The sequence below is a fragment of the Lotus japonicus genome, chromosome 1, assembly GCF_012489685.1.
Source record: "Lotus japonicus ecotype B-129 chromosome 1, LjGifu_v1.2".
In the NCBI taxonomy this organism is placed as follows: domain Eukaryota; kingdom Viridiplantae; phylum Streptophyta; class Magnoliopsida; order Fabales; family Fabaceae; genus Lotus; species Lotus japonicus.
Genome location: NC_080041.1, coordinates 108,273,087 through 108,342,154, shown reverse-complemented (window position 1 = coordinate 108,342,154; position 69,068 = coordinate 108,273,087). Strand labels below are relative to the sequence as shown.

At 35.9% G+C, this 69,068-nt stretch overlaps 10 protein-coding genes and 1 non-coding gene across 13 annotated transcripts; 4 read left to right on the top strand and 7 right to left on the bottom strand.

Annotated features, from left to right (window-relative positions):
- Positions 1-2,158: 2,158 nt before the first annotated feature.
- Positions 2,159-9,835, top strand: LOC130729004 (uncharacterized). 2 transcript variants are annotated; one of them, XM_057580609.1, is made up of 14 exons: positions 2,159-2,365; positions 2,480-2,787; positions 6,311-6,448; positions 6,590-6,671; positions 6,915-6,991; positions 7,136-7,242; positions 7,590-7,704; positions 7,820-7,936; positions 8,042-8,133; positions 8,490-8,556; positions 8,652-8,730; positions 8,824-8,915; positions 9,096-9,239; positions 9,407-9,835. In XM_057580609.1, the coding sequence occupies exons 2-14, from the start codon at positions 2,539-2,541 to the stop codon at positions 9,431-9,433; spliced, it is 1,386 nt and encodes a 461-aa protein (XP_057436592.1). In that variant the 5' UTR covers positions 2,159-2,365; positions 2,480-2,538; the 3' UTR covers positions 9,434-9,835. The 2 variants fall into 2 exon arrangements, with proteins under 2 accessions (XP_057436592.1, XP_057436593.1); XM_057580610.1 differs by lacking the exons at positions 2,159-2,365; positions 2,480-2,787 and adding an exon at positions 6,047-6,212.
- Positions 9,836-10,893: 1,058 nt separating this feature from the next.
- LOC130729002 (glycine--tRNA ligase, mitochondrial 1-like) lies at positions 10,894-15,218 on the bottom strand. The gene is made up of 9 exons (XM_057580607.1): positions 14,688-15,218; positions 13,774-14,156; positions 13,380-13,497; positions 13,100-13,294; positions 12,779-13,003; positions 12,506-12,565; positions 12,292-12,372; positions 11,800-12,205; positions 10,894-11,286 (listed from the first exon to the last, which is right to left on the bottom strand). The coding sequence occupies exons 1-9, from the start codon at positions 15,153-15,155 to the stop codon at positions 11,054-11,056; spliced, it is 2,169 nt and encodes a 722-aa protein (XP_057436590.1). The 5' UTR covers positions 15,156-15,218; the 3' UTR covers positions 10,894-11,053.
- A 1,863-nt stretch (positions 15,219-17,081) lies between these two features.
- LOC130718160 (uncharacterized) lies at positions 17,082-19,291 on the top strand. Its single transcript, XM_057568662.1, has 5 exons — positions 17,082-17,121; positions 18,033-18,237; positions 18,280-18,670; positions 18,776-18,871; positions 18,929-19,291. Exons 1-5 carry the CDS (start codon positions 17,082-17,084, stop codon positions 19,289-19,291), a joined length of 1,095 nt encoding a protein of 364 aa, XP_057424645.1.
- A 2,271-nt stretch (positions 19,292-21,562) lies between these two features.
- On the top strand, positions 21,563-23,301 carry LOC130718154 (transcription factor SRM1-like). Its single transcript, XM_057568651.1, has 2 exons — positions 21,563-21,822; positions 22,605-23,301. The coding sequence occupies exons 1-2, from the start codon at positions 21,563-21,565 to the stop codon at positions 23,299-23,301; spliced, it is 957 nt and encodes a 318-aa protein (XP_057424634.1).
- Positions 23,302-26,034: 2,733 nt separating this feature from the next.
- On the bottom strand, positions 26,035-29,005 carry LOC130729003 (14-3-3-like protein A). Its single transcript, XM_057580608.1, has 5 exons — positions 28,853-29,005; positions 27,743-28,262; positions 27,501-27,623; positions 26,857-26,973; positions 26,035-26,326 (listed from the first exon to the last, which is right to left on the bottom strand). The coding sequence occupies exons 2-5, from the start codon at positions 28,232-28,234 to the stop codon at positions 26,264-26,266; spliced, it is 795 nt and encodes a 264-aa protein (XP_057436591.1). The 5' UTR covers positions 28,235-28,262; positions 28,853-29,005; the 3' UTR covers positions 26,035-26,263.
- Positions 29,006-30,250: 1,245 nt separating this feature from the next.
- On the bottom strand, positions 30,251-41,327 carry LOC130729000 (uncharacterized). The gene is made up of 16 exons (XM_057580604.1): positions 40,901-41,327; positions 40,746-40,790; positions 40,166-40,206; positions 39,977-40,058; positions 39,624-39,668; positions 38,624-38,680; positions 37,672-37,731; positions 37,461-37,588; positions 35,059-35,326; positions 34,889-34,955; positions 34,589-34,659; positions 34,423-34,512; positions 33,660-33,768; positions 32,468-32,559; positions 31,968-32,073; positions 30,251-30,686 (listed from the first exon to the last, which is right to left on the bottom strand). The coding sequence occupies exons 1-16, from the start codon at positions 41,018-41,020 to the stop codon at positions 30,574-30,576; spliced, it is 1,494 nt and encodes a 497-aa protein (XP_057436587.1). The 5' UTR covers positions 41,021-41,327; the 3' UTR covers positions 30,251-30,573.
- TRNAG-UCC (transfer RNA glycine (anticodon UCC)) lies at positions 35,824-35,895 on the bottom strand. Its single transcript has one exon. It is a non-coding gene; the product is annotated as a tRNA-Gly (tRNA).
- Positions 41,328-41,795: 468 nt separating the features above from the next.
- Positions 41,796-46,263, bottom strand: LOC130729001 (2-alkenal reductase (NADP(+)-dependent)-like). 2 transcript variants are annotated; one of them, XM_057580606.1, is made up of 7 exons: positions 45,628-46,263; positions 45,357-45,514; positions 44,465-45,178; positions 44,180-44,360; positions 42,760-42,926; positions 42,510-42,592; positions 41,796-42,398 (listed from the first exon to the last, which is right to left on the bottom strand). In XM_057580606.1, the coding sequence occupies exons 3-7, from the start codon at positions 44,708-44,710 to the stop codon at positions 42,020-42,022; spliced, it is 1,056 nt and encodes a 351-aa protein (XP_057436589.1). In that variant the 5' UTR covers positions 44,711-45,178; positions 45,357-45,514; positions 45,628-46,263; the 3' UTR covers positions 41,796-42,019. The 2 variants fall into 2 exon arrangements, with proteins under 2 accessions (XP_057436589.1, XP_057436588.1); XM_057580605.1 differs by having other exon boundaries at positions 45,357-46,263.
- Positions 46,264-46,771: 508 nt separating this feature from the next.
- On the bottom strand, positions 46,772-53,548 carry LOC130728999 (T-complex protein 1 subunit zeta 1). The gene is made up of 15 exons (XM_057580602.1): positions 53,227-53,548; positions 53,080-53,143; positions 52,839-52,974; positions 52,143-52,294; positions 51,974-52,021; positions 51,730-51,822; positions 50,061-50,167; positions 49,150-49,264; positions 48,966-49,052; positions 48,314-48,518; positions 48,050-48,144; positions 47,880-47,948; positions 47,682-47,789; positions 47,442-47,560; positions 46,772-47,216 (listed from the first exon to the last, which is right to left on the bottom strand). Exons 1-15 carry the CDS (start codon positions 53,358-53,360, stop codon positions 47,141-47,143), a joined length of 1,608 nt encoding a protein of 535 aa, XP_057436585.1. The 5' UTR covers positions 53,361-53,548; the 3' UTR covers positions 46,772-47,140.
- A 4,018-nt stretch (positions 53,549-57,566) lies between these two features.
- Positions 57,567-60,066, top strand: LOC130718145 (probable carboxylesterase 17). Its single transcript, XM_057568639.1, has 4 exons — positions 57,567-57,844; positions 58,597-58,818; positions 58,988-59,477; positions 59,734-60,066. The coding sequence occupies exons 1-4, from the start codon at positions 57,567-57,569 to the stop codon at positions 60,064-60,066; spliced, it is 1,323 nt and encodes a 440-aa protein (XP_057424622.1).
- A 1,339-nt stretch (positions 60,067-61,405) lies between these two features.
- On the bottom strand, positions 61,406-63,047 carry LOC130728998 (uncharacterized). Its single transcript, XM_057580601.1, has one exon. The coding sequence runs from the start codon at positions 62,814-62,816 to the stop codon at positions 61,512-61,514; it is 1,305 nt and encodes a 434-aa protein (XP_057436584.1). The 5' UTR covers positions 62,817-63,047; the 3' UTR covers positions 61,406-61,511.
- Positions 63,048-69,068: the final 6,021 nt, after the last annotated feature.

Genomic DNA, 69,068 nt, shown 5'->3' with positions numbered 1-69,068 from the left:
TGTTGAGTTGTTGAGCACACATATACTTTACATCAATCATAATAATTTTTAACTTTTTGTTCTGTTTACAACTCTCGCGAGTGGCATGTACAATTGGTTATGCTCTCGCAATAAAAGCAGCTCCAACTGTATAAAAGATTTTAATACAATTAAATTAAGATTTATTTAAATTAGAAATTGTATTAAACATAAATAACTTATCTTGCTACATAATTCGATACTTATTTTCAAATTTCAAATTATAATAATAAATGAATGTAGTGGTGTTTTGATGAGGCTCTCTCTGAAGGTTCAACTATAACCAAATTTTAGTGGTGTTTTGGCTTGTGCTTTGATAGCATACTCTTGTACTTGTCACATGGGGCTCCTTGTAGGCTCATTCATTTCCTATCAATAATACTTTCAATTTTCAAAAAAATAATAATAAAAGAATTTAAATTTGTAGCAATTATTTTAGAAACTGAAATTTTAGTCTAATATTGTATCTAATTGCGCTAAAATATTTAATTTATTTTAATTCAATCAAATTAAAATTAATTTAAATTATGAAAAGTGTTTTTTTCGTAGTAAATAAATTAAGAAGTATATGAATGTAATCAAGTTATTTTACCACACAATTTAATAAATCATGATTGATTTCAATTAGTGAATGTATTTTTTTTAAGCATAGTGAATGTATTTAATATAATTAAGTTATTTTCAAATTTCAGATGGTAATATAAATATAATTTAACTAATAGTATGACATAGTTCTATAACTGGGATTGTAGAGATTAAATTTTTAATTTGAATTAAATTTTGAGATATATGACATCATATTACTAAGTATATGATTCTGTTTTTTGTTTCGGGCTTAGCCCTCCTTCCAACAACAAAAAAAATATAGTTAATGATATTGATTTCATTTATTAAATAATAGAGATATAATGACATTGTATTACTAATTAAATGAATGGTTCCATTACATCATATTAAATTTTGTTTAATTAGTCTAAAAATTTAAACTTATATTTAATTTATCAAATATTTTTTATAAGCATTTATCAAATATTCATAGCTATAAAAATACATTGTAATTTTCTATATTTAAACTCAAACAATAAATATATATTTAATAAAATACATTTAATGTTATAAAAATCACAATTGGCTTTTGTTAGTTATTCTAATATCATTAATAACCATTAAATATAGTAGTTATTTTCAAAAAATACGAAATTGTTGAATATTTAAATTACTGATAATCATAAAATACAAATATGACACCATTTGCCAATTAATAATAGTATTAGAGAGAAAGCTATTTAAGGCAAAACATGAGGGAGTGAGACTTGTCGAAATTACCACTTTGAATAAATTCGACTCTAATCACCATTATAGAATAAGTCTTCACGACTACAACCCAACAATACTACCTTCACATAAACAACATATAGATACTGACATTGTATTTTTCCAATTGTTCCCTGAAACTATATCAAATTCAAAAATCTCATATCTATGGGCAAAAAGATAAACTGATGGTCTCAAATTTTCTTAATAAAAATAAATACGATTAGCATTTAAAAAAACATATTTTAGATAATTTTCTTATTAGATAAAACTTATAAATTTAAAAATATTTTTTTATTGGTAAATGTTAGTTGTTAGTAATATTAATAAATTAATCATACTCAGGGTTCGAACCCTGGACTTTCCCCCCTCCCAAACTCTTATGTCCCTTAACTTATAACACTTGAGCTAATCTTTGGGGACCATAAATTTAAAAATAGTAAATTTAAGGATTCAAAATTGTGAACAATTAATGTTTATAAATATGGGCATAATAACGAGTCGTGTTGATGAGGGGTACTATTAGAAAGAGCGTGGTAATGGTAACGTATGAGAAGAACGAAATCGCTAATGTCACGCACGCATCAATCATCATATCAATACAAAACCACAAAATATCAAATTAGATTAGTTTCTATCTAGATAAAAAAATTAAAACCAATTTAAGTGCAGTTGTTAATTTTCATAATCTTTTTTATTTAATCTTCTTTCTAAAACTGGTTATATAATATAATCTTATCTATCCGAGGAAGCCTTTTTTTAATAATATAATAATAATAATTGAGTGGGAACAATAAATAAGAAAAATAAAAATTGTTTGTGAGGCTCTCACATCACACCCTACACCAAATCCCCTATAAAAGTGGTAACAAGAACAAGGGGGATAAGAAGCCAAAGATCAAATTGCAAGAAGAAACACTGAAGAAACCAAAACAACAAGAGGTAAAAGAGGATCTCCCAGTTCTTCTGGCCTGGGCACTACCTTCTTCTTCCTTCCAGTGCCTACCATTGCAATATTGCATTGCTTCTTCATGTAAGAACAATCAAGATAGATTCTATCAATGATTCTTGTTATTGTTGTTATTGCTATTGTTGTTGTTGTTGTTGATTTTGGAATTAATATGAATATTGTGGCAAATTAAAATAGATGACGGTGTAGCTAGCAAAAACAACGCATTGATTGAGTGAGTGATTTGAGTTTGAGAGATGAAGAGCTACGAGGCTATCAGAATCTTGGATGATGATGATGTGGAGAAGGGTTTAAACCACCAGATCTCCGATTCAGGTTCCGCCATTGTTCTCATCAATAATGGAGACATTCACAGGAACAACAAGGTTCAAGAACAACAACACTCAACAACAACAACAACCACAACCTCTTCCACGAACCACAAACCTCAATCACAATCTCAGCGTCTGGTTTCAATCGATGTCTTCCGTGGCCTCACCGTCGCGGTAATCTCTCTCCCTCTCTCTCCTCCCTCTCTTTTTCTACAGTTTTCAATTATTTTTTGTCTAATAAAATAAAACTGATAAATAGTTTAATAATAACATCTTTCAACTTTACCGTCGACGAAATAGATATATATCTCTTTCAATAAATGTCTTTTTCGAGATTCAAATTTTAGTCTCATATTTTCCGAGTCTAGCTTGCTTATCACTTAATTTAAGTGTTATATGTTTGATTTTCATGTTATGAAAATTTTTCATAATGTTTGTGATTGGGGGAAGGAAGATGGTAGTACTTGTGTATTTTTGACAAAAAGTGGGAGATATTTTCTTTTTGAGCTGTTACGTTAATTACGTTAATTAGGATTTATTAATAGTAATAAAGACTCTCTGTCCGTTACAAATATGGGAGGAGCAGAACGACGTCGTTTTGTGTACTTGGTTGTCTTGGAGTTTGGATTGAGTGGTAGTCCAAGAAATGTTACTAACAGAGTGATTTTGCACCACCCAAAACGGTGGTGCTTGTTTAGTGGTTATTGGAGGAAAATTTGACTAGTGGTCGAAACCTTTATGGGATTTTTGGGAGAGAGATTCTTGGGATTGTTTCATTAGTATTATCTTTTTGGCTTTGATTTTGCCATGACTCATGTTCTTGAGAGAAGAATCCAAACCTCAAAGGGCTTGCACGTGTTAAAGTGAAGTTCCTTTACTTTGAAGAAAGGAATTGCATTTTGTTTGGGGTTGCATTCCACATATTATGTTGTTACCCTTTTTATCTTAGAGATATAGGAGTAGTTCGTTACTTATCATCACTTTTATTATCATTATCATTTTTCTAAAGCCATACATTTTATTAGAGTACGTTTATTTCAGATTAAAAATAACTATTTATTCGAGTTAAAAAAAAGACTATTTATTCAATTCCATTCATCAATATTCTTTAATTATAATTATAATATATAGAAATAATAGAGAGGTCGTAAAATGACTCATAAAAATTTGGATTAAATAATTCATATTTATAGGTAAACTAATCACATAAACAATTCGGTAAAAAAAAATCACATAAACAATAAGTAGGTTTGACCTTTTCATATTTCATATAACTCAACTTTTAACTAAAAAATATTCTCCCTATTTTTTTGCTTTTTATTTGAGAAAGAATTATTTTAAGTAGTGATATCTACTTATTCTTATTTTATCGACATTCTCTAAATGCTTTTCTCAATATTCTTAATTTTTATAATATCTCTATATTTTTCTTAGATATTTTTTTGATTCCCTTCAACTTCTTTTTAGAGAGTTTGGTTACCTATCTCTTTAGTCAATTGGAGAGCCGTCCATTTAAACCGAATTATAGCCACGTGCCCTTTCAATAAATTTTCAGAATATTCTCTGGTTATGAATAATATTCTCTACTTTTTCTTGAAGAAATATTTCCTAGTACTTATATTATTAATTTATTATCTAAGTTTTTTCAATGAATTTAAATAAAAACAATACTTTTTACAATTATTGATATGAGAAATACATTTTGCATTAAGTAGGGAATATATGATGTTTCCATACTCCTAAGCAATCAACTACTTTTTTTTTGAACGTAAGCAATCAACTACTTACTTTTGTGCATTTTTCCAAACAAATAAAAAAAACTTTTGTTCCTAGTGAACCGTATCTTATATTATTATTTATTTAATTTTACTTCTTTTCCACCAAAATTGAAATTTATATTTTTAGGGACAATATTTTTTATATATTTAATTAAATAATGGTTTTCTTATATGACCATAAGATTTCTAATCAAAACAAATACTTGCTTGCAAGCCGAATAAATCGTGCATGCTTGCGCTTCTTTAATTTTACTTGTAACTTCCTTCTACTATTTTTTTTTTATCTACCAATTTTAATATTTTTTTAGGGAAGGGGATTTTAGTCATTTGCCGGGATCGATCCTCACATCACATGTCCCTTAACTTTTATTAATTATACCTAACTAACAATCAAATACTAATGATAATAATTGTTGTTGGCCATTTTTGGCCACCCCCCCAAACCCGTTAGACAATAAATTAAAGAGAGCTTCAGTTTTTGGAATATCAGTTCCAGCCTAATATTAGTTTCACCTCTTTCTAAGCAACATTAGATTAGATATTTTTTTACCCCCATCCACTAAACAAGGTCACAACTATTGATTGTGTATGTTAAATATTAACCTTAAACTTTACATATTCGGTTACTAATACATCATGGGCTAGGAATGGTGGCAAGTCGTGTGAGTTGGTTAGGAGTCATGTGGCAAAATGACTCGTGACCACTATTACTTACTTTTGGGGTTGCTTTATAAATGGGAGATGACAAAGAAACGCAATGGTTTCCATTCACTTTACTAAATAGCATCTTTCATTGCATCATTTTACCATGTCACAAGTTACACGCATATTTTGTTGGCGAATATGCTTCATTCAATAAGTGTAAGATGAATGCTATTACAACATCATTCAAATATGCATATGTTGGCAAATATGCATCATTTTACCATGTTACAAGTTACATGCATATCAAAGATGAATGATATAAGCAATTAATCTTTCAAGACTTTTTGTCATGAAACAAATATCTCAAATGCCCATTGAAATTCAACTTTTTAGTAGAATAATTTGGGTAACAAGGATTAAACTCTAGACCACCTGATCATAGAGACTCTGATACCGTGTCATGAACCAACATCCTGAAAGCTTAAATTGTTGGGTTAAGACACGTGAATAGTTTTATACTAATAACACTTTCCATTTATATTCAACTTGTGACATTGTAAAGCAATAATCATTTTCTATGTTGAATTTTTTTGAGACATAGACTTGTTTTGATGCCTAATAAAATTGGACTGAATGAGCTAAGCTGTCCTGTTTAGCCTTATGTAGTGTTTGGTACTCACATGGGGTTGTATAACCTTATTAAAGTTAGACTCTATTCACTTTCTTGAGCACAGACCACTTGCCTCTTTTTTCGACTATTCACATGGTGCATAATTAAATTATTTTCCAATTAGAGTTAACAGATATATGTGGTATAGGATGGACCAAGTTGCTTAAGAACATAGGTGTCTTCTTCTGTATGTAATTCACATTACCTTGTTTTTTTCTCCATTTCTAGTCAGTAATTTTATGAAGATAAACTAGAAGTTGCATTGAACCATTGATTAATCTAGTATAATGATTCAATAATCTTTAAATATCAAACAAATTTGACACCAGCTGGAGGTTTGATATTTCGTTGTTGAACAAATACTAGAAATTTCTGTACTTAATCCCTCGCTTTGGAGCTAGCTCTACCAGGATGTGAATGTTCTTGACTCGAACAGGATTGCCTCATGTGGAGAGTACCTGTGTTAAACCAAAAAAAATTGTGTACTTAGGATGCGAGTTGCAAGGGTATAGTATAGGCCTATAGGGTTTAGGGTATATCTTAATTTTTTTCTTTCTATCATTTTTTCATACTAAATTTATTAATCTTGATGATTTTGATGCAGTTGATGATACTGGTTGATGATGCTGGTGGACTACTTCCGGCGCTCAATCATTCCCCATGGGATGGTTTAACAATAGCAGATTTTGTCATGCCACTATTCCTTTTTATTGTTGGTCTTTCTCTGGCACTCACATACAAGGTATTCATTCACTAATGGCGATGTTTAGTAATGCAATATCTTCTAACTCTGCAAAGTCTTACATCATTTGAACTGAACCAGAACTTGTTGGTGGAACTTTCTTTATCTTTCCCTAATCTAACTAGTCCTTTTCTTCAACAGAAGCTGTCTTGTCCAGTGATTGAAACGAGAAAAGCAATTTTACGTGCTCTTAAGCTTCTAGCATTAGGCCTTTTTCTTCAAGGTGATCTACTGAGCCTTTGGATTTAATATTTGTGGCAAGTTCTTGGCTAAATTTTAAGCTTTGTTGCATATGTTCTTGTTAATGAATGTCAAGTTCAAAAGACCAAATCTTGAACACACCTTAGTGTTGGTAATTTATTATAAGAATCATGTGTCTTGACCACATCTATGCAGTGTGCTAGATTTTAAGAACTTGCATATTATTTATTTCTTAAATTTCTGAAATCAAACCGACCCTCATCAGGAGGTTATTTCCATCGCATAAACGACCTGACATTTGGAGTGGATATGAAGCAGATAAGACTGATGGGAATACTGCAGGTATGTTATTGTTATTTCCAGAAGTTTTTCAATGACCCCATGCGGACCAATGAGCACTTATTGGAGTTTATATATTGCTTTTTCTTGTCTATATTTTTTCGTGTATAATAATGATCATTCCTTATTTTCTTCATTGAATCTCAGAGAATTGCGATAGCATATTTGCTTACGGCGCTATGTGAAATTTGGCTCAAATGTGATGATATTGTTAAGTCAGGATCATCCTTATTACGGAAGTATAGATATCAGTGGTAAGGCTAATTTTCCTGAACACTTAAGTTTCTTAGTTAAGGTTTGATGAAGCTATAACCTGAGTTTTGACTCTATTAACAACTTAAGTTTTTTCTAATTTCTAGACATCTTGGAACTAAAATCATGCAGCACCATGTTCTTAAAGCTTTGATTGTTCTTTTTTTGTGTGCATGTTTCTTATCTGTTTTATTAACAATACTTTGAAATTCTGGTATTGATGTTAAGTGCTGCAATGTTTCTTTTCCGTTGAACCTGTATCTCAAACCATGGTTTTTCTTAGTGAGAATTTTCCTCTTTCTCTTTTTCACCCTCTGGCTGTGCCTTGTTAATCTGTCGGACTCTACAGGGCGGTGGCTTTCGTTCTATCTGGGTTTTATCTTTGCTTGCTATATGGATTGTACGTTCCTGATTGGGAGTATCAGATTCCAACAGATTCTTCTTCAGTGCCAAAGACATTTTCAGTCAGTGTTCTTGCATTCTATTTTCTTCTCACTTGTAAAGTTCCTTTAGGGGAGGAATTTAACTTCTCATATTGGTTGAAAACGGGACTTATGTATGTATTCACACATTCGCTAGGTTAAATGCGGAGTATGGGCTGACACGGGACCGGCCTGCAATGTTGTCGGGATGATTGATCGTAAGATATTGGGTATACAACATCTCTATAGGAGACCGATATATGCACGGATGCCGGTATAATCCTCTCTCTTCAAAATATATTTTCAGCCACTTTGCAAGTTCCTGTTGTTGCTTTTCTCTTTTATAGATATGTTACCTTTTTTTTTGTCATTATCATAGGAGTGCAGCATTAATTCTCCTGACTATGGGCCATTGCCTCCAGATGCTCCTGCATGGTGTCAGGCCCCTTTTGATCCTGAAGGACTCTTAAGGTGAGTTCGCTATGTCATCCTTCTTGTTTAGAATGTTGTTCTTAGTAAGGGGAAACTGATGAAGTGCATGTTTGGAAACTCATCTACCATTGATTCTAAAGCCAAACTTGGGTAGTAGCTTCTGGGTTTCAGAGTTGATTCTGATGAAATACAAGTTGATCCAAACATGTTAGAAGAAAGTGATTGATATTAGATTATGAAATTTTGTCGTTGATATGAGCATAAAATTTCTTTCACTCAAGATGGACAAAGGTTTCTATTTTGGTTTCCCCTAGTCTCCAACTTAAGTAAAATTTGTAAAACATGACTACTTTTTTCTTGTTGCCTCTAATTTTGTGACTATTGTGGAATTATAGTTCAGTGATGGCTATTGTTACCTGCTTGATTGGCTTGCACTATGGACATATCATTGTCCATTATAAGGTAATTCCCACATTTTTCTTTTATTATCTTTTTCCCTCTTCTGTTTATAAGTATGAATGTATGATTAACAGCTGTTTACTTATTGCTGCTTACAGGACCACAGAGTTAGGATCATACACTGGATGATCCCAACCTCTTGTCTTATAGTTTTTGGCTTTGCTTTGCACTTATTTGGTAACCATTCTCTTTACCTATTTCTTCATTACTACCATTGTCCCACTGAATTTTTCTATTATTTGTAGATATTAACATAGTTCTTCCTTGTAGGAATGCATGTAAATAAAGTTCTCTACTCATTTAGTTATACATGTGTCACCGCTGGTGCTGCAGGCATCCTCCTCGTCGCGATATACTTGATGGTTAGATATCTAATTTCTCCCTTTAAGTAAAGTTCTCTAGCTAATTCTCTTTTTAGTTTTCTCATCTACTTGATGGTTTCCTTCTTTGCACTCTTTTTCAATTTTTTATTCAAACTGTATCTGCTTCAATAATCTTGTGGATGAATTTTTTTTCTTTCTCATTTTATTTCCTCCTTGCAGGTTGATGTATGTGGATATAGCCGAGTTACGAAGGTTATGGAATGGATGGGCAAGCATGCACTGATGATATATGTCCTCGCAGCTTGCAACATTTTCCCTATTTTCCTCCAAGGATTTTATTGGGGAAATCCTCATAACAACATTGTAAGTTTTATGTCCCACTTCACTCTGGGTTGCAAATTGCAATTTAGTTCTGACTTTGTTAATCATGATTTTCTACTAAGATATTTGAAGTTTTATGAACTTACTTGCATGCAATTCACCATTCTTCTTGAAGATAACAAAATGTGATCTGTAATTTCCTATCACAGCTCAAGTTAATTGGAATTGGTACATGAAGAGGTTGAGGCAGAGATGCTGGTGGATAAGATTATAAGACAGTGTTAAAAGATGAGACATTTTTGTTTCAACTATGTCTGAAAGTGTCGGCGGCAACCATGCGATGCTCGTAGGTTTTGACAGGGTTTTGGAGCTAGTCTTTTGTTCAAAGAATGTGAATCATGTTCCTCCAATCTCTGGATGATGTCACCTGCATGGATGTATATATCTTAGACTAGTTACATTTCTTGATGGCACAATCTATATATATAGAGCAGCTTTTTGTTTATAGTATGACTGCTATATATATATTGCTTAGTTTTTGTATCCTTGAAATGATAGATTTCAAGAGGGATTAAGCATACGAGGCATTATCAAATGTACAATTCAAGGGTTATAATTATTATTACTATCAGCCTAGATATCACAACCTTGGAATAAGAAACACAACCTTAGCCTAGATATGCCAATTTCATTTAAATCCAATTCAACATTTTTTTACTTTTAACGCTTTAAAATTGGTAAAAATGGGTGAAAAACAATTTTCACTTCAAATCCAACCATGCACTTAGAAAACCGGCTCATGACAACAAACCATTCAGAAAACCGGCTCATGACTCTTGATTAATTGCCCTTATGCTGTAATTTTTCTTTTTTGTAGCAATAACAAAGTCTTCATAAAATACTCGTAAATTTTCCTTCATATAGTAATGATTGCATCTCATACCTTGGCAGTTTAAAAAAAAATTGTTGGAGACCATTTCATTCCAATTTTTTTCTGGTCAATTTCATTCCAATTGATAAATACCAAATATGAAAATGCAATATATATTGGATTTTTAGTATTTTTGAAATGGGGAAGCATCTTTATTATGGGCTATCACGTGGATAAAAAATGTTCCAAGTGGATACAAACGATAGTGAAATCCTTATGGGCTTTCTTTCTTGTGGTTCAAAAGTATTTTAAGTGGTTGGCCATTATATCCCCCAAATCTCAATCCTAAAGAAAAGGATATATCATCATCATCAAGACGTGTTGTGATGCCAAAGGACCATTTTCCACTTGCACGCATTATTTCAATTTTCAAGGAATAAATAGGTCATATCAGATTACTCATTTATGAAAAAAAAAATCAATGAAATGTTTGTTTGTCGATATCAATTTTTTTTCAAAGTGATAGCTATCAGATCTTAATTGAACACAAAATAGGCCCTGTAAGATTACTCCAAACACAAAGTGATAGCCATCAGAACTTGAACACAAAATAGGCCATATAAGATTACTCCAAACACAAAGCAGTGGGGATGTGATTTCCTACCACCTTCTCTTTCTCTTATATTTTCTTTTCTTATCACATCACTAATTATATTTCTCATTTCTTTCTCTTTTACTCCGTGTGGGTGGAATTGAGATCTAAACAAAATATTGTCCAATCTCTGACTATACTATTTCCGACAACTGCAAAATAAGCGTATAATATTGGCCATATGTGATAAACTTCATTCAAATAAAAAAGGTATCTAGTTGATGATTAGTAATATCCGTGTAGTTCAATTCATTGCTCATAACATCACACAAAAATTTTGTATCTGAAAACCATAACAAGGTCAATAAATCAACATGATGATTTGATTAAAATTCAATCTTCTGCAGCTGCAGAGGAATGGTGGGGAAAATTTGACCACACATCTGCCCATGTGCTCTGACCCTCAGTTAACTCCTTGACAACAGAGGCAGCTTTTTCCACATCAACACGCACTTGATCCTTGCTGTCCCTCTCTCGAATAGTCACTGATGATTCTGAATCCACAGTGATAGCAAAGGGCACACCAAGTTCATCTGTTCTTGCGTATCGTTTTCCAATAGATGTACCTATTAGCATTTCAAAAGATATAACCAAAATGAGATAAATCCATCTCTCAAACAAAATAAATCCATCTCTCAAACAAAATAATGGATGAAAGACAATGTCAACAATCTTCCAACATATAGTTTAACCCATTTAGAGTTTTAGACAATGCATGCTTGAAAGTTCTACAATTGATTCTAAAGCTAAAATCAGAAGCTTTTGGGAGTAACTTAGGGGGGCCAGAACTGATTATAAGGAAAAGGAACCTGATCCAAACATGAGATCAGTCAATAATAACAAGAAATAAACATTTGAATAGAAAAGTCGAAAGATCAGATTTGCACCTAGCTAAATGAAAAGACTACTGCATAGGGGGGGAAATCTTCCCTGAAACCTTTCAAATATAACATTGTTCTCACTTCTCAGTCAAAGCATTTATTTTCAAGGATTTATAAGGCCAGTATTCTCATGCACTTGAGTTTGATATAGATCCCTAGACATGCACTTAAATGAGAGCTTTGATTTTATCAACATACCTGTAATGTCAACCTTATGTGAAACATCAGCTGCGGTCAATGACTTGGAAATGAGTTTAGAAACTGCTTCAAATGTCTGATTCTGAACCAGAGGGAACACTGTGCACTTAATAGGAGCTACTAGTGCAGGGAAGCGAAATACACGTAACTCTTCATCTCCAGCTTTACTTGGTCTCATGTAGAAACTGTGCTCATAGAGGCAATAAATTATCCTTCCAATGCCAAAGGATGGTTCAATCACAGATGGTGTAAAAACTCGCTGATGCTCTATCTTTTTCTCCTTTTGAATCGTCACCATTTTCTTATTAATGGTCACAGTTTTCTTAAGCTGACACACTTCAAACTCCACCTCCCCTTTTGATTCCAGAGCAGCCTTCATATCCAAAGCTTCTTTCTCACGCATTGCCTGCCAGAAAAGATCTCATATCTCAAAATTAATGCAACTAGCTCTTTCTATACAGAACACCAAATAAATTACACACCATCAATTACCTCAAGTGCTTCAAGCACCTTCTTCTGTTCCCCCTTAAATGCTAGACCTATCTCTTTCTTACTTGGAGTTATAACTAATTTCTGAAAGAATTCATACACCAAATTAATCAATGGTGAGAAGAGACTTGATTGTGAATAAAGTTATGAAGACCATTCATGTATAATTGTATATCCATCAATAAATCAAAACCATCTGCATTAAGATAACCAATACCTCCACTTCCTTGGGTTCTAGAAATTTTTCCTGAGCCACAAGTGCAACCTTGCTTTTCTCCTGAGGCATCAAATACAACATCATTATAAGAACATGCCAACATGGTACACCTAAGACCTCACATTGCAAAATTGGAATATCCTAAGTTGTTTTTGGTACTCATATGTAAGGAAACCAATTTGAATTATTCTATTGGACAATTCACCCTTAAGAATAGTGCTGTATTGTTTCATTGAAGTTATCAAAATGAGCATGTTGAACGAGAATCATTACCGAGTGAGCACGCAAATCATATGCAGATCTATCAGCAATGCCAACACACTCAATCCAACCATAGGAACACTCGATCTCCGCATCCCAGCAGTCAGCAGCATAATGGGCCATCTCATTGGCAAGATGTTGCCTAAATCTTAAGCGGTCTTTGTCAATACCAAGACGCGTCAAGAAAAGATATACTCTCCCGATGAAATAACCAAGAGTCTCATTATTGACAATACCCTGAACAAATTCCAGAGTGAAAATAGAAAAGAATCATAACATGTCGTAAAGAGTGGTCAGTGAATATAAGGGAGTGTGGATATGGTTCATACTGACCTTGGAAACAGCTTCACCCAAACGAATTCGCTTTGCAGACTGACCAGACACTTGTTCCTCCCTTGGGAACATTAAAAACTCCAAGTCAGCAACTTCTGCGAACTTTGGATGGGACTTGTCTTCTGGATCAACAAAGTGCTCAATTTCTGCCAGTGTGAATTCTCGAACTCTGAGAAGGCCTTGACGAGGAGCAATCTATACAAAAAAAAAACTAGAGCTGATTCCCCCAAAAAAAATAATGAGAGCAAGTTCAAACAAAAACAAGACAAGCATCACAAACCTCATTTCTAAAAGCTTGCCCAACTTGGGCAGCAGCAAAAGGTAGCTTGTTTCCATTGCAATAATACAAGTCCCTGAAGTTGACAAATATGCCCTGTGCAGTTTCAGGACGCAAATACCTGCCACAGTTGAAAAAGGACTTTAGCTTGTGTTCAATGCCCATCTATCTCATCATCACAGACAAAAACCACAAAGAAGAATATATCCAGAGACACTGAGTGAATTTGATGTGTCTAAACTATACAGTGAAACTATTCTGTAGATCAATATATACAAAGATTTATGATATTTCTGATCATGATAATTACACGATACTATAATTATCTTATTTACATCAAAACATCATCATCACCACCACAGGACATAAACCATAAAGGAGGAAAAAAGTTACCAACCCAGTCTGCAAGCCAGAAGGACCAATTTTAGTTTGGAACATCAAATTGAAAGGGTAAGGATCAGAGAGGGGATTCTGGGTGTCAGGGGCAGTGATCCCATACTCCTTAATCTTAGCGCCGAGCTCTTCAGGAGAGAAATCATCCAACAAGGCCAGCACATTCTTGAGCTCCGCGACCTTTTCAGGAGACAATGTAAGGTCCTTCTGGAGCTTTTCATTACAATAGTCCTTGAGCAAGTGATCGGCACGGAAGCAATTGTTAGTCTTGGTGTCCTTCACCATGAGATCAGTGAACTTCTCAACATGGCCGGACGCCTTCAGCACTTCCTCTGGCGTCACGCAGGGACAGTCCATCTCCAACATTTGCTCCTCCCTAACGAAATGCTGCGGAAAAAAAAAACATAAAAAACGTCATCATTGACCATCTGAGATAACACGAAAGTCTAAACCCCCAATCTTCATATAACTCCCTACGCAAGAAAAAACCTAGATTATTCATTAACCCTAGAAATATGCATCAGTCAATCACATTAGTCGAATAATTCTACATTTGTTCTTGTAAATAATCCTCATATCTCTTACTAATTCGACATTAGTGGTGTTTACTCGACTGCAGAAACACAAAACCCTAACCAAAAATCAGCACACAACAACAACATCATTGGCTATCAGAGATAACACTACACCGTCAATCTTCACATTAGTCCCTACACTGAGAAAAAACCTTTCTAAAAGTATCCATAATCTAATCCGAGCAGTAAGTTATACTAAGTTTGGAAGCTATTTCCACAAGTTATTCTATCATGCTAAGCTATAAGATTCCGCAGAATCAATTCTCAAACCCATAAGCCAGAAGAATCTATTGTTGAAAGATTTCCAAACATGCAATCAGCCTAAAGGGCACGGCGAGCTTACCTTACGCCAGAAGGAGAGGACGTTGAGCTTGACATCGCAACCAGGAGGACCGTAGTCGTACAGACCAGCAACGCCGCCGTAGATTTTGGCAGTGGGGATGTAGAAGAAGCGGCGTTCGAGGGTATTGGTCACAGCATGGCGGAAGCTTTCTCGGGTGTCGGCAACAGAGAGGATAGACTGGAGGGAGCGTTCGATGGAGGACTTCTCGAGCTTGAGAGCGTTGAGAGCTGCGATGGCGGCGTCGATGTCGGGCTTGGCGGCGGATGCGGCCTTGAGAGCGCGAACGGCGTTGCCCTGGGCGTCGACGGCAGATTGCTTGTCGGCGAGGGCTTTGCGGAGCGAATCTTCGGAGGATGCGGCGGCGGCGGCCATGGGAGAAGATGAAGAAAGTGAAATTGAAAGAGATGAAAAAGGAGATTGGGAATTTCTGGCTATGGTTCTGAGTTTGAAAAATTGGTGAAGAAGCATAAAATTTATAACGGTGACTCACTCACTCTCAGTGTTGTTGTTTTGTGTTCACTACCCTAGTGATGAGGAGTTACTGCTAGTGTTCATACATTAGTTACATGGTGGAATCCACGCGCTTACTGATCCTGGGCCTGGGCCTGGGCCTGGGCTTGGGCTTGGGCTTGTCTCCAAATTCCACTTGGGCTATTTCTCTGCATGTTTTCACCTGTCCAAAAATAGCAACATGTTTGTATAGACTTCATCAATTGATTTTGATTATGGTATTCAAAAACTCCATATGCAAGTAGTTAGACCATCCACAATGGATGGTTGAATTGTTTATTGAATTGTGTTGAATTTTGTTGAGTGGGTTTAATGATTATTGAATTGTGTTGAAATGGAAGAGAGAGAAGGAAATTGTTGAAGTTTTTCAACAAAATTAAAGTGCCTACGGTGTGCCACGTGGCGTGAGGTCAGTGGCCACTGCTGGCGCGTGACGCGCCTTGTCTGCAGGAGGGAGAAAGCTTTTTTTTCCCCTGCCACGTGGCTTCCTCTGATTGGTTGCTCTGAATTTCGTTTTTTCTTATCTTTTGAACTCAATTATTTCATAAAAAAATATATTTTCTGAAAAAAAAAATTATACCAAAATTCATGATTTTTTTTTCTCTATAAATAGAGACTTGGTTCGTTTGATTTGGACACCGAAAAAAAAACCAAGTTTTTTCCCTCTCTTATTATCTCTCTCACCATCTTATTTATCTATCTATTAGCATTTGTATTGAAATGAATCCCAACAATCACCATTTCAACACCCAGAATTCTTCAAACAACCCATTTTACAACCAAAATCACAACAACTATGAAGATCAAAATCAAATTTCTTACCAACGTCCTCAAAATTCCACCAATTATCAAGTCCCACATCAATTCTTCAACCAACATCCTCAAAATCCAAACTATTATCAAGTCCCACATCAAATCTCCAACCAACGTCCTCGAAATCCAAACTATTATCCAGATCCAAATCAATATTCGTACCAACCTCCTCAATACATACAAAATTTTAACCAGACATCAATTGTTCCAAACTCTCATCCATCTTATGGATCTGTGAGATATTCATCTCAAACACCCCAGTCTAGTGGTTATATGCCAGTGGTTCCTGAAAATTTTCCGAGTGTTGATGTGCCGGAATTTCCGAAATTTTCAACACAAGTCAATCTTGGTGGCGGGTCAGCTGATAATGAAGTCAATGAAATCACTCCTAAGAGCAAAAAAGCTCATTCACCCGCATGGAACACTGCACAAAATCTAGTGCTAATTAGTGGGTGGATTAATTGTGGAACAAACAGTGTTGTTGGAAGAAACCAGAAAGGAGAAACATTTTGGAGAGATATTGCTAAGTATTGTAATAAGCATTGCTCATTCGATCCTCCGCGCGATTGGGTTGCCTGCCGAAACCGTTGGAATTATATGAACACAAGACTGGGTAAATGGATTGGCGCTTATGATAGCGCTAAGCGTGAGCAACGAAGCGGTTGGTCGGAGGATGATGTTATCGCAAGAGCGCAGGAATTATTCGCAAGTGGGAAGATTGGTCAATTTACTTTGATGGAAGAATGACGCGTTCTCCGTGATCAACCACGTTTTTGTAGTCAGGTAGGAGGAAATACTGGCTCGAGAAGTAGTGGATCTAAGGGATCACACGACAGTGATGCAAGTGGCTCAAACTCTATAGGATTAATTCCTCGTCCAATGGGTAGGTAGGCAGCTAAAAAAAAGAGTAAAAAGAAAATTAGAGAAGATGCCGACGAGGAGGTGGACAAAGAGTGGGATTCTTATATCCAATTCAAGGAGAAAGAGCTTGAACGATTAGACAAGATAGCATCGGTGCAAGCAGAGACTAACGAATTGATTAAAGAGAAGACTAATGCTAAGAAAATTAGTATGTATCTAAAGCTAACTTCGGAAGAGCATCTCAATGACTGTAAGAAAGAGTTGTTAGAGCAGTTGTCCAAAGAGCTATTTGGAAATTAATTTCAAGCGAGTCTTTGTCTGTATTCGGTCAAACTTGTCAGTGGTGTGAAGTCTGTAGTTTTTGGTTTAATGTTTTCTTTAATAATTTTCAAGTGGTGACAGCTATGTAATGTTTGCTTTAATGTATGGGTAACTGTGTTTGAATATGTATCACTCAATTCGAATCTTGTCCTTTTCCGATAATTAACTCTGGTTGATAACTTATTTCAAATCCACTAGTGATGTCAAGTCTGTAGTGTTTGCTTTAATAATTTGCCCGTGGTGTCAAGTCAGTAGTGTTTGGCTTTAATAATTCTCGGGTAACTGTGTTTGAATATGTATCACTCAATTCGAATCTTGCCCTTTTTCGATAATTAACTTTGGTTGATAACTTATTTCAAATCCACCAGTGGTGTGAAGTCTGTAGTGTTTGCTTTAATAATTTGCCCGTGGTGTCAAGTCAGTAGTGTTTGGCTTTAATAATTCTCGGGTAACTGTGTTTGAATATGTACCACTCAATTCGAATCTTGTCATTTTCTGATAATTAACTCTGGTTGATAACTTATTTCAAATCCACCAGTGGTGTCAAGTCTGTAGTGTTTGCTTTAATAATTTGCCCGTGGTGTCAAGTCAGTAGTGTTTGACTTTAATAATTCTCGGGTAACTGTATTTGAATATGTACCACTCAATTCGAATCTTGTCATTTTCAGATAATTAACTCTGGTTGATAACTTATTTCAAATCCGGCACTCAACCACCATTCAATGTACCTATATATATGGACTCATAGATCCATTGATGTACTAATATCCCAAATCTCTTCCAATCTACTTCAAATTTCACAAAAAATGGATCCATCTGATTGTCCTTTTGATCTTGCAGCATACATTCAAAATAGTCAAATTGAAGAAGCTTATGTACTCAACCGATTTAGAGAGCGTCGAAGAAAAATTCGAGAAGATACTGCACCTCGTAGTAGAAAATATCTCGGTAGAGATCATACAGCGGCAAACCAGAGGGTAATTGGCGACTACTTTGCCAATGAGCCTACATATGACGATGCAATGTTTCGTCGTCGGTACCGGATGCAAAAACATATTTTCCTTCGAATCGTTGATGACCTTTCAAGTAGTGATAACTACTTCACCCAACGTGTTGATGCAGCCAATAAACAAGGTATATCACCCTTAGCAAAATGTAACACAACAATGCGAATGTTAGCATATGGTGTGGCAGCAGATGCGGTCGATGAGTACATCAAAATTGGAGGTACTACAGCATTTGAGTGTTTACGTAGATTCTGTAAAGGAATAATACGATTATATGAGCAACAGTACCTGAGAGCACCAACCCAAGAAGACCTGCAAAGAATACTACATGCTAATGACATGCGGGGGTTCCCAGGCATGATCGGGAGTATTGACTGCATGCACTGGGAGTGGAAAAATTGTCCTAAAGCATGGGAAGGTCAATTTACTAGAGGGGATAAGGGAACCACAACAGTTATTCTTGAAGCAGTTGCAACTTATGACCTATGGATCTGGCATGCCTTTTTTGGATGTCCTGGAACGTTGAACGACATAAACGTTCTAGATCAGTCACCAGTGTTTGATGACGTGGAACAGGGAAAGGCTCCAGCTGTGAATTTCTTTGTGAATCAACGTCCCTATAATATGGCATACTATCTAGCCGATGGTATCTATCCTTCTTATCCAACTTTCGTCAAAACGATTAGACTTCCTCAAAGTGAACCCGATAAGTTATTTGCAAAAGTTCAGGAGGGATGTCGGAAGGACATCGAACGTGCATTTGGAGTTCTTCAAGCTCGTTTTAAAATCATCAGTGAACCAGCTCGCTTGTGGGACATAGATGACTTGAGTATCATTATGAGGTCATGCATCATATTACATAATATGATTTTCGAGGATGAACGAGATTCATATGCTCAACGTTGGACCGATTTTGAGCAATCTGGAGAAGGTGAATCTAGTACACAGCAACCATACTCGACCGAGGTTTTACCCGCTTTTGTAAATCATGTGCGTGCTAGATCCGAGTTGCGTGATTCAAATGTTCATCACGAACTGCAAGCAGATTTAGTGAAGCACATCTGGGCAAAGTTTGGAATGTCTCAGGATTGAAGATGATTTGTATCGTACTAATTACGTTATTTGTGTGTTGTGTGCTTAATTTGTTGTCTTGCATTTTAAGATATTGTGTGCTTAGTTTGTTGTCTTGCATTTTATTTTAAGAAAATAAAATAAATTCTTGTATGCTTAGTTTGTTGTCTTGCATTTTAAGTTAAGAAAAAAAAATTATAGTCTATATTTAAAAAAATAAATAAATTGTTAAGTGTTTATTGTTTTAATTTAATTTAAATCGATAATTATAATTTTATGTAATGATAAAAACAAAAATATAAAATTAAATAAAAATGTGAAATAAAAAAGTGGTGGGGTAGGGTGAGTGCCTGAGTGGTGAGTGGTGGAGTAAGGTGTTGAGAGTTAAGTAAAACCATTGGAGTGGGTAATTGTTGAAAGAGTGTTGAATTGGAGAGAGAAAATGATGTGGAGTGTTGGAAAGAGAAAAAATGGGGTAAGAAAGGGTTAAACAAAACATTTTTTGCTTAACCATTTTATATGGTCTTAGTAACAATGTACCTCACTGTATAAATTGAAGCAAGAGAAGGTGCTTCATGCTTGGCTTCAAGTTAACAATGCAAAGTTCTTTTTTGTATATAGGAAATTACCAAGTTTTGCAGAGTCATCTAAGAAAGACTCGAGTCAAATTGTTTATTTGTATGTATAATTTCATTGTTTTCTTAGTAGATAATCAATTTTCTAAGTCACTCCATTTTTGTTTCCAATAATAAATCTTGCATTTCTATTGTTGTTGTTATCGTGTCTTATGAAAGTAGGTGAATACGAGTGAAAACTTCTTTTTTTTCCCTCAAAGTATTCCCACAATTGATTGAATTTTTATTTTTTTATAAGCCAACAGTTGATTAATAACCATAAGACCATCCTCCTTAAGACTTGAAAATAACATTCATCGGCTTCCTATATGAAAACAAGAAAATAAAAGATACCAATACACTTTGTATTAAGTACCAAGTTGTTACTTAAAAAATAAGTGTATCAAATTATGTTATTTTTTCTTGTTTTCATGTTTTTATGGAATATTATAGCTGGTTTCTTTTTTACTACAGTAGGCACCCTTGACTAAATTGTGATTGTAAAATTAAATAAAATTAAAAATTTGATCACAACTCCTTTTAAAAGAAAAAGCACTTTTCTGTCAAATTTTGATAGAATTTAAGATGCTGCTCTCAATATATGAATCAACCAAAAAAACGCCTTTTATGAATTTTATCACATTGATGAACAACGTGTTCGGGTCAAAGGTACACAAATAGTGAAATTATTTCCTGAGAAATTCAACCTATCAAAGTCATAATTGGTAAAGTACAAGCGGTTACAGATTTTTAGGATATAGATATAGTTTTTCTTTAAAAAATTGGAAACTAAAAAATCGGAAAGCTGTTAGACAAATTAATTTGATCGGAGATAAAAGTAGTTCTTCTAGCCCCATTTTTTATTTTAAAAAAAACGATAACAACTACTTCAAAATTTAAATAGAAGAAGATAAAACGTGAAAATATTATTTGAAGTCTATAAATTAAATTCAGAATAATAATATCATATAGAATCAACTCAACAGAAACTAGAGGTTTCAACAGAAACTAGAAAAATTGTCTCCTAACGTGTACACTCAGGACTCAGCGTTTTAATTGCAACATGTATGTATAATTTCTTTATCTTTCTTTCATATCTCTCGTTACCAATACTCTGCTACTTTGATTCATCTAGTTTTTCTAGGAAGAAAATCTAAACCTTGTATATTCTACAGTTTTATGATTTCATTGAGTTTTCTCTTTTGTTCTTATTGTTATATCATCATCGCGTGTGGCTCTGCATGCGTTCTTTTTTAAGAGTTCATTTACCAAAAATGTTTTTAAGAAGTTAAGAATGAAAAGCTAAAGAAAGAAAAAGAAAGTGTAATATGGAATTTTGTTCTTCATACTTTCCTGCAAGTTTAGTTCATAATTTTATAAAGGTTTATGGTTCATGAATTTAATTTCACTCTAAACTCTATTGTACAATTTTAGAGATTAAAAAGTGTGGGTTTGTGACCGTTGATTATGAAATTAATAGTTGGGACTTAAGAGTATAATTAAACATTAATTGAGATTGAAATCACATATTTTTTTTTTGTTACACTTGAAAGATAAATCACATATGTGATCGTGTGTTTCAGATCAATTCAAAATTTAGAAGCCTTGCAGAAGTGTTACAATGTTGAATCAGTGTACTTCGGCCGAAGATCGGGCTTTTGAGCGAGCCCTCGGAACCATGTCTGATGATGCGGATCTGGAAGACCAGTTGGAACGAATTGCCGATGCACTTGGTCGTCCGTTGAAGGAGATTAGGGAAAGGTATGAATTGCTCGCACTTGACATTAAAAATATTGAAGAAGGTCCTGCTCCAGATTTCATTGGCGATTGGGTTCCAGAGCCAATTGCTAAAGGCTCTACTAGTTCACAAAAAAACACAAAGAAGACCTCTCCTAATCAAAGTGAGAAAAAAGTACCATGGACTACAGAAGAACACCTGTAAGAATATTAAATTGATGATCGTTTATTTCTCTATTTTCCTAACTTGATTTTATTTACATGCTCATTTGACTTGTATTAGGGATGATAATGGTTATTTCACTATGTTTTCATGCATTTGATTGAAAAGTAAAGCTATAGTACTTGATAAAACAAAAATGTATAGATTTAATGGATATGCACTGACAGTGTAGTTTTACACAGACATCCAATTGAATTCCGCAAAATCAGAAAATATCTTATTCTTTTAATTAAAATTAAAGTCAAATGTAATTATCTCTCCTATGTGGGATGCTTTGATTGGATGACTGTGTAAAACTATTTTACACTGTCAGTGCATATCCATTAAACTTTTATTTTTTCTTCTACACAAATTAAATTAAAATAAATTGAAGTACATAGTTATGCGTGATTTATTGTTCAGAGAAAATGTTCTCATCTTTACTCCATAAAACATGTAAATAATTATTTTCTTGAATCATAAAAAGAGTCAAATAAATATTTTGATGCATTTCACTATTTAGATTAGGAAAAAGCTATGTTGCACGAAATGCACAATGTCCTTGTATAAATATGTAGCACCTCGGTTTCTTTTTGTCGAGGGTTTTGAGATTTTGATTTAATTGAAGCTATATAGGAAAGTTTCATGTGAAATAGTTTTACACTTTTACTCTTAAGATTAATATTGTAAATATGTGATTTTGTGTCATTCTTCAAATAGTACTCATTTAAATGTATGAAAAACTATATTTAAAATTTAACATACCATTTTTATTTTATAGGAAGCTTCTTGAGGGTATTAAGAAACGTGGCAAAGGACAATGGAAACAAATCTCAAGTGAATTTGTCAAAACAAAAACTCCAACTCAAATTGCTAGTCATGCTCAAAAGTTATATCTTCACCGGAATGGTACACCAAAAAGGAGAAAAAGAACAAGCATCTATGACCTAACCATTGATGATATTGACTTGGTTCCTCAACAAAACCAAGTTCCTCAATTGAATGCTCCATTGCAGCAAAATTGGGCACAATTGGATGCTCCAATGCAGCAATTATCCTCTCAGCAAAATCAAGTTGATGCATTGGACTTTCCACTGCAGCAAAATGGGGATCCTCCTTTGAATTTTCCACATCAAGTATACCCTCAGCATTATTGTACTACTCCTTGGAATGTGCAGCAACTATCCTATCAGCAAAATGGGCATCCTCCTATGAATTTTCCGATGCAACCATCACAAGAAATACAACAAAGTGATTTGGCCTCTCAACAATATTTGGTTCCTCCTTTGGATGCTCCAATGCAGCAATTGCAAGAAACGCAACACACCTTAGGGGATAGTGCCTTGGCCTCTGAGCAACATGTGGTTCCTACTTCAGAAGTAATGCCAATGCAGCAATTGCAAGAAAGGCCTCAAGAACATCAAGCTATCGATTCAAGACATTATGCTTGGAAACCCGTTGGCAACCATGGACGTTAGCACTTACTTAGAGTTGAGAAGTGAACATAACTTTTCTTATGACTTAAGATGAAAGTTCATTGACCTTGAAACCAAGGGTTGTTTATTTGAATTTTGAATTAAAAGTTGTACCGTTTAGCTAACTGATAAAGTAGGATTCATTAAACTTGAAAATACATTTTTCCCAACTGTTTAAGTATATTTTCCAAATGACTTACCCAGCCAATAGTGCACATTTTCTTCTACTGATGTATAATTCCAATGTTTTGTCAACATACAACAAAGGTTATGCCTCTCTATCTTGGCCTTATTTCATGTTCCATGTTCTTCCACTTGCTGTTGATCTATACTTGGTTAGGTTGTTCAGTTGGCTGTGGATGTGGCAAGGTGCTATAAACCAAGGGATCCTCCACGATTCTCCATTTTCTTCCCTTCCCTTCATTTGTTGCATAGTCCTTGCTAGAGGAAACTGGTTCAATAGCATTATGAAAAAAAGAGACAAGTGTTGAGAAATTGAAATCATTTCAAGTAAAAACGATAACAAGAGAATAACTATCTAAGCCAAGGAGAAATCCTTACAATTAATGGAACGTTTGGACAAACCATCGGAACACTGCCTTAAATTTTAACTGCTTTAGAGAGTGTGGTGAAAGAAGGGTAACCATCGCGGTGGTGCACTGCACACAAAAGAGTGTTGAAACAAACTGGAAAGAGGTTTGGCGGCGGTGATGGCGACGCCGGCGCCAAACCTCATAAAATCATCATAAATATTTTTCAGGTAATATTAAAAGTTAGGGAAATTAACTTCACCAACAAGATGACTTTTGTAGTCTGTATTACAGTTAGGAAATCAGTTTGTTAGTTATAAGTTACAGTTTCTGTTAAGTTAGCTATGTATAGATGTGTATAATTGAATCATGTATATAAGCTATCTTTGATGTACAACTGAGAACTACTGAATTCATTCATTCTCTCCCACTCACTAGTTTGCAAATCTGATTGAACATTTGTTAACCTGATTTAGCAATAATTTACCTGAAATTAAACACATGATTAAACAAAAATACTTAATAATTGTGGTAAAAAATTTAAATCAATTTTGTGAATGGTTAATCAGAATGTGAATTAAGATGTCTAACTTATTGGCTAAGTCAAACAAAACAGTCATTTTCCCAAAATGTTACTCTTCTATTCTATTGCTGGTAGCAGTTTTAACACCTAGGCCTTTTAGGGCTATTTTATTAGTAAATAGAGTACAGGTTTGCCTAAATAATTTGATGCTAAGTCGGTTCAATCTTCAATGGTCTATTATGATAATGAAAATGAGGTAATCATTAAGTTGTCAATATGCTGAGAGGGAAAAAGTTAATCCATTCAGCAACTGATTGATCTACAATACAGAAAGCAATACCTTTAAGAAGATAAGGTTCATTTTATAACCTTGAGTCGTGTTCACAATCACATGAAAGAGCAAGGTGACACCAGCAGTTGGTGCCTCACAGTCACAGGTCAGGTCATGGTATGAAAAACCTCTCACCTCTGGCAATTAGAGCAGCAGAGAAATATGTGAATGTCTCAAAGCATGAGTTGATTCATAAATTCTTGCAATTACCAAACAGAAGATGCAATGAGAACATGGTTCCATCGGATATATTTGTCCAATGTCTGCTTTGGTGTACTTTATTTTCAGTTCTTTTTATTGATATTTCAATAATGTAGTTTTTCTTTGTACATATAATATAATGAACTCATTGGCATGAAAAAAATGTGATAGGGAGAGTCCCATGAGATTCTGGAACAAGGGTAGTTATAGCAGTTATTAAGTAATTTTATCAGTTATTAGTTAGTTTATTTCTATTAGCAGCAGTTTATTGCTGTTAGGAAGTTATAAATAGGGAGTTCCAATCAGATGAGGGATCATTGAGAATTTGGGGAAATTGGTTGTTAGGGAGAGATTGGCTCTCGAACACCCGTGCTTGTGTAATTATTCTATAATATAATTTTGTTCCTACCAATTTGGTATCAGAGCACCATCCAAGTGTTGTGGTGCAATTGAATCGTGAAGAAATGGAAAAGGAGACAGCAAGTAACAAGAGGGAAAGTAAGCCGATTCCAACCTTTGATGGTAAAGAGCTTACTTGTGGTTAATCAAAGTAGAGCAGCATTGTGAGGCCAACGAATAAATTCAGATAAATTATATTTGTTTAAATAGGTCTGCTTCGACTCGTGTTGGATCATCATTAAGACCAACATACTTGCCGACCATCGATGAACCGATCAAATTAAAAATCTTGGCTTTGTTTATTCATTAATTTGGTATGGTCTAGGCTAAGCTTTATGTGGGCTAGACCATAGGGCTTTCTCAGCTTTTTGATCTACTTCCATCCATACTCATTATATTTTATTTATATAGCTCTTTTAACAACATTAACAAAAAAAACCTCTTTAACAAGTGTGTTAATTTATCAAAATAACAGTGTTTGTTTAATGTCAAAAAACCGTTCAAAAAAATGTCAAAAAACAAAACCGTGTAAATTATCAAAACTGTTTCAATTCTGTTAAATTAGTTCTTAAATGATAATACTGATTCAGTTTTGTAAAACTAGTTCAGTTTTTTTTTGGTACATAAAGTAAACTGAGTTTACCAACCAGTAACCACAAAATTTAGGAGTCACATTACACCTTTAGAAAGAAATAATCTTATTGGCCTCAGTAGTGCTCCTTAAGTTATTCAGAAAGGTATGCAAAAAGGACTTCACAACAACACTAAGCATTCATAAACAGCCAACAATAAAAAAATTATAAATCACTAAACCACCAAGCATATTCTTCTCATCAATAAAACACATAAATGGTCCATTAAAACATTGTAATCCCAAGGGCAAACTGCACTTGAAATCATGAAATCCACAACTAAAATCCTACTATGGAACCCAACATGGAATCTATATTAAGGGTAATACACATGCCGCCAACTACCACATTATTGCTCCCCATCGCCTGATTGTGGCTTAGATGTTTCCTTGATCTCATCTCCAGCATCATCCTGAAATATTAAGAGGCAGTTCAATCAAAATTTCAGAAAAACAAATACTATCTCGAAGCAATGAGAACTAACAGAATATTGGGAAAAGAAGACAAGTCCTAGTCCTATATTACTCTAACATCTAAAAGCTACTATCATCGGACGTAGAAAGCATAGGCAAGTAATGGATTCTTCACAAAAATATATGCTCAATGTTTGTCATTGTTTAGGCAAGTATGAGTATAAAATTTAATTTGTCCCACTAAGCTCAAAAACTAATACCTAGACTACTGCATTGCAACAACAAAGACAAAAATGACGATCCAGACATAAGGATACTCAGACAACTTACGGTTTTTACAACCAAACAAGTTTTATCTCAAACTTTCTTCGAAGGGACAAGCATTACTATTACTAAAAAAAGGGGGTTTATACTTTCTCCTCATGAAAGAACTCAATTTTGTTCAGCCATCAAGGTTCGTCAACAATGTTAAAGAAGAGATATTTAGTATATGTGTACACAACATGCGAGGGAAGGTAGAGAGAGATACCGTAATGTCGGACGTCCACAAAGTCAGATTATCTCGGAGAAGCTGCATGATCAATGTACTGTCCTTGTATGACTCTTCACCCAATGTGTCAAGCTCAGAAATCGCCTCATCAAATGCCTGCCACAGTAAAGCATTTTTCATAGGTTACTAAACAGAAGAGAACACATAGATGAAATAAACAAATAAACCATCACGGAGCTTTTAGATCCATCATTACATGAAGTACCAAATGCTAAGTAAAGTACAGAATACATTAGTCATGTCAAATAAAGAAATAGTAATATGATTTAAGGAATGAACGGGATTGAAATCAGTTACACTGTACTAAGTTCAATCTCTTAAAGAAGAATTAAATTCTAAAATTCTCCTGAACAAAATTAATAAAATTATATAACTTCAATTCATATAATAGATTAGGCTGCAAAGTCCAGCGTATATTTATTGGGACTCCATAAGCAATTTCCAATAGTTCTGTTCAAAAACAAACTTTTCGATGCAAGTGGATGGACACAACAGATTCCCACTATGGTCTACGGTCCATACTCAGCCACACATAAAGATAATTTCTTCCTCGATGATCAATTAAGATACAGCAGCCAGGAATTAAAAAAAAAGCCTTCATATCAGATAGCAAGTAAAGATACCTGCTTCGCAAGATTACAAGCACGATCTGGCGAGTTAAGGATTTCATAGTAGAACACAGAAAAGTTGAGTGCAAGACCGAGCCTAATCGGGTGGGTGGGGGCAAGTTCAGCAAGAGCAATATCCTGGATCAATTAACCACAAATTGAGTTTAGCGTGTGTAGCGAAAGTAACCACTACTTATACAAGCATCTATCTATGGATGAATGTAGGATGTATATACAGCTATAGAATATATGTATACCTGAGCTGATTTGTAAGCTAACAAAGTACTTTCTGCAGCTTCTTTTCTCTCTGCCCCAGTCTTGAACTCAGCAAGGTACCTGTGGTAGTCACCTTTCATTTTAAGGTAAAACACCTTAGACTCAGGGGCCGCAGCAGATGGTATGAGATTGGACTCAAGGAGATTCAAAATTCCATCACAGATCTTGCTGAGCTCAGCCTCAATCTTTCCCCTGTACTCCTTGATAACAGAGACATGGTCCTCATTCCCTCTGCTCTCCTCCTTCTGCTCAATGGAGGAGATGATCCTCCAGGAAGCCCTCCTCGCCCCAATCACATTCTTGTACGCCACAGAGAGTAAGTTCCTCTCCTCCACCGTCAACTCCCCAGCGTCCACCGACTTGGCAACCTTCTCCATGAACTCCACCATCTCCTCATACCGCTCTGCCTGCTCCGCCAACTTGGCCAGGTAAACATTCTCCTCACGGGGAGACGAAGAATCTGCAGCCGCCATTTTTTTCGCCGAAATTCAACACTAAATCCTGCAAAATATAAAATTCACAGCAACAAAAAGTGAGATTCATTCCCTAATAATGTTGCAACTCGCGAAACTCAACAAATTCATAATCTCCAGATCCATTACTCGAATTTTCCATGGAAACAAAAACAAGTAAGGGATTCGATAGCGCAGAGAAATTAAGCCAAATCAAGCCAGCAAAACGAAAAAAGTGAGATTCATTGCCTAGTAATCCTGCAAACTCTAGAATTCACAAAAAACAAAAAGTCGAATTCAATTCAATTCAATGATTCATAGCCTAGTTTTCAAATTTCAAATTCTGGAGATCGGTTTCTGGAGTTTTTCCGGCAAACAAACAAGTTTAGAATTCGATAGCGATAGCGAAATCAATAAGCGATACACATGAATCCAGTGGATGAAACGAGAATCACAAAATAAGATTGCATGACGAGTGAAAAAATTGAAGCGAGTAGAGAAAACAAAAACCTAGAGTGGAATATTCAGATCTGCAAGAGAGAGAGGAACAAATGTAGCGTAATCGAAACCCTAATAAAAAGAGATGAAACTCTGAAACTGAAACTGTGATGATGATGAAGAGAGAGAAGAGGAACGAACCTGTGAAGAGAGAGAAGTAACGGAAACAAACAGAGGAAGTGGGGAAGGAAGGGCGTTTAAATAGGAGGAGGGGAGAGAGAGAATGGTAAGCCAATGAGAAGGTGAACGGAGATTCTGTGTTGGCGTTGACTATAGAATTGAGTTTGCGTTGATCGTGGTCGTGGGGCCCTCGCCTCAATCTTATACAAAAAAAAAAAAAAAAAAGGGGAAGACTTTCTGTTTCATTGGAAAAATAAATTATGTTTCTTTCACTATAAAATTATATAAATAAAATAAAATCATAATTTTTCTTTGAAAGTTAATAAAATCATAAAATTGGGTGTACACTTTATTCTGTTTAATACATTTCTCATTATCAATATCATATTTTATATATTTCCTTTTGTTACAAAAAAAAAATCATATTTTATCATTATCTTATCAACTTCAAACATATATATGATAAGAGTCTATCATGTTTCTATCTTATCCAACTCTTTATCTTATTCTGCTATTATCCTATAATGTCTATCAAATGACCTCATAATACCAACTAGATTATGAATTGTGTTTTGCAATTGCTTTTCTTTGGTGATTGATTTTTATACGATACAAAAAGTAATCAACACAAAAAATAAAAAATATCACATATTAGATAATATTTTCCATGAAAACAAAATTATTTGTATCAAATCCAATGAGCGTCGGTCGTAGTAGTAAAAAGTAATTTTAACCTTTAAGTTGAGAGTTCAATTCGAGCCGCATTTTTTAGGAGTTATTTGACCTTTACCACACCCGAATTTAAATTGCAATTTAAGAAAAAAAAAGTTCATCAGTTGCTTTAAAAATTCTCAACCCAAACACTAAAAAAATATTCCCGTTGCTAGCATTCCCCTGCACAATAGTAGTTGAAACCTAACATATTAGAGACTCCTCTTGGATCCTAATTGTTTGTAGTTTCGTTGTAGTTTACATGTATTGTTTTCATTTGTAAAAAATTATGCATTTCGTGGTTACCTTTACCTTTTCCGATGTACCAAAAAATTAAAATGTATAAATTGAGTTTTATACACAAATTTTTAGTGCGAAGAAAACAACAAAAAAACAATGCGCAAATTAGCACTTGGATTTGATCTTTTATTTTAAAATAACTCCCATTGTTTTAAAAAGTCTAATTCATACGTATCAATTATCGCAACTCTATACAGCAACATCTGTAGAAGTTAACCCATCAGGCTATTATACAGTCATAACACAGTTATTATATCAACTTCATATTGGAGAATACCCCCACCACGATTAGCCAATAGCCTTCAAAGGACAATATGCATGATTTCAAAGATTAAATATCATTGAGAGATGATTTTACATATTGTGTAAACTATATCAAATTGTATATAAACTAAACTACAATGAAAATATAATCAAATAAACCTTATTTTCATATATTTCAAAAAACATATATAAGCAATTAAATTGCCAAGTCAATACTCAAAATAAGTTACATCTTCACAATAGAACTATTTAAGAAGGATGAGACAAGTTAATAAATTTGGATACATAAATAGCAAACCAGTATTGGATACATTACATATGAAAGCCAAGACAACAGACTTTTCTTTCCTTTCTATTTCCTTGATATCAAAGTGCACAAAAATTCTCCTTTTCTCTCAAGTCTCTTCCCTCTATTGGTTTTGGGTGGAGGTGGGAGAAGAGAGGCAAGGATGAGTCTGACTTAAAGCTCACTCACTTTTAGTAGTATTTGTTGATTCATAAGCAGCATCAGCACTGGATGTGTCAATATCATTCAGACCCAATTCTTCATTTTGCTCCCACGACCTCTCATATTCCTCAACTAGAGAGATAACAAAGTTGAAACAAAAAAACCCAACACATCAATATATTAGGCTGAAGAACTATGTAGCCAAGTTAGATGACACAACAATAATACTAAACAATCACAACTATATATATATATATATATATATATATTTTTTTTGACTCTAGGGTATCCACTGCCACAACAGTAACTAATCCCCTCATTGTGGCTGCTCGCACGAGGTATATATACTTTTTAGCCTAAGGTATCCACTGCCGCAGCAGTGACTAATCTCTGCGTAAGCGACTGGCCACAAAATGTGCACCATTCCCATGGGCAAGCACCAAACCCCGACCGGACCTCATGGTTAAGGGACGAGGCGAGCCACAACTCATTAAACCCACAATCCACATCATTCCAATTATGCAAAGTTGATAAGGGCACACTAATGCAAATGGTTCAAACCCATACCCCTAACAAGGGAAATATCAATAACAACATCAACAACTAAAGCCTTTTTCTAACGAGTTATGATCATGAATAATTTGAATCCAAGTTTTCTTTTATGGATGAAACAATGTCATTATGTCCTGTCATGAATCATTTCAGACCAAATTTTTCAAAATGATTAGATTAATTGTTTTCCTCCATCTCTAACTATTAGAATATCCTCCATCTGATCTATCCACTTTACAGGTGCTTTTACAAGTTTCCTCCACACATGTCCACACAACCAAAGGCAAGACTTCATCATCTTTTCTACAATTGGTGTTTTCTTTCCAATGCATTTATCTGCAGTCCTATTTTATTTTGTGACCGAGACTCAACAAAGGAAATGTCAAATGCAAAAAATAGTTATTAGCATGCTCTAGAAATCCTTTTGTTTACATGGTAGTAATTGGGTTCCCAGGGAACTCAAGGTTAAATTGAATCAGATGTCTTTACTTCAAAGCATGACGAAATATTTTCCACAATGAAGAAAAATATTTAACCAATAATGAGGACACCAGGTATGACATAATCCATAGTTATATGTTGAAGCAATAAACTTGAAATCACATCACTATACAAACAAACTGCATAAAACGATAAAACCAACAGCTTGAAACATGAAAATAATTTTCTGAATACCACTACTCAGAAGATACAGCAAGTTATCTTGTCAATAACAAGCTTCAACTGCCAGTGTACCTTGTGTACAAGGGGGCCAAGGCCCAAGAACAAAACAAATATTCACAATTTCAATTTCATACTTGAAAACTCCAACTGGATTTATGCACAACTTGAAGTCTTGAGATTGTTGGAGAAAAAACTTACATGTTAATTGATTGTCGTCTTTTAGATCATCAGTTGCAGGTGCTATAAAAGAATTGGCTAATGCATCATCAAGAACTAGAGTCCATGCTTCTTCCAAGCTAAGAAGCTGCACAAAATGAAAAGATACAGATAAAAGAAATGAGGTCAATAACCTTACAGATTTAGGTTTAAATAAGCTAATTCAAATTTAAGTCTAAGGACAGGAAGAATCTAGTATCAGTTGATATTAGAGAAAGCATCTGTCAAGTTTTATCCAAAAAGTAGCACCGATATGAGCACTGGCTGATGAAGCCAAAACTTGTGTGCCACTTGTGGAAAGGTACTTAGTTAAAATTCGTAGGACTATTTTTTTTATTTCTTTCTTTCATTTTTTTTTGTATATGTATGTAAATGAAATTTATTAGATGTGAGAAATAGGTACACAAACAGGATAAAGTATATTCCCAAAAGAGAAAAACAAATGAAGCAATTGTTAAAAGTATGACAAAGTCATGTGCTACCTTGTCTAGCCTTGCTTTGAAGTCTATCCATTTGCTTTTTCTATCTTGATCAAGGCTATCTCCAAAAGTAAACCCATGGACCCTCTCAAGGCCTGTACGATCAAATCACATCAAATAATACTTTACATTCAACCAAATACATATAGATTGTAATAAAATAAATCACATAACAGGATCAGTAGAAACATGTGGATTACAAGCAAGGAAAAAGTAAAATCTATATTTCCTAAAGGGATAAGCATTTTCAAATTTCAACATATTTGAATGACATCTATGTGTGCGCGTGCGTATTACAGTAAAATAAATCACATAACAAGTTCAGGAGAAAAATGTGGATTACAAGCAAAGGGGAAAAAGTTAAATCTATATTTCCTAAAGAGATAAGCATTTCCAACATATTTGAATTACATCTGTGCATGTGTGCGCGCGGATTATAATAAAATAAATCACATAATAGGATCAGGAGAAACAAGTGGATTACAAGTAAAGGGGAGGTTGTTAAATCTATATCTCCTAAAGGGATAAGCATTTTCAACATATTTGAATGACATCTATGTGTGAGCGCGGATTATAATAAAATTAATCACATAATAGGATCAGGAGAAACATGTGGATACAAACAAAGGGGAAGAAGTTAAATCTATACTTCCTAAAAGGATAAGCATTTTCAACGTATTTGAATGACATCTATGTGTGTGTGCCTGCGTGTGTGTGAGATAGGAAGGAAGAAGATGGAGAAATTCTAGAAAAGAACACTTCTTTTTGAAATTTTGAACAGAAAATGGAAAATAGAGTTCTTCGGGTCTCCTGTTCTAAGGTTAGCTTCTTTCACAAACAGCTTGCAAGTGTACATAATAGATCCCTCCATCTTTGTTTCTTCTATATATACATTATCTCCTCTACCTACCAAATACATTTTAACTACGTAAATTCGCTATCTATCTTTCTTCCTTCTTTCCTGACTGTGTCTATGTGTATCATTACTTTGTTCAAGCGGAGTGTGTATTGATAATTTGACACTACTATTTTTTCTTTTCTTTTCAATTTCGCAAAGGCTACTCCTCCTAATTATCCAGTCTCCATAGGATTCATACTTCAATGATAATGTATGTATGTATAATGTATTTATGTATAATGTATGCCTACAGGATAGAAAGAGAAAGGAGAGAGGGGGGAGAGAGAGAATACTGACTTTCACTAATTTTTGAAATTAAACCTTCAACAGTTGTGACAAGTCCTCCCAGGGTGCCACTTGCCAGCTCCAACTCAAGTTCAGGAATTTTTACACTTGCTGTATCAGACTTAACAGAGAAAAACAATATTAAAAGGTCAGAGACAGGAAATGAACAGCGGGCAGGGGAACAAAGGAATGATGGGAGAATTAATTCATAACATCACGATTTTAAATGTTCCAAAGTTTCATCTTCACTATCTAAGCCCCGACTATCATTACAACTTTTAGCATATTATTGAAAACAATGCATTGATATCAAGAGAGCCATAATTTGGCACAAAGCTCTTGATGAAATCAACAATTCCAGACTTCCGATCACCACAAAAGTGAAACTGATCGTTAAAAGCTGGCATAGTTTCATCCAAGTGTAACAACTAGTAAAACTACAGAATAGAGCAAAATTACTTTTAAATGGAAATTTGGATGAGTACACATGAATAGGATTGTTTTTTTTTTGGGATCCATGTGAATAGTGATAGATAGTACAAAGGATCAGTGAGGATGCTTATACCTAACCTACGATAGTAAGCAATAACATCAATAACCAAAGTACCTTCTTTTCTAACAAGCATTCTCTTATTACACACATGTCTCAATTTGTTGTAATTACACATTAGACATAAGATAAATGATTGGTTCATTAAATGCAAAGGTTAACTATAAGATCCAAAAGTTAGCCACTCAACATAAACAAAATAAACAGACTGTATGGATCACAAACCTTTATTACATCTCGGCTCAGGTCATTAACATTTTTCACATAGAGAGTAATCTTTTTTCCTTTTTCAGGAATTCGGCCACCAGGTTTCAACTGCAAAGTGGAGAGCAAAAATTATACCAGCCCTTGAAGACAAAACTACGGCAGCACTAAAAATATTAGCATATACCTCAGAGTTGCGGTAACCACAAGCATCGCATGTGGATGCCATTACAATTACTTCTTGGAAGTATGGAATATCTGTAAATTGTTAAGGCCAATAAAGTGTATACATGAACTAGAACACATTGCTCATACAGGCTCTCCCTATAAATATGATAATAAAATATTAGGACTGCTGGGGCCTATTTGTTTTGTAGTTGAGTAGAATACCTTAGGGTAGATTTAATTTTAAAAAATGCATTTTGGAAGAATGATTTGTGTTTGGGAAACCACCGCAGCAAAGAATGTAGAAATGATAAAAGGATACTGGTGACGAACATTCGAGTCTCGCAACTACTGGCACAGGTACCACAGGTAGATGGGAAAGTCATCACCTGACAATAAGGGGAAATATAAAACTGAATGGAGGACAAACAACAAAAAGAGATCTAACCTCAGTACTCAGTAGTCAATACGATACAGTTCAGCATTACATACCTCTTCTGGTGCAGTATAGCTAAATAATGCTTCTGCTATATCTGCACTATTACTTTGTGCAATGGCTCGATGACCAGCTGCTGCCCCCACTGACCCATGTGGTTCTCTCATCATTTGATTACCAGCCACAGCTTCTACTCCTTCTGGTGCTTCGCCACGAGTTCCTTCAATCGGTGTAGAATCAACAAGATATCCCAACAATGTTTGTTGCTCAGGAGTTCGCTCATAAAACTTGGTAGTCAGTGATGGATCAGATGCTGGTGCAAACCTATTCATATAAGTATTTTGTTAGGAACCAAGAAAATGAAGATGGATCAGATATTGGTTGAAAGAACTAAAAGAAAGGAATTGTATTATCGAAAATGGAATACAGAAATGGAGAATGAATTCCCCCCAAGGGTTTTCCCTTCACAAAGAATTTCTCCTTTTATTCTCAACTATCAAATGTACAGAATGAATCCCTCTAATTAGATTTCCTCTCTTCATAGCTAAACCCATTCTAGTATTAACAAACTCCTTTAACAACCTCTATTCTACTCTAAGAGTCCCTAATTAATTTTCCCTTCTCCTATATCCCAATAATATCACCCCCTCAAACTCAACCTGATAAAACTATACATTCTTCACAGTGATTGTAAACAAATTCCTGTCCTCGAGGATCCCACTGTGGATAGCACAAAGGGTGAATAACCAAGCCAACAAGTGCATCCCTTTTTTTCAGTTGAATGGTGCATCTTTTTTTTGGAAAAAAAATGATAACAAGATTGTGTTTGCCGGGAGTCGAACCCGGATCTATTGCTTGGAAAGCAATTATCCTAACCGTTGGACTACAAACGCAATTGTAATGGTTCATCTTGAAACTGGGGTTACCTTGACCTCCTCCCTTTTGTTTGTAAAGTTGAGCTTGGCCCAATCTGAGAAAATAATTATAGGTCTTATCCCTGTATTTGCGACCCATACAATTAAGGGCTAAACAATGAGAACTTGGAACCAGACCCAATTCCCATAATACCAATTCTGCCCCTTTGTCCTTCTTCCCAACTGATAAGGCCAAGAACAAGAAAAGGATAAACTGAATGAAAGAATCTTTTTTGAACTGTCCCTCACTGTTTCCAGAACAGGAAGAACAGAGGATGAAATGCATAGAAGATAGAACCCCTGGATTTTAGAGAGATTGAGCCCTCTCCCTACTCACTACTAATTTCCTAACTTTTCCCTCTTCCCCTGGATAACAACCCAGTTAGTTACAAACTTACAACTGACAGTGTTAAAACTAAAAATTAACTTCCCTAACCTCCACAAAATTCATCTCTTTTTCATCTAGTGGTTCCAGTTCTGATTTTGGATCCTTCTTTGCAAAAGCTATGTATGTAATTGCTTCTCTCACCGGTTCCATCTTTAATAACCTCTAACTACTCTAACAGTCCCAAATTAAGATTCCCTTCTCTTATATCTTAACATAATCTTGTACCTATATACAAATTATAAGTACAAGACTGCTGCACCAACAATTACAGATTCCAGTCTAAACTGACTTATAATATTATAAAATGCAGTATGTAAATATTTGGAGGGCACAAAAGAAATATAGATTCCTTTCTAACGAAGTGGTATGACTATGGGTGTTTTTCTCTTTAGAAGGGTATGTCACTCCTATACAAATCTCCTTTGTATTGTATTCATTCTATTAGTTGTCTCATAACTCTCTTTTCAAATTGTGGACAAAATGGAGAAAATTATGAGACTTTCTTCAGGGGTGAACCAAGGTTACCAATAGGGACTATCTTGTTAATTGGGAGACTTTTCACAAACCTAAAGAGATAGGGAGGTTTTGGGCCTTGGTACTCCAGTTATGATCTTTTACAAGATGTCAGGCCTGACAAAGCTGAATGCTCTTTCCCCTAATGACCGTATAAGGTGTTCCTCGCAGTCTAGACTAGCATGCATTTATTTCAGCACTGCTCAGCTCCTCGAAAGTTATGGTGTTATTTTTACTCTTTAGTGCTCAGTGAACTCTGTCCAGCAATAGGATAAATTTTTCGAATGTGAATTTAGAGATTTTGGTAGAACTAGGCAGTGCAAGGCCCTTTTATTTAGTTATTTGGTAATTGGTATATATGGTTTAAGAGAAATGCTCGAACATTCAAGGATAATTTCCTGCATTGGTGTTCTTTTTTTTAGTTAAGGAAGTGGCTTTCTTAGCTTCTTTGCAGTAGTCAGCTAATGGTGCCTACATGTGTCTTTGATGGATATGCAAATAAATCTGTGAGCTCTACTAAGATGAAGAATTTCTTTAAAAGTTTGTACTTTGTACAAGTATATCTTAGCCTAACTTTGAAATCTTTCTCTTCTTTAACAAAACTACTTTTCTCCATACAGTTAAACATGAAATAATCTCTTACGGGTTTTCAATGAAGCTGTTTCCCGCAGGATCATCAACAATAAATGTGAAGGATGATTCTCCTGTTGCACAAGCTCGCAATTTCGCCAAGAATTGATCGAGTGCTTCAGCTGTCTCTGGAGCCACTTTCTAGAGGGTAGAAAGCATAACATTAAATCATGAAAAACAGAAACTTGAATCAAACAGTAATAAAGGGAAGAAACAAATCGTACTCTGCGTTCTTCTTGAAGGGCCTGAAGTCCATCAGCAGCTCGCGTTAGTACCCCCTCCACCTATAATTACAACAAAATAATATTGTCAAATCATATGAGCACAACCTTCAACTAATCATGAATTAACAAGAATCTTAAACAAGAAAATACCCAAGGTTAGAGCTCTAATTCTTACTAACAAAAAATCAATAAATAGAAGGATAATGTATTATCATTTTACTTGAACTACTGCTTTGATCAAACAAAAAGGTCATGTTGACATGTTTATTCATCAGATGATTTAGCATAAATAGAGTAACTTCAACCAAAATCAACTATTCAATTGTCTGATATACATGAGAAAAAGGCCAATGTCGAGATTATCACTGACTTATGAAAAGACGGACAAGCTTGACAAAAAGAACAAGCAGAGCCACTGACTGTTAAGTGTTTTTTGTTTGGTCAAAAACTGTTGAGTGTTAAGATCCCACATCGGTTGGAAGTGGCTAAAATGGTTCTTAAAAAGGATTCGAAAATCCTCACCTTACAAGCTAGCTTTAAAGGTTGAGTTAGACTAGACCAGACCCAAATGTTAAGATGGTATCACAACATATCCTAGATCTAATATTAGATCCAAAATTCTGCCTTAAATGCAGACCCTAGCCGCTTATATTTGCGACCACCCCCTGAAGTTCCACCTTCATTGCAAGCTTAGCCGCCTTCATTGCGGCCACCTTAAGCTGCCTTCATTGCATCCATCATTTTTACAAACTACATACTCCAGATGTTCAATTGTAGGTGTGAGGGGGTGTGTTAAGATCTCACATCAGCTAGAAATATGGCCAAAATAGTCCTTATAAAGGCTTTGGCAATCCTCACCATACAAGCTAGCTCAGCCATGGCTAAATTTTAAGCCCCGTCAATGAAAAGAGAGGGAAAAGAACAAGTAAATTAAAATTTGTATCAGAAGTACCGTTGACAGACTACCACGTTGAGCCTCTGGTGGTATCTCAAATTCCAATTCAGGTATCTGCACAATCAAACATATAAGCAAGGTAGCCTTTAAGTAAACTTATGATAGAGCCAAATATTTAAAATCACTTTAAATCAACATCGATTAAACATATAAATTTTAAACCTAGCTTCATGCATAATACTAAATCTAAGGTGGTATTGTATGGTTAGGCTGACAATACATAGTACACCAAGATTTTGTTTATACATATCACAATAGAAGATGCATACAGCAGGACTAGAATTAAAGAAAAACCACAAGACAATAGAGTACCGGAGGATATGTAGAAGTTCTTCTACCCCAAAAGAAAATAAATAAATAACAAGAAGCAGGAAAATAACTCAGCATAAGACTAGCAAGTAGCAACCGGAAAGAAGAAAACATTAAAGCAAAGCAAAATTAACACACAAATATCAAGACTATTATACTTCGATAATGCAACTATTCTTCCTCTCTTACAGTTACAGGTAATTAAGGGTCAATTAACTCCAGTCTTTAAACACCAAACCGAAGGTGTATTAGGACCAATAGTAGACTTGCATTTAGTAGCATCAGCAACAACAACCATGTCATATCCTACTATATGGGATCAAATAAACGGATGTAAGCATGCTCTATCAAAAACCAAATTTTCAGTAAAGCCATCTACAGCAAGGTATTCTTTTTAATTGTTTCTTCCATCTTTTTAAGGGATTCCTCTACTTCTTTTAACAAGATTATCTTCCATTTTCTCAACAAACTCTAATGGAGACGTGTGTGTGTGGCAAAGAAACAAAAAGAGAGATGCCCCAACTCAACTAAGATAGCATAGTACTACACTCAAAAGGGACAAAAATCAGTGTCAATGAACCAAAGGATTTTCATTCACCTGATGATCATTACACTGTAAAGGAAAAACAGTGAAAGCTAGTAAGTTTAAAATATGTACAGAGATTAAATAAAGGGCCAGCTCATGTACCTTAATGGTCGCAGATTCTGATTTTACCACTTGCCGGTTGAGCATCTGCATTCAATAAACTTATCAAGGAGGTACTCTTACCAACAAACTAGAAGAATTAAAATCCATATTTCCCTAGTTTATATGCCAAATAGACATATTATTTGCTTTCCTGAAATTCCTACTAACTTCCAAATATCCCTACCACTGCTGCTTTGATTAAGTCTACCATAATCATATTTTTCCAAGCCTTGTATGTCATGTTACTTTAAACACTTTTATATCATTGACCATTTGGGACAGATGTCTGGCTAAATATGGATAAAATTTAAAATACAGACAAATCAGGGCAGTGAAATTCAAATCAACATAACCTTCTGTTTGCCTGATGGGATCTCCAAAGAGTAACAACAACCACGCGGTTGAATTTCGCCAGCAAACTGAACTTCATTGTTCCTAAAGGATCAACAAAAAATATAATATAAATATTAGCTTCCAAGGAAGATCAATGAAAGCGATTACATTCAATGCAAAGAGGAGGGCGTAGACTAACAGCAGCCTACCTTTCACCACAATGAGGACAATCGAAAGCCGACAACAAAATCTGCACAACAAGAAAATGTCGCAATGGATTACATTCCAATGAAAGCTAATGGACAGATATAAGAAAAGAAACAGCCGATAATAAGAATAAAAATATGTTACGAGATCCATCATCTACCTTGCAATTGATGATCCTAATTCATTTAATAAAGTGTACACAAAAAATAATTTACGACAACAAAACCCTTTCCCACTAGTTGAAATCAGCTACATGGGCATGATAATATCCTGTTGTGAATCATGGCAAATGAGAAATCATAGTGTTTGGTAGTGTTTCTTGGTCTCTACAAGTCTCTATGACAGTATGACTACCTTCCATGTGATCCAATCTCTTTAATTAGCTTCTGCGAGACTAAGGCTAAAAGTGTTGTGTACACATGTCTAAACCACCTAAGTAGAGATTCTACCAAGTTTTCCAATAGATGTTACCACAACTTTCTCTCTTATATATCCATTCCTATCCTATCCTATCCCACATCAACACAAGGAAAAAACATGAGAATTGAAACGGAGCAATAAACAAGGCACGTAGGTACATACCTTTCTGAAATTTGGAATTATAGTCAATAGAAGTCTTGTAGTCCCCTGAGAGATAATAACATAAACAAAGGATACATACATGTATGTTAGAGAGAAAATTGAGAAATTAACACAGTTAGTTTGTTGAATAACAATGCGCGCGCATGAGAGATTACATTTTGATGACAACGCATGCAGAGGCTTTCGAGTTGGTAAAGAGGGGCGTCACCATCTTCAGCAGAAACGGATTCAACCACCGATCCAACATCCACAATCTGCTCTTTGTTTCCTTCCATTTCAATTTGCGTTTACTTCTTCAACACCAAAAGCCAACACAAACCGCTAAATCAGCTAAAACGGTGACGAAGATGAAGAAGAAGGAGGAAGAGTTTTGTATTCGAAGGCGCTAGAAAGGACCAGGGTAGGGTAGCACCGTTTATTCGGGTGGTTCTCTTATTCGAGCCGACACAGCCCCAAAATCAACACTGGCTTACCAATAATTACGAATATTTTGATAAATATTAATAAATATGGTGATGGTAGTGGCGAGTGGCGACGCCAACGACAATGGTGGTGGAGGTTTGTGTTGACAATGGTGATGGTAGTGGTGACGATGTATTTTTTTCTCAGTTTTTAAAACTAATTTCCAAACATAAAAATGAAAATACCAAATGTTTTTTCAATCTAAATAATAAAGTCATGTAGCAAAAAAACATCAATGAAGAGTTGTGTGAATGTGTGTGTTTAGAAGTTAGAAGTTAGAACAATGGTCTGCACACAATCCTAAACATGTTATGTCAAAACTTCATATTAGATGCCACCAACAATCCAAACACGCTATAAGGTGAGCCTTTAAGTAGAATCGCTTCTAGACAAAAACGAGGACCCAAACCCATGGAATATGTCCACAATTTAGTGCGTGTTTAGTTCCACATTCGGGAGTCCAAGAATCAACTCTCGGTGACTATGCTCACTTTTAGGGGCTTATATAGATTTTGATTATCGGCTTAGAGACTTGATTTCAATTCCAAAATCAATTCTACGAATAAGATAGAGAGAATAGCTTCTGAGTAGTAAATAATCAATTGTGAGATTCCATAACTAGATTTCACATAATTACTCAACAAAAATCACTTTCCCATAAAGTATCTAAAGATAAATCACTTCACTTTCAATTCACATTAACTCACTTTTATCATAATCAATTATAACAAAACCAATTCTATCCAATATTCATTCTCACAAGCATTGATCCAAACACGCGCCTGGTGAGCTTCTTCCAAGAAACAAAAGAATCATTCATGGGCAACCCGAATTACTTGCTTACCAACATTCTTGCCAAGGAAAAGCCCAGCCAAAGCAGCTGGAGCACTTTCCAAGCCTTCATTCATGTCTTCAATATACACAATCTTTCCTTGCTTGTAATAACTTGAAACAAGCTCCAAAAACTGAGGATATAAGTGCAAGTAATCATGTTGCAGAAAACCCTGCATTTTGATGCGCCTTATTATGAGATTGGATAAGTTGTATATCCCTTGGGGATTAGAAAGGCTGTTCTGAGACACCATTCCACAAACTGCAACCCTGCCATGAATCCTCATGTTAAGGAGTGCAGCATCAAGCATGTCGCCACCCACGTTGTCGAAGTAAATGTCGATGCCTTGCGGAAAATACCTGACAAATGAACCAGGGAAAATTATGTCTGAAGTTTAGATTGTGGTCAATCATCCCATAGACAATTGCTAACAGTTCAAAACTATATACTACAGTTGAGCTGTTACACACCTTTTTAGAGCTGCATCCAAGTTTGCTTCTTCCTTGTAGTTAAAAGCTTCATCAAATCCAAGCCTATTCTTTAGAAGGTCAACCTAAAAAGAAAACAGATTTAATGAACAAACTCAATTAGATACTGGTCCAAATATTTGTGTGTGCATCCATGTATGTCTAAGTTGTCTACATATCATACATGAAGGAAAAAGTAACTGGTTTTTCTTTTCTTGGCAATAATACAATTAGTTATGTTTGTGGAATTGACCTTTTCCTTGGAGCCAGCACTTCCAACTACATAGCACCCATGCAATTTAGCAAGTTGACCTACAAGCTGACCTACAGCACCTGATGCAGCAGATACAAACACATATTCTCCTTTGCTTGGGGTGCAGACTTCATAAAATCCTGCATAAGCAGTAAAACCTGGCATTCCTATAAATCAAAAGGAAAAATGACAGGTTAATTATTTCTCGAAATGTGTGAACCACAACTGGATCACAAGAGTGAATTCCATCCATAATAAAAAAGAAAGAAAAACATAAATCTAGTATGGCAAGAGGGCTATTCAAGGTGTTAGCAATGCTGCCATAAAATAGTAAATTGCACATCACAAGGAAATTTCAATCCATTTGTATCCTTCAGTTTTTGTTTTCAATCTAAGAAAGTCTAAATTTACAAGATTCCCTAAATACCAACCATGAATATAAAAGTTCTAACTATGTATAAAATGGTAATGGCTTAAAATGTTCAGCTTGAGTGAATAACTTGATTGAAAGAAATCATGAACACTTTCGACAAACTTAAAATCGGAACCTAGAGGCACTCAGAACTGCTGAATGCTGATCACCACAAATAATCCATTATTTGAAAAATAACATTTGAATTTAAAAGCAAACCAAAATAACATAATCAAGTGAAACCCGTAGGTGTAATATTATTTCACCAGTATAGCAGTGAAACAGGAATAAGAAAATCAATCCTAAAGAGAAAAAAGAAACCAGTAGTAAAAGAAAATTAAGAAATCATAAGCCTAACTCCATAAAAACAGAAAACAAAGCCTGGCTCCATGAATCATATCTATAAAGGAATATACAGAATTACAGATAGATACACGTATTACATATCTGAAATGTGTATCATATAAAAACACAAATGACAAAAGTCAATTTAATTTTTGTGAACATACAACAACAATAACCAAGACTTTTCCAACAGATGGGGTAATCTAAGTAAATCAAATGATATCAAAATGCTTTGTCGTGTACTAGGATCACAGATAACTAAATCTCTTTTAATGGTTTAGTTTATAACAACTCTCTTTATCAGCCATTCTAAGAGCATTCTTCATAAATGTCTAAACCACATAAAACAAGACTCTTATCACTTTAGAATCATTTCTATAACTAGAGCTGCCTAAACTTTTTTTCTCTAATAATGGCACATCTACCATGTTGTGTAATCACTCAACCAGAACCAAAGAAACATTTTGATCTTTACCACACTGAACTTACTTTGTTGTTGGCTTTTTGCTGCCACACATTCAGTCCCATTTATGGCTATGCAAATTTTTCCAGTTGTGATCTCATATTCTCATCCTTATATTATTAGTATAAAGAAAAAAATACAGAGTAAGTAACTTGATACCCCTAAGATATATGAATGAAGAGCAGTGGCATGATGCATACCAAGGAGACCAAGATGGTAGGAGAGAGGAATTTGATCATCAAGCTCAATTTTCCTCAACTGCTCTGTCTTATGGATGATGCTATATTCCTCCCAGCCAGTAAACCCAGAAATGAAATCACCAGCTTTGAAACTTGGATTATCCGACAGTATAACTTTGGACACACCAAATCCTTCAAGCGCCTTCATTCCTCAGAATCAAAATGTATATATGCATGCTTTAATCAATCAAGCTCATAATGAAAAAATAGGAAGATAGAGGTTTGGCAGTTAGGTAGGTACAGTACCTGAGAAGGAACGAAGGGGGGGATGTAAGATCCATGGAAGTCACGCATTCGACCACGCATGTAAGGGTCACAAGAGAGATACAGATTCTTGACGAGAATAGCTGATCCTGATTCAGAGGGAGGAAGGGTAAGGTGAATTTTGGAAACTTTGAGTTCCATGTCAGTTTCTTGTGGAATTCCATCGATGTAGCCTTTCAATATCACCTGCTTATTCTCCACTTCTTCTTGTGCTGATGCTGCTGCCATCTTGTGATGATGATCGATGCAGTGAGTGAGTGAGTGAGTGATGATGGTGAAGATGAAATTGAGAAGTGAACTGCGAAACTAGTTCTGTGAGTTGAAGAAGAAGCTGAAGCTAAAACAAAAACACGCCGCGAAGTGAAAAATTAAGCATGTGAGTTTGGACTCATCGATCTCTTCTGCTTCTGTACAATACTACTGTAAACTTTTGGTGCCCACTAGGGTGGGTAACCTTTTTTTTAGTCCACCGGTGAACCAGGGGTCAAACACCATTAGATCTAAGAATCTTGGAATATTCTTTAACTGAACGGTTAGGATTCGATGATAATTAAAAGGGTAAAAATGGAAATTGAAACCCCTCTTCTTTCTTCATGTTCTTCACTACTCGTTCGTTCAGAAGCATCTTCACCTTCTTCCTAGTTCATGTTGGAATCCAATGTAACAAAAAGTTCTCCAGCAAGCTTCCATCGCCACCTTGTAGAAAATAAAATAAATTCCAAATCAATGGAAAAATCCCAGATTTGCAAGCTCAATCACTCTTCTTCACAAGATGATCAACAATTAATCTAAAAATAAATCATTCTTCTTCACAAGTACCTTCAAATCCTAAATAAAACAAAAAACAAAAAACAGAACCAAGTGAGAAAGAAACCTAAAAAATCCGTTAAATCTCCGATTGTTGTTTCATCGAACAAGGTATGCTGTCTCTTTATCCATTCACGACGCTGATGATGCCACTGTTTCCTTATTCAATTGCATGATGCATATGCATCCTACCCCACCCATCATTGAATTTGGCAAGATTTTAACCTGCCGTGTGAAGAAAAAGCATTATCCCACTGTCATATCCTTTTATCAACAAATGAAAATCAAGAGAATTTATTATTTATTGTTGATCAAATAGAGATTTGGAAGCCAAATACATATTTGTAAGACCCATGAGTTAGAAACCCAGAAGTCTGCATTCATGAACATCAATGGAAAAATTCCAGATCTGCAAACCCTTGCAACCAACAGTTGGGATGCATGTCCGCCGCCGCATCTCCATCTCCGATGACATCTCCGACACCATAAAACCCAGATCTGAAACACAATCTTCATAGTATCCCTTGCTTGGTGGTAGAGAAACCCTAGATCTGAGTGAGAATCAGTTTTGATGTTCTCAAATCTGTTTCTTCTTCGCAATTTCAGAAATCTAACCCCTCTGAAAATCAGAAACCCAGACCCTCTTCATCTCAATCGCAACATTGGCTTTGATTTTCTGGGACGTGAGGGAGAAGAGGAAGAAGCGTAGGAGAAAGGACTGGCTATGGTGTTTTCCCATAATCGTCGGCTTGGAGCTCCTGTGATCGAGTGGGTGGCAGTAACTCGGAGCTCCGGTGACCGGAGCCGCCGTGCCTCTTTCTGACAGTAGGTGATGTTCTGGGAGGCAGTGAGGGAGAGTACTCAGGGTAGAGTGGAAGGGAGAAGGAAAGGAAGGGGAAAAGTCTAAAATATCCCCCTGGTGCACCGGTGGACCAAAATGTTAGTTCCCCACCCTAGTGGGCACCTAAACTTTTAGTTGTTGTGATTAATCAATGTAATGATAAGGTTCCACCACGAGTGCGTCGGTCAGCAAATTGCAATGGAGTAAGACAGCACGTGCCCACAAGCCACTACCCATTTTTATACCTAACAGTCTAACACACACTTCAGACCATTTTAAAAGTGATCCACCCGTAAACCATCACATACCACTTTTACAATGGTCTACCGCATAACAACCCTTAATTTGAGCTGCCATTTAAGCAATTTCCAAAGCAAATATTGGTTTTACTAGAGTGCACGCGACATGCTTTTAAGATAGAGGATAATGAAGCCTGGAAGTAAATATAAAATGGCATGCCTTGATATGTTATTTTATACCCTTTGATCAAAGCCTTCAATACATTCATTGACCACATGATTTGTTTAGAACGTTGAGAATGCAGAATGACAATTAACTATCCGAAAGTAAAAATAAAAAAATTGAATTTTCTTTTTGAACCATTCTATTCAATGCTACTACATTTCATACACATACCATGATGGATAAAACCAGGCCATCCAATAAGAACGAAAGATTGATGGTTGGTGGTGCTACCTGCTTCTACTGATTGAAACAAAAGCATCTTTTCAAGGTAAAACAAACTTTCAACTAGATCTACAAAATAAATCATGCTTACAAATTCCTAAAGTAGTAATGGCCCAAAATTCAGTCATAGTGGACTTAGATTACACAGCATTTGAGAAAGCAAAAAGAAAAAAAAAAGGAAAAAAGAAACAAAACCCATGCTTCACTTTTAAGGTAAGCTCTCGATTAAAAGTAGCGAGTCACAACAATTTCTGACACCACGAAATAAAGGAAGTTGAACGCAAGCCCTGTTCGAAAGAGAAGCTCCAGGCAAGAAAGAACATCTAAGTTGGCTTCCGCATGTTACGTCCAGCACGAATAACTTCATCCACCAATAGCAACTGGGATGCTATAACAGGCCTGTAGTATTGCATGGACAGTAAAAGAGATAAGATTACATGATTGCAACACAAATCAATGTACATGAAAATTATTGTTTTGATGCAAATAAATGTGGAATTTTCAAATAAAGTTTTCAAATTAACTAGCTGTAATAATATCATAAAAATTAGTAACGAAACTTGATGCAGGAGAACATGGATATGGGAAGCAGATTTGAAGTGTACAGTCAAGGTTCAACCATACCCAGAGTTTATGATTTGGCGCTTCACAGCATAATTGTCAAAAATACCCTCCATTTGAGGGTCTATAGGTTCTCCAGTGTTTTGGCACAATCCCACAACATTTCCTCTGTCATGCTCTCCCTGAAACAGCACTCAGCAAGTATAATAATAATGCCAATTTGTCTCCCACTTCATATGAGCATATCTAAACAATCCCATTAGGGATGTGAAGACAAGTACAATACATTTAAAGGAAGCATACCGTAAGGGAAATTATCACATCTTGAGTGTCAAGCCCAGAGTTTTCAGCTAGTGTCTTAGGCACCACAAGAAGTGCATCAGCAAAAGCTTCAACACCAAGTTGTGCACGCTGATTCAAGGTTATAAACATCAGTGTTGAAATGTAATTGACAGATAAAGAACAATATAAGCATGGAAATAGTGAGAGTATTCATATTACCCCTTGAACTGTTTTCTTAACGTCATTAATCAGATATTGTCTAGCAGCAACTTCAAATGCACCAGCCCCCTGAACATGGACAAGGAAATTCATCTCAAGTCTATCACACAAAAAAAAAATTGTATAATACAGGCATCAAAATAACTGATTGACCAAACAAGAAGTCTTACTAAGACAACAGATTCATCTTCAATGGTGTTCTTTACTGCCCTCAAACCATCACGGACAGCATCTTTGATCTGAGCTATTGTGTGGTCATTAGGACCTGCACCATGACACATCATTGCAACCATCATATCTCAATCAAATACAACAATAGTGATAATAAATTGACACAAAGTTTGCTCCTAAGATGTATAGCAAATGACGTAAAAAAAAGAAAAACATAGAAGGATACACTGGACAAACTCACTATATGTAAAAGGATGATGTACCTTTAATCAAGATTGTGCAAGAGAAGGGATTCTTAACATTTTCCACAAATGTATATTTCTCTTCACCAAGGACATGCTCATATACCAATCCTGCCCAACCCAGGCATTCAGGAGTCAAATCATCTACAGAGTTCACTGCCTCTCCTCCACATGCCAAAACCAATCTTTCCATGTTTCTTCTCTTTGCTCTACGAAGAGCAATTATCTAAAACACAAGGATAAAATTATCAGTAGATGATATACAAGGAAAATGAATATGTCAGCTCGAGTAATGGCTAAAAAATATGCAATTGGCGCCATGGCCATCTACAGCTCAGCAACACACTCAATCAATACATTTAGACATATCAGTGAATCACAAGTCTCATGATTATTTCAAAAAAAGAAAACAAACAAATACTGCAGCTCTAGCACCAATTCCATACATTACCAAAATATCCAAAGCGCCTGACTTCATTGTCAGAAAATTTTTCATTGAAAAAGGAAAGAAAATCACAGTTAAATTCTCTTGAAACATTAAATTCTAAAAGCCCTAAATCCCTGCGTACAATGCCCAGTACATAATCAAATTCCAAAGAATATTTTGCATGAAGTAGCTATTTTACAATAGTAAATTTGAAGGACTTCTTAAATATAATGGTACGTTACTTACTCCTTCCCTTGCCAGCATGTCCAGTGATGGGGGGTCAATTCCTTTTTGGTTGATGACAACAAAGTTGCTATCATTACCTGAACAAACCTGCACATACAAGTATGGAGGCAATTAGAAAAATGCGATGAGAAATATTATGATTGCAATATAACAAACAAAAACGTATTGAGTATGTCTTTTCTACCTGTTTTTTCAGCTCAATAATTTTTTGAACTTTCTCATCAACCTGGCGCCTTTCAGCAACAACCATAGCCTCTCTCTGGTCAGCATTTGAGTAGAAAAAACCTGCATTTACTTCACTGAGAGGACAAAAGATTGACTCGGTTAGTCACAGACTACATCCAGCCATCCAAGAGAACTAATGAGTTCATAAGGTCAGGAATCCGATGATAAAAAAACATACAATGGATCCAGCATTAACTAATGTGATAAGACTATTCACCAAACAATGTTTATGCAAGTATAAATGTATAATTATTAAATTTATCATTGTAATGCCAGCAAAATAGAGGAATGAAATAAAAAAAAATCCCTGTAGTAAATTTACACTAGATTTGTTTTAGGTTAAAAACATTTTTTCGACAAAGAAAGTGTAAACGTACAATTCAGATATATGATAAAGACATTTTTAAAGTGAGTATCCAATTTTTCCATTTAGTACATGAATGAATAATTTGTTCTTGGTTAACAAAGCCATTCTTAGTAAGACAGAGTTAACATAAAAATCACAAAAATTTGATGTGAGCATACTAATTTAACATTTTCTGATGAACAGAAACTACGCAATCACCAGAACAGAGACCAATTGAGTAAAGCTAACAACACACGGTTATCACCAGAAGAAAAACTTCAAAATTCTTGGTTTTTATACTCTTTTTAACTGGCGAATATTAAAAACTTCATACATTAGTTTCAACATTATCAATAGTTCTAGAACAGCCTTGTTTGGGTATACAGATTAAGAAGTGAGTGTGATAGAGTCTTAGCTCTTCAAATACACTGACGTGTGAATAGAAACAGGTTAAAAACACCAAGTAACTGCCATTTTAACTGACACACACACGTACACATATTGGCAAAACTCAGCTAGATTACCTCTTCTCATACTCCAAAGATACATTGCATGTCAAGATATGGCAGTTCTCAGCATGTCGTTTCATGTCAGGGTGCCTAGAACCATGATCAAGGACAAGACCCTCAACCTAGAAAAACAAATCCAGTGATTTGGCTGATTGCAAGAGTTATTTGATAAACTGCTTAGGTAAACCCAGTACAGAGAGCCACGGTGCAATATAAATAAATGTGAAATATGTGAAAAATGATAGATAAATATTAGTTGCTATTTATGTTTTGTAGATGAAGAATACTGCCTATGCTACAGTAATACAGTAGCACAAGGATGTAGCTTAGTTCATTTACACATTTTAATTATGAGTTAAGATATTAAATTAACATAAGCTTTTCTTTTAACCACTGTGCTTTAGATCTCCTCACAACTCTTCCTCTTGCTACTTCTCTAGAGAGTTACAGAGTAAACCCTAGGCCTCTAATCCAACAACAATTTGTAATCATAGTCAAAATTGGTCTGTATCAGTTATGGAAGCACAGGCAACAAGTTACTGAGCTTTTCTAAGCCACAGAGAAATAGGCAAGAGATAAGCTTAACAACTGTTCATATTTGATAAAGAGGGAAAGTGAGATCAAATATTATTTTCATCCTTGCTTACCAGGACAACAGGGGTAAATGTAGACAGGGATGACAAATATAATTATCTTATTTGGCAGGTATGGATGAGATTCTTAGAAAGGTCGTTGCTATATGAGCGTTTTTTTAGCATAAAATAAATTTATTTATCTTTAACAGTAGCACAAGGATGTAGCTTAGTTCATTTACACATTTTAATTATGAGTTAAGATATTAAATTAACATAATCTTTTCTTTTAACCACTGTGCTTTAGATCTCCTCACAACTCTTCCTCTTGCTACTTCTCTAGAGAGTTACAGAGTAAACCCTAGGCCTCTAATCCAACAACAATTTGTAATCATAGTCAAAATTGGTCTGTATCAGTTATGGAAGCACAGGCAACAAGTTACTGAGCTTTTCTAAGCCACAGAGAAATAGGCAAGAGATAAGCTTAACAACTGTTCATATTTGATAAAGAGGGAAAGTGAGATCAAATATTATTTTCATCCTTGCTTACCAGGACAACAGGGGTAAATGTAGACAGGGATGACAAATATAATTATCTTATTTGGCAGGTATGGATGAGATTCTTAGAAAGGTCGTTCCTATATGAGCGTTTTTTTAGCATAAAATAAATTTATTTATCTTTAAATGTATTTGAGTACTTTTTTGTTTTTATACTCGAACAGCTTCTCCATGTTTAAACATTTTTCAGAAGTAAATTTGTCTCTTTATATCTTAGCCAGGCATCAAATCCCAATCCGGAAAACAACCTATGCAGTCTACATTCAGTTTGGCAACCAAGTTTAAAGAATGTCAACTACTATACCAAACCAAACAAACAATTAGATTAGAAGTCCATAACTAGAAGCTACAGCCTTCGATATCTCGTATACCTGAGATCATCGCTGGAGTAATATTCAGTTGAAACTATAAATTTACTAGCAAAAATAAGGAGTTAAAATGCAACATCATTATTAGATGTAAATACATCGTATGGGTCTCAAGAAAATTATAAAAATAATAAACAACTAACTAAATCTGGTCAGCAGAAGAGTGGCAGTAATTATAAAACATACCAAGCGTGTGTCAACATCAAACTTGTGCCGCATGTGCATAATCTCCACCATAAACAAATCAACTCCTTCCTCAGGCTTACGGATGCATAAAACCTATCATAGAAAAACCACAATTCAATGAACACCCAATTGTAAAAGGTCCAACATTAAGCATCATCAGCTTAGTCAAATGTCCAAACAAAAAACATGCAAAAATATTTAGAAGGACTAAAACTAAAATGTCAACACCTCCATATGTACTCACCGCCTTAACAATTATATCGGTCAATTGATCTGCAAGTGACTCGTACAACTGCAAATGAGAAGGAAAATAAAATAACAATAAGTATGTGATGCTTAGTGAAAATTATGTTGACAAATATTTGGTCATTCTGTCAGTAACAGCAAACAGAGATATATAAAATGAGATTTACCTTTGTCCTCAGGGTTGTTCTTGCTACCATCTTAAGGATCTCCTTGTCAGGCTCATCACCCATCACAACAGGAGTCTTAAACTTCTCAAGAAATTGCAGAGTTGCTCTTTTTGCAATATCAAAACCATCAACCAATACACGTGGATGCATACCTGGAACATTCATTCAGACATTGTCTCAAAGAAATGACCAAAAAAGACACGAAAAAAAATGCCCATCCACATCCTTTGCATTTTGGGCTCTGTTTTCCTCTAACCCTCCCTCAGGAAAGGATTACATTTATCAAATCTCCTCAGCGCACAACTCATGGTTGTTTCAAGAGGATTGCTCGTACAGACAAACAAATAGACTCTGGAGTTAATTACATGTTTTAGATATGTACTTATTTATGTTTATCTGTTGCAGAGAACTTCTTATCATCCCCCAAGTCACATTTTTCTACTTCTCTAAATCTCTCCCAAACTAACCATAATAAGCAACCAATTACAACACACTAAAAGCAAGAAGCTAGTAATGGTGATTCCTAATTTCCCATTTGTCAATGTGGCAGGGAAATCATAAAACAACCAGGAAACTTCGTTTAAAGATTAATAGCCGCGTATTAGGGTGTACAACTACAATACAATGAATAACTCTACAATCATTTACCATTCAAAAAAATATGTGTATAAGCAATACTGTAACAAAGTGAATAACCTTCATCGATGTAACGCTCGGACTGCTTCATGAGTTCGCCAATGAAGATGACAGTAGAAGTGGTACCATCTCCACTGATGTCATCCTGCGCCACGGCCGTCCTAGCAATCATAATAGCCGTCGGGTTCTGGATTTGCTGCAACCACGAACAAACCAAAAAAAACGAGATCAGCATTCCACACCATTATTTTTTGAATCAAATAAACCTATTCGTAGATCGATAACAAAGTTAGAAACTGACCATTTCTTTCAAGAGAGTGTTACCGTCTTTGGTGAGTTTGATGTCGCCGGCGCCACCAACAAGCCTGATTCATAGAGAGAGAGCGTGAGTGAGAGAGGAAAGTGAAATGGAAAAGCGAAGAAGAGAAGAAGAGAAAGGAGAGAGTACATTTTGATGGTGCCTTTGGGACCGAGATTGGTTTTGAGGACATCTTGCAAGCCCTTGGCGGCATTGATGTTCATGTGAAGTGCGGCCGATTTGTTCAGCACTTCGGCGTTAGGGTTCAGAACTCGCAGCGACATCTTTCCGGTGAGATTTGAGAGCGAAATGAACACGAAAGTGCAGCGCGATGAAGGAACACACAACACTAATGGAGAAGAAGAAGAGAAGAGAGGAGAAGAGAAGCGGGTTTTGTAGTAGAGCTAGCTAGGGGTTTCAGTTTTCACTCTGAACAACAGGGAGTGCTTTCCGTCTTGCCGTTTTGACGAATGCTTTCATATACGCTGTGTCGTTTACAAGGAGTCTATTTTATGGTGGGCTGGGGCCAATGCTTTTCTGGGCTTACAGTAAGAAGACTTGACGGCCCAATCCAGAGTCCATTTGCTGCTTGAGGATTTTTTTTAGCAGCCCGCGGTTACTTGAACCATGGTGACTCTCCGACACTCAATTAACATATGGTTTTCGCCTGTTCTTTACCATCAATAGTGTGCACTAGCATTAATCTCGCGTCATGCACAGATGGTATAAGAGTATTTTATCGGCATGCATTATACCTTTTCAAATTTTTTATCTCATTTTTTTTAAATATGTATCACATATTTAAGGTTTTTTTCTAATCCTAATTACATTCTAATTTTTTTCTAATTTGTAATGCTATGAATCAATATACCAAAAATCCAAAACCTTTTTAATCTTCCAAGTGTATATACGAAAACATAAAATACAAAATTTTTGAGTTAATTTCTAAATCAATCATTTAAAACTATTTAATATCAATTTTTATGACATATTTAATATTATTATGAACGTAAGATATTCATCTAAAAAAAATGAACGTAAGATATTACATTCATTTTTTTATATAAAAAATAACCATAATAATCAACTATAGCACTGTCGGCACCACCACCGCTACGGTAATCGCCACCACCACAACCAACTCCACCACCATCATCCCCACTACCACTATTGCCACCTCCACTATCGCCACTACTTTATCGCCATCACCCACCAGTCCACCACTGTCACTATCGTCACAACTATCACCCTCTATCGCCACCGTTGCTGCCATTTCTACTACCACTACCTTACACCAAACATATGATTGTACAATTTTAAACAATATAATAAGTTATACGGTGTATCACCAAACTGCATATAATATATTAATTTTATTATCTCTTATCCTATCAAACTTTATACTATACAATACAAGATATCAACTGAACCATACTATAAAAATATGTTTTGGAATTTAAATTTCACAACTAGTATGAGTTAAAGTTAAATTAAATTAAAATTAAAATTAAATAAAAGGAAGCTTCGCCGTGGCGAGAGTTACATGTATATTTGTTTAAGACATTTTAGTTACCCCATCAAGTTTAAAATTGTATCAAAGATTCATAAAAGGAAAAAAGAAGTTTTCCATTTTCTTTGAGACATTTTAGTAGCATATTCGTTCATTGTTTGGGGACTAGTACTACTAACTAGATCATGGGAATTACAATGGTTAATAAATGTCATATATGCTTAGAGGAGAGAAAGTACCACCTTCTTAAGATAAAATTTCAACTCCATGGCTTTGCTTAGTTTTCTAAAATGAATATAGCATTTTGAACGGAGATCAGAAAGTGACACTTAAGGGTTAGTGGTTTATCTTCGGTCTGACTACACACATGTGGATGGAGACGGTCAAAAGAGAAGAAAGAAGGAGAATAATGAAACCAAAGAATAAAGATAGCAGCAGCAACCCTTAATTCCCACATCACAACAAAATAGGCTCTGAAACTTGACAGGCTCATCTGGATTTTGTAGATATGGGAAGAATCTTGACTCTTACTACCATTAAACTTATGTGTGATTAATATCACCCGTAACTCTTTACGCGTGCCTTCCGCTGCAGAATCTTGTGCAGAGATTGGAATATATTTTTTGGGTCTAATATACTATCCTTTCAGAGAGATAATTCTGTTCGAGCAACATGATGTTTTCCATACATAGACTCAAACTTGATATTTGCATAAGAGGAGTCAAATATGTACCACTTGAATGAATTCAGTGGATGTCATGAACCTCCAATTCCAAGATGTTAAGTGATTGCATGAGATTTAGATTCCAGGAATAAAATCTTCTAAATGGGACCTATTGAATATTGCAAACCTTTCTGGCCAGACCAAGTTTGATCCATCTAAGTAAACTTCAATCCTGTGCCAAATTCATGCATGATACTTGCATGGAAAGGCTAATATCTCTTTGATACATTAATGTTTAGCTCATGAATAGGGCCGGTCCCGACATTTTGGAGGCCTCAGACAAATAATAAAAATGGACCCGTAATAATTTTAACGTTTGAAATTTCATACATAAAAATAACATACACAGTTACTAACCACTAGACTAGCTCAAGTCATTAACAACATCTTGAACATTAATTATTATAACTAAATTTTATTTCGGGGAAAGTTTAATGTGAATTTTTTTTTGGGCCCCTTCTTTTTGGAGGCCCTGGGCTGTGGTTTGCTTGCACAGGTCCAGGGCCGGCCCTGCTCATGAATTACTTTCGGCTAGCAAAGATCAAGAGTTGGTGTATTTCAGCACCTTAATTTGATCTGTGCATGAATGGAATAAACAAGTCTATATTAAAAAATATGTATCATATTACATGATGTGGAAATTTTCCCCAAAGTAGACAGAGATGTTGATTCTCTTTTATTAACTTTAAATCCTACAATATATACGAAACAATAGTAATATATGCAGAACTTCTGTACCTGTCAATCACTAATAACTAACATGTACATCATCCACTAGTTATTAGCATGTATTGTGATGAATATGCAGAACTTTTGTATAGTGATCACTAATATGCAGAACTCTTCACTATTATGCAAAACTTTTGTCATGTATCCGTGATGATGTTTGAATCAGCTTATTTATTCTCAGAATTAATTTTGGCCGCCCAAAGCTTTTGTTAGTTGCTTCTATAATTAGTTCTAAAGACAAAAGCAATTATGGGGTAGTTGACATAATAGACTCTGAAGAAAAATAAGTTATCTAAACATGCTAATAAGCTTCTCCTCAACATTGATTTTGACTTTAGAATCAATTATAGAACAGAAACCGAATTGTAGAAAGGATAAACATGCCCTAAAGCAGCCTTTGACAAGTGTCTTATTTCACATCACTTATCTATTTGGGTATCAAATCTGAAACAGATAGGTCGTGTGTGTACTTTCATCCTTGTATATGTAGAACAAAAGTCACAGAACTAATTAAGATGTCATAATAGTGGTGCGAGTTGATCCTCATGCTTATTACACAAGTAACGCATGAAATGCTGCATTCACCTCCATCTGATAAGAATAATGTTTATCTTGTACATTCCCTCATTCAATTAGATTCCTCTTGTTTATTGCATGCTGGATTTCTTGCGTGCCTTTAATTAGTAACCAAGGTTTTGACACACGGTTTCATGAATCAGCAGCGCTACATGCTATGACTAAAAAATAATTGGTAAAAAATGCAAGAAATGCTGATATGACAAAATTAGCAGTGTTATTAGTTGAAAAAGAAGACAATGCTAAAAGTTACAAGGCTTAATTCTACTTTGGGTCCCTGATGTTTCACAAATGTGCGGTCTGCATCCCCCATATCTAAAATGTGCGCTCAAGCTCCTTCATGTTTCTAAAGCGGTCGATTAAAGCCCTTCCGTCCATCTCCGTTAGTTGACTAACGGAAATACTAATGTATCACTTATTTAATCAATAAAATATTATTTTTAAAAATAAAATAAATAAATAAATTTTAAAATTTTACAAAAGCATAAAATTCATCTCTTATATATCATCTTCAACTCCTGAACTTAAAACCCATTAATTTTTAATTTAAGAAAAAAAAACTAATAATCTTTTCAACTTTCCCAAATTCATACAACCCAATCCAAACCCAGAACCCCAACCCTAAATATCTGTTTAAAAAAACCCAAATATTTTTAAAAGATTAGTTGCAGCCTCAGCCACCGCAACTACTGTTCCCGAACCTCAATCACTTTCTTCTTCTTCTTCATGTGTGATGTACTGTGAAAAAGCTTCAAAAATCTGAACCCTTCAATCTTCCTCCCCTTTCTCTCCCTTTTTCCTTCTTGGTTCTGTTATGGGTGAGGATTTTCGGGTTGGGGTGCTTGTTATTGTGTATGGATCTGGGTTTTCTTCACCAAACCCATCAACAATTCATCACCCCTAGTGCCCAGATGCTCACATATCTGAAGAGAAAAGGAAAGGGGACTGATGATGCAAAGCGATGACGAATCTGGCAGAGATGAATTCGAATCTGGAATCGCTTCAGAAGATTCTGCTCTCACCAAAGCCTTCTTTGTCGACGACGACACCTTCAGAGCCTTTTGCCGCCGACCAAGCCCGCACCATCAACTCTCCATTCGATTTGTGTTGTCAAGGCCTTTCTGCAACGGATCTGACTACTGGGTTGTGCATTTATGGTTTGGATTTCAGATACCAAACCCAACGTCTTCCCTTCTATTTCTTCGATTCTCTGTGATTTATGGGTTTGGGTTTGGATCTGGGGTTTGTGAGAGTAGAAGCTGACGAGTTCTGGATTTAGGGTTTTGAACTGGGTTGCATTTGAACATGAGTGCTGCTTGAACCTGGATTTCTGAATTTTATGTTTTTGAAAATTTTTAGTATTTATTTATTTTGTTTTAAAAAATAAATATTTTATTGATTAAAAAAGTTACACGTCAGCATTTTCGTTAGTCAACTAACGGAGATGGACGGAAGGGCTTTAATCGACCGCTTTAGAAACATGAAGGAGCTTGACGCACATTTTAGACATGGGGGGATGCAGACCGCACATTTGTGAAACATCAGGGGCCCAAAGTGGAATTAAGCCAAGTTACAATATAAAACATAAGATGTGGAAATTAACATCATTATCCTTCCATAGTTTATGTAAGTAATACTGATTTCTTGTGTTTATTTATGGTAGCAACTTAGCAATTTACTTCATGAAAAGGCATGAAAATCTAACCATTGAAGTTTGAAGAGTCAACATGTGATGATTTAACAACTTCAGAAGAGAATCTTCAAGTCAGCAATAAATGGGATTGACCTTTGCCACTTGTTTTCTACAGAAAAGCATGCGAAGCTTCTCAACCTTTTTTTTTCCAACTTGAAATTTTCTCATTGGCCTTGAGGCCAAGTCTTTTTATTCTTCAGACTCCTATAAAAGGAGTAAACTAGAGCACCCCTTATGCCAACACAAACAGAATTTCAATTTTCACTCTTTCTCAAATATTTTTCTAAGAGTCAATAGCATGGCTACCATTTCATTCAGGCATAACCCACAACTAAACGGCACTCATCAGCAAAAGGGTGTCATCACTGAGGAAATTGAAGGACTCATAAGAGTCCATCGAGATGGACGTGTTGAGAGGCCACCACTTGTGCCTCATGTCTCAAGCGCAGTGGCACCAGAACGCGGTGTCACTGCAAGAGATGTTGTAATCAACAGCAGGGACGGACCTAGGTATATTAAAAATGGAGCGGTCGCTCTCTTAAGATAATTATTTTTCTTATAAAGTAGTATTCGAATGTTGTATTTGTCTTCCTCAATTAGTTATTCTTAATGTTGCTTAATGTTTTAAACTTTTGTCCCTCTGATACTCATTTTTTCTGGTTTTGTCCATGATCAATAGAGATGCCAATTTATGGGCACGTTTGTACGTGCCATTGAGCTGTGGTCATCATGGCAACAAGGTTCTTCCTCTGCTTGTTTACTTCCATGGTGGTGGATTTTGTGTTGGCTCTGCTGCTTGGAGCTGCTACCATGAGTTCTTGACCAGCCTTGCTGCCAAAGCATACTGTGTCGTTGTCTCTGTAGATTACCGTTTAGCTCCTGAGAACCGTTTACCTGTTGCATATGATGATGGCTTCAATGCTCTCATGTGGGTGAAGAGAGAAGCTCTGAATGGCTCAAGTGTGCAAAAGTGGTGGCTGAGTCATTGCAATTTATCATGCTTGTTTCTAGCTGGTGACAGTGCAGGGGCCAACATAGCTTACAATGTGGCCACTCGCCTAGGATCAAGCTCAAACATTCTGAATCCATTATCTCTCAAGGGTGTGATCTTGATCCAACCATTCTTTGGAGGAGAGGAAAGAACAATCTCTGAGAAGCATTCCTATCAGGTAATTTCGTGAACAATGGTTTTATGTTATATTTATAATACGCCCATTTCTGCAAGAGTCCATTAGGCTTGAATAATGGTCACCTACCTTGTGATGAAGCTCAACTTATTATTAGAATAGTGGGGCAATAATGATCGAACCGTAAATAACTTAGCCATAAATAGAGACTCTAATACCATGCCAGGAACCAATGATCCAAAAAATAAATTTATTTTGTGAAAGACACGTGAATGATTTTGTATTATATTTATTTAAGGTACCCAATTCCGCACTTACTTTGCCAGTTTCTGACACTTACTGGAGGCTAGCACTTCCTCTTGGAGCTACACGTGACCACCCCTATTGCAACCCTCTTGGCAAGTTGAGAGATTTGAGGCTTCCATCCATCATGGTATGCGTTTCAGAAATGGATATACTCAAAGATAGAAACTTGGAGTTCTCAAACACCTTGGCAAAAGCAGGGAAAAGGGTTGAAACATTTGTCTACAAGGGAGTAGGCCATGCATTCCAAGTGCTGCATAATTATCAGCTTTCCCATTCTCGGACCCAAGAAATGATATCTCATATCAGGAACTTCCTGAACCAGTAACTGAAGCTAGCCACATATCTGATTTGTTGTGTTCTGTTCAGACATTGGCTACAATGTTATATAACTCTAGAACATAATGATAAGTTGTTAGTTACAATGGTAGACTGGTAATAATGGTGTTTATAGTTTCAACTTTCAATCCATTATCTGTACAAAGATTTTCAGAAGTTTGGAATATTTGTAAAACTCAAATATGGGGTTGATAGGCATTTTTGTAAATGGTGCAGTCTGTTTGGTGATGAATATGATAACATAAAGCTCAAATACTTGTCAGTTTCTGACTTTCTGTTACACAGTAATACTTTATCCCTTATCACTAAAGAATTCAGAGCCTTTGCTTCCCCAGTTCCCCTACAATCTTTGTAGCAGCAGCAAAATGACAAGTGAATAAGCGTTTTAACCAATTTAACCTTTTTATGAATTAATCTGAACCATTTAAGATAAGAATTAATGACCAAAACTAGCTGCAAAGAATATAGCTGTTGATGGTCCATGTTGATCGCACTAAATGTTCAATAAATAAAATCTCTTGATCATGCATGTTATAAGTTCAGAATTTCAGACAGATATGAGGAAAAGGTTATTCCTTTTGTACCATATTCCTTCAAACAGAGAGTCAAAGTGCAGAATAGTCTCACTCAAAGCTAAATCCACATGCAAAGTTTCAATAAAAAAATAGAAATGCCAACAAGAATGATGGTAAAAATACAATATGAAAACGATTTTAAACTTTTCGAATAATTGGTTCATAATATCAAGTGTTATAAAGTTTGATTATTGATGCATCAACCATTCAAGTCTTGTCCCATGCACCTAAAGAGCTTAAGGTTTTGTGATAGTTGTTTCATGAAAAATAAAAGGGGGTGGTCCGTGTTGCTGACTACCTTTATTCCTTTTTAGAATTTGTCTTTAACCAACCATATTCCAGTACAGTGAGTGCTATAAGAGCAACTCCAACCCACAATTTCTTATTTGGTTTCTTAACACACTATTCAGCACTATTCAGCACTATTCCTGTGGGCCCTGTCTGCCACATCAGACTTAAGAAACTCCTAAGAAACTGAAGCAGATTTTGCTCCAACCCATGGTTTCTTAAATTATTATTTGAAGGGTCCCACCCGTGTCCCACCATACAACATAAATTAATAATATTTATTTTCACTCAATTTAGATTTAAAATTTAATACTAAATCAATACTTCAACTTAAAAATAATTTAATTAAAATTAATACGAATTTAATTTAAATTTAATTTTACTTAATATTTAAAACAATTAAATTTAAATATCGACATGTTAACTTGAAACAAAAATAAAAAAGTACATTGTGTTAATTCTAGCAAAAACAATTTTATTGAATGATAGAAATAAAGACGAAAGAAAATACATGACAATGAAAAATAAGCAACAATACATTTGAAATGAAATACATAATAACACTTGAAGGTTAATTTTCATTATTCTCGTTTTCGGGAAGCTGCCAAATATGCTCCACCAAGTCTGCTTGAAGCTGGTGATGAATTGACCTATCAATTTGATGTGCTCTTCTTTCCAAGATATTTCTAAAAGCGGGAATAGGACCACTTACTACTTCAGCATCCAATATGTCATTATTGACCTGATCATAAACAAAATTACCTCGGTACGTGTTGCGCTCATCTTCAACAATCATGTTGTGCAATATGATGCAAGCATACATTATTGACTTCATCTCATTCGGATGCCAAAAGCGTGATGGACCACGAACTATTGCAAACCGAGATTGGAGAACGTCGAATGCACGTTCAACGTCCTTTCTTGCTCCTTCTTGTCTTTTCGCAAATTTTTGCCTTTTTTCTCCTTGCGGCATTGGGATGGTCTTCACAAATGTAGCCCACGGGGGATATATACCGTCTGCTAGATAGTATCCCATGTTATACATTGTTCCATTCACGCTAAAGTTCACCATGGGAGCATTTCCACTCAAAACCTCATTGAAAACCGGAGATTCATTTAGCACATTAATGTCATTGTTAGAACCTGCAATGCCAAAAAATGCATGCCAAATCCATAAGTCTTGTGATGCCACTGCTTCAAGCATGATTGTGGGCTTTCCATGATCACCTCGGGTGAATTGACCTTTCCACGCAACTGGACAATTCTTCCATTCCCAATGCATACAATCAATAGAACCCAACATACCTGGAAATCCACGAGACTCGCCCCATTGAAGTAAGCGGGTAATGTCTTCCTGGTTCGGGCGCCTCAAGTATGTTTCACCAAATACTGCACACACACCTTCCACAAAATTCTTTAAGCACTCAATTGCAGTACTTTCACCAATTCGAACGTACTCGTCAACACTGTCAGCAGGTGATCCGTACGCCAACATACGAATAACGGCGGTGAACTTTTGTAATGGTGACAGGCCTTGTCTTCCAACTGCATCGACAGACATTAAAAAGTACGGGTCATGAGACCCAAGGGCCCCTACAATTCTGAGGAACACATGCTTTCGCATTCGAAACCTTCGTCGGAAAAGCTCTTCCGTGTACACAGGATTTTCGGAGAAGTAGTCATTCCACAACCGCTCGTTCCCAGCTTCACGATCTCTCTCTATCACCTTTCTTGTTCGCTTGGGCCTAACGGTGTTGGCACGTCGTTGATAAAACTCCATCTCCTCCTGCATCATATCTTCTATAGTCGTGTCATTGATAAGTTCGTCAATGACAACGTCGTAAATGTCCAAGTCGGCCATATTGTTTGGATCCATTCTATGACACAATGAGAAACTATCAGTGTAATTGGATAGGAGGAAGACAATATGAGAGGACAAAACAACTCTTGAATGTTGAGATGAATGAAATATGACATGTATAAATAAGAGAAACAACAACGGCTATATTCTCCAACGGCTATATTCCCCAACGGCTATATTCTACAACGGCTATATTCCCCAACGGCTATATTCCCCAACGGCTATATTCTCCAACGGCTATATTCCCCAACGACTATATTCCCCAACGGCTATATTCTCGAACGACTATATTCCCCAACGACTATATAGAACACATAAGTAGAAACGCAGTACACATTAAGAAAAATTCGAATACTGAAATTACAACATTAATGCAGAATACATAAGTAGAAATGCTAAAATTACAACACTGATGCAATACACATAAGTAGAAATGCTAAAATTACAACACTAATGCAGAATCAATAAGTAGAAATGCTAAAATCACAACATTGGCACACGCTAAGAAAGACAACAACAAGAATTAAGACATTCCTAGTTCTTTCATGGCGAATTCAACTAGGCGCTGATGCGTTGCTAACTGCACCTCGTTCATTTCAGATGTGTCCTCCATAAGGATATCTTTGTATTCCTTCAATAACCGCGCCTTTTGAAGTTTGTTTTTTTCCTTTTTCACCTCCAGTTCTTCAGTCTTGAGCTTCTCAAAACTCGCAAGGAATCCCAGTTTAGCTTTCCCGATGGCTATCATCTCGGAGTTAGGAACATAATCGAGATCACTTGAAGCTGTGTCTCCTACTTTGGCCTTCCTTTTCTGGTTCTTTTTTCCCAACGGGCGGGTTGCTGGTTGTGTGGCCTCATATTCGTCGCCCTCAATTGATGCACTCCGGTCAGACGATGTTGCATACACCCCATCTCCTGACTTCTTCTGCCTCGTTGAACTGGTTGTCATAAATGTTCCCTTCCACTTTGGTTCATCCTTCACCAACCGCCATTCATTCTCATGTTTGAAATCTTTACCCGTATCTACATGATATAATTGATGCGCCGTAGCCATGATATCCTTATCTGAGTGTCCACTTTTCCAATGATTGACGGCTTTAGTGTGGCAACCGACAAATTTTTGAAGATCAGCATTCAATTTATTAAAATGAGATTTCAGGGATAACCATGTCCTCGAAGGAGAGGCATCGTCGCGGTACTCCTCATATTGGGCTCGAATCTTATTCCAGAACAAATCTGACTTTTGCTCATTTCCCACGACCCGATCGGTAGAAACGTTGAGCCATGATTGAAGAAGAAGTATATTATCTTTACCACTCCATTTGGTGCGTTTCTTTCCGGATTCTTCAAGATCAATATCATCTAGACCCCGTTGAGTAGAAAATTCAGGCTCATCGGGCATAGCCTCACATCGGGCATAGCTACCAGTAGGAGGTGCTTGGTATTGTGGTGGATACATGCAATATTGTGGATTGTTTGGATAAGACATTTGTGGTGGATATGGTCCCATTTGACCCTGAGGTTGGTTTTGATGGTAGAACGATTGTGGAAACATTTGATACGAAGGATTTTGAACATTACCACCGGTGTGAGGAGGTTGGGTTTGAGGGTGACACATCTGCGGATGTTGGCTTTGTGGCTGATACATTTGCGGATGTGGGTTTTGTTGTTGGAACATCGGCATAGGTTGGCTTTGCGGGCGAATCATCTGCGAATGTTGGTTTTGTTGTTGGAACACCATCATAGGTTGGCTTTGCGGGTGAATCATCTGCGGAGATTGGTTTTGTGGCGGAAACATAAGCGAAGGTTGCAAACCTTCACTTGTAGGAGGTGTTTCATTGTCGAGCAGTGGATAGTATTGCTCATAAGGATTAGACATTTTGAGAAATTTGAGAATTTTTGGACAAGAGAGAAATTGTGGGAGTAAATGCTAGTGTTTCAAATGCTAGTGTATAAGGTAAAGAAACTGGGAATTGAAGGTTAAATAGTGGTTTGGGCCAATGAATGCGATACTTGTTGTTGCTAATACTATATATAAGGTAAATATGCTGAGAATTGAAAAAAACGGTAAGAAAACCGGTCAAACCGGTCAATTCAAAAAAATTAAAAAAAAAAAAGCCCAAACGGGCAGAAAACCGGCTCCAGCCGGTCTAAACCGGTCTGGACCGGTCCATAACGGTGGGATGACCGGCTCAGCCGGTCACCCACTATAAATACATTTTCTTTTCTCCCATCTTCAGAACCCTAGCCGCTCCTCACCCTCACCCTCCTTCCTCCTAACCCTCAAGCTCTCTCCTTCACCTTCTTCTTCCTCAAGCCCCTCCAAACGACCTCCACCGGCAACAAACACCCACCACCGCCATCTCCACCTCTGTCCCTCCTCTCTATCTCTCTCACCCACTCGCTCTCTCTTTCTCCTCTCCTGTTCCTGTTCGCGATCTCCTCTCTCGGTCTCACTCACGCTCGCAGGAAGAAGAAGAGTCACGATCCACCTCAAAAAGCCAGGCTCCGCCACAATCCGCCGCCAAACAGCCATGCTCCAGGCCTAACGCCCCCAACCCGCCACCCTCCGGCCACGATCCGGCAACCACCGGCCTTGTTTCATCGTATCAAGGCCTTCAATCTCGCAAAGAAGCTTCCTTTCCTCACATGCAAAGTGATCTGAGGTGAGTTCGTGTTGTTTTCTCTTTGTTTTGTTGATTTTCGTTTGTTCATGACCCTTCTATTGAAACTCTCTCATCTCCCTTTGCAGATCAGAGCTTCTGAGTCAAGATTTGGATTATGATTTTTGTTTTGTTTTTTTTTTCATGTAAATTTTAACCTCTGGTCTGTAAATTTGAGGTTCTGTTCATGTAAATTTATTGCAAAAAAATTATGTTCATGTTCAATTTCATCTTCTTGCCTTCTGTTTTCCATTCTGTTGTTTTCCCACTGAAATCAGTTGGGTTTCGGTGAGAGAAAATATCATTTTTTAACTTAAGAAACCAAAAAGCATAGTTGCTTGCAGAAGCAACCATGCACTGTAGCTAAGAAACTGAACCTGCCTTTTCAGCAAGCTCCAATGCTGAAAAAAATAAGAAACCGTATCTTAGCAACTCCAGCTGGGTTAAGAAACCAGCGTTGGAGTTGCTCTAAGTGGCCTCATTTGAATTGAGCATTTAGAGAAAAGAACATGAGTAAGAGAACTTCTTTTAAAGGAAAGATGCTTCACAAGCAGTATAAAATGGTGGCATAGGACCACTATGGGAGCATTATGGACATCATAGATATTGGCACCCTACCCTAGGATTTATTTCATCAGTATGGCATCACAGCTGGGTACGGTATAACTCAATAAAGACTACTGCTTTGTTTCCTTGACACCTTCGCCTATGTTTGGATTCGATGAAGATCTTCGGTACCCATTATGTGTCACGTTCAGTGTCATGTTAAATTGTATCAATGTACGCATGAGTATAATAATTATAATTTTAAATGACATGTTCCAATTTGAATATAATGGGTAGAGAATGAGACAACCAGCGAGATAATGGATTTCAAATGAGTGTACGGTACAGTAGTGATATTGATCAATAATAATAATACATTTAATATGACATCAATAAGTTAGTGCTGACCGGATATCATTTACTCTTTTTATGCCATGACCCCAATACTTTTTTCGTTACTGGGATTCGGATCCTCTCCATCCAACTTCTCTCATAATTAACCAGAAAAACCAAGTTTCATCAAGGTTGATATGATTTGACCCTGGTAAAAAAAATTACGGTTGGTTTGTGTCTTGACCAAAAAAAAAATTATGTGATTTTTTTCCACGGTATGTTTGTATCTTGATTTTTTTATTATGTGGTTTTGTTCTTCTTCGATGAGATTTTCATTGACATGGTTCCTATGTTCTTCAGTTGTTTTATTACGTGATTTTGTTCTTATGCTATCCTATACCTCCAGTAGTTTCCACCTTGCCCTCTTATCCAACCTTGAATGCAAACGATACAAACGCAAGAATCATCCAATCATTCTGCAAAACTCTGTAGTCCAATTTCCCCTCTTTTGGGAACCCTAATTTGTTAGATTTCTTATCTGATAGGAGGATTGATAAAAATAAATAAAAAAATCTGTACAAATTTACATGGTAAATCATTGGGGCCTACTTGTAATTAACATATAAGATCAATCAATAAACATCACACATGCCACTCTCTCATTCGTCCACATCGTTTCTGTACCGTACCAAAAAAATTGCTCCTGTACCAGAGAATTCGCCTATGTTTAGACTAATGGGATGGGAATTATTATTATCATTAAAAGAACTGCTATTAAATGTTCCCGTGACACTCACCCCGATCGCCAACTTCCTAGGTGCCACAAGCCATATCGTCATGAATTGACCCCTTATTTCTCTTTTTAGCTAACCTTGTCTCGTAAATCAACTTGATTTGAAATTTCAACTCACTTCCCTTTTCCTTTAGTTGTAGATTTCTCTTGCTGCGGTCTCAACTTTTAGCTAAAGTTTTGAATTTACTGAAATTTGATTCTATCACAATTTCTTCATGGGAATTGTTATTCAGACCCCCTAACAACTATTTAGACCCCTCAAAAAGTGCAAAAATATTAAACTACCCTTAATGAAAAAAAATATAAAAAAATTCTAACCCCACTCTTCACATTCTCTCTCCTCTCTCCTTACCTCTTTCTTCCACCAACCGCCACCACCCACCACCTTCGCCCCCACTACCCACCACCTCCACCGCCGCCACCACCGCCGCCACCGTCGCCGCCACCACCACCACAACCTTCATCGAAAGAAATAGGTGTACGTGTGTGGAATCTTCGTTTGAAGCTCCGAATAGAAAAAGTCTTCATCAACAGTTTACTTTAAGGTTCTTGAGCTATTAGGGATTCAGTTTCGGCAAACTTCCGAGAAACGAAATCGATCATTCGTACATTCCAGGTTTCGTGTTGAAACACTCGTCAGGAAAGGAATAAGAGAAATTCTTATAATCCTCTGAATATTTTTGAATTCCGCTTCTACAGTGCTTTAAGAGCGGATTAGCCTTTTACTAACGCTTTCGCCCTAAGACGGAAGTGAATAAAGCTCGTGCTATAACCTATAGCGACTATAGAACTATTCTTAACCATTTCCTGAACTTTCTTCTTCATAACGCTAATCCAAACATTAAACACAAGTCAAGTTCCCCTCGAGCTTACACAAAATCCTATGCGTGAGTTGGAAATTAATTATTTATTTAATTCTAAGATCATGGGTCTTACAATACTACCCCTCAAAAAGAAAGTTTCGTCCTCGAAACTTGGCGTCAGAGAACCGCTCAGGAATAACATTCCCTCAGATTTCCTTCCACTCTACAAGTAGCGTTAGAATGCATCCCAAAACTGGGAGACGTCACAACCAATTCACCTCAGGGTGACATACACGACAAAAACAACACCTAGATATCTATCAATCATCCTCGAATAGGCATGGATATTAGGCTCAGGCTAGTGTTCTAAGCACCATGATTCAAAACCTAACGCAAACGCTACATGAACGATCAGACAAGTGTCGTCATGCAATCAAGCTAACAGCTCAACCCTAATACTCACCACCATGAACATCATGCTAATACTATTCTAATCTCATCACAAGCTTCTTCCACCAACAGTCTCAGACTCAATATCTATTGACCAACAGCTCATAAGAAAATTATCGTCTTAGAATCTAACAATCCATCAAAGAATCCTAAGCAATAGGTTTCGGCCACTCTAAAAAATAGGGTTCCCGAACTTTTTCTTCGATCTAAATCGATTCCTAGGTATTCTTAGGCGATATCTAGGCCAGGGAAACTCTCAGAAAAATTATCGAATCGAAAACTGTCGCAGGGGTATTTTGGTCAATATTTTTAGCTCGGAAACTCAAAATCAGAATTTCAAAAAATAAATTAGATGGGGTTGATACCAACGACGATTATGACGACTAATCTTACTAACGCTAAACTCAGTCGAGGGTTTTAAGCCCAAAGGTTGGAACTTTAGCCAAACATGGGTATTATGAGCAGAATTGAAATTCGGCGGCAATTCGGCGAGAATCGGCGAAATGAAATCCGCTAAACATGCTCAGGGGCACGCAGGGAATAAGTTTAGATAGAAAGATAAAGTTATCTAGATAGTTTTGTAAAAACCTCAAAACTTAGAGCACAGAAAAGCATAGAGAAAAGCGGCAGAATTTACGATCAGAAGTGAGGATTAGCATCAGTACCTTGAGACCTACGC

Bases quoted from the DNA above. Each gene is read 5' to 3' on its own strand.
- LOC130729004 (XM_057580609.1), top strand. From the start codon at position 2,539: ATGAAGAGCTACGAGGCTATCAGAATCTTGGATGATGATGATGTGGAG. The intron at 8,557-8,651 runs GTAATTCCCACA...TGCTGCTTACAG, and splicing joins ATATCATTGTCCATTATAAG to GACCACAGAGTTAGGATCAT. The intron at 9,240-9,406 runs GTAAGTTTTATG...TTCCTATCACAG, and splicing joins GAAATCCTCATAACAACATT to CTCAAGTTAATTGGAATTGG.
- LOC130729002 (XM_057580607.1), bottom strand. From the start codon at position 15,155: ATGCTTCTTCACCAATTTTTCAAACTCAGAACCATAGCCAGAAATTCC. The intron at 13,498-13,773 runs GTTGGTAACTTT...CAACTGTGGCAG, and splicing joins CCTTCTGGCTTGCAGACTGG to GTATTTGCGTCCTGAAACTG. The intron at 13,295-13,379 runs GTTTGTGATGCT...TTTTTTGTATAG, and splicing joins GGCAAGCTTTTAGAAATGAG to ATTGCTCCTCGTCAAGGCCT.
- LOC130718160 (XM_057568662.1), top strand. From the start codon at position 17,082: ATGTATCTAAAGCTAACTTCGGAAGAGCATCTCAATGACT. The intron at 17,122-18,032 runs GTAAGAAAGAGT...TTGATCTTGCAG, and splicing joins GGAAGAGCATCTCAATGACT to CATACATTCAAAATAGTCAA. The intron at 18,872-18,928 runs GTCAAAACGATT...GCAAAAGTTCAG, and splicing joins ATCCTTCTTATCCAACTTTC to GAGGGATGTCGGAAGGACAT.
- LOC130718154 (XM_057568651.1), top strand. From the start codon at position 21,563: ATGTCTGATGATGCGGATCTGGAAGACCAGTTGGAACGAATTGCCGAT. The intron at 21,823-22,604 runs GTAAGAATATTA...TTTATTTTATAG, and splicing joins TGGACTACAGAAGAACACCT to GAAGCTTCTTGAGGGTATTA.
- LOC130729003 (XM_057580608.1), bottom strand. From the start codon at position 28,234: ATGGCGGCTGCAGATTCTTCGTCTCCCCGTGAGGAGAATGTTTACCTG. The intron at 27,624-27,742 runs GTATACATATAT...TAATTGATCCAG, and splicing joins TAGCTTACAAATCAGCTCAG to GATATTGCTCTTGCTGAACT. The intron at 26,974-27,500 runs GTATCTTTACTT...TTACTGTGGCAG, and splicing joins CTTGTAATCTTGCGAAGCAG to GCATTTGATGAGGCGATTTC.
- LOC130729000 (XM_057580604.1), bottom strand. From the start codon at position 41,020: ATGGAAGGAAACAAAGAGCAGATTGTGGATGTTGGATCGGTGGTTGAA. The intron at 35,327-37,460 runs GTAAGAGATTAT...TTATATGAATAG, and splicing joins AACAGCTTCATTGAAAACCC to GTTTGCACCAGCATCTGATC. The intron at 32,074-32,467 runs GTAGCACATGAC...CATTTTGTGCAG, and splicing joins TCAAAGCAAGGCTAGACAAG to CTTCTTAGCTTGGAAGAAGC.
- LOC130729001 (XM_057580605.1), bottom strand. From the start codon at position 44,710: ATGGCAGCAGCATCAGCACAAGAAGAAGTGGAGAATAAGCAGGTGATA. The intron at 44,361-44,464 runs GTACTGTACCTA...TGAGGAATGAAG, and splicing joins CCCCCTTCGTTCCTTCTCAG to GCGCTTGAAGGATTTGGTGT. The intron at 42,399-42,509 runs GTGTGTAACAGC...TTCATTTGTCAG, and splicing joins TTGGATGCAGCTCTAAAAAG to GTATTTTCCGCAAGGCATCG.
- LOC130728999 (XM_057580602.1), bottom strand. From the start codon at position 53,360: ATGTCGCTGCGAGTTCTGAACCCTAACGCCGAAGTGCTGAACAAATCG. The intron at 49,265-50,060 runs GTAATCTAGCTG...TTGTCCTCTCAG, and splicing joins TCTTTGGAGTATGAGAAGAG to TGAAGTAAATGCAGGTTTTT. The intron at 47,949-48,049 runs GTAAGACTTCTT...GTCCATGTTCAG, and splicing joins AAGATGAATCTGTTGTCTTA to GGGGCTGGTGCATTTGAAGT.
- LOC130718145 (XM_057568639.1), top strand. From the start codon at position 57,567: ATGCAAAGCGATGACGAATCTGGCAGAGATGAATTCGAATCTGGAATC. The intron at 58,819-58,987 runs GTATATTAAAAA...CATGATCAATAG, and splicing joins AACAGCAGGGACGGACCTAG to AGATGCCAATTTATGGGCAC. The intron at 59,478-59,733 runs GTAATTTCGTGA...TATTTATTTAAG, and splicing joins CTGAGAAGCATTCCTATCAG to GTACCCAATTCCGCACTTAC.
- LOC130728998 (XM_057580601.1), bottom strand. From the start codon at position 62,816: ATGGATCCAAACAATATGGCCGACTTGGACATTTACGACGTTGTCATT.